The sequence below is a fragment of the Nerophis ophidion genome, linkage group LG06 (assembly GCF_033978795.1).
Source record: "Nerophis ophidion isolate RoL-2023_Sa linkage group LG06, RoL_Noph_v1.0, whole genome shotgun sequence".
NCBI lineage: Eukaryota > Metazoa > Chordata > Actinopteri > Syngnathiformes > Syngnathidae > Nerophis > Nerophis ophidion.
Window position 1 is genome coordinate 61,863,557 of NC_084616.1, and position 61,135 is coordinate 61,924,691.

General features: G+C 40.4%; 1 protein-coding gene across 6 annotated transcripts; it reads left to right on the forward strand.

Moving 5' to 3' along the window:
• The first annotated feature begins 14,065 nt into the window (after positions 1-14,065).
• tead3a (TEA domain family member 3 a) lies at positions 14,066-60,461 on the forward strand. 6 transcript variants are annotated; one of them, XM_061904505.1, is made up of 14 exons: positions 14,066-14,350; positions 36,204-36,458; positions 51,381-51,445; positions 51,591-51,653; positions 51,774-51,836; positions 52,845-52,856; positions 55,058-55,168; positions 55,241-55,284; positions 55,382-55,443; positions 55,825-55,958; positions 56,038-56,208; positions 58,414-58,554; positions 58,634-58,786; positions 58,962-60,461. In XM_061904505.1, exons 1-14 carry the CDS (start codon positions 14,080-14,082, stop codon positions 59,073-59,075), a joined length of 1,659 nt encoding a protein of 552 aa, XP_061760489.1. In that variant the 5' UTR covers positions 14,066-14,079; the 3' UTR covers positions 59,076-60,461. The 6 variants fall into 6 exon arrangements, with proteins under 6 accessions (XP_061760489.1, XP_061760490.1, XP_061760491.1 ...); XM_061904506.1 differs by lacking the exon at positions 52,845-52,856; XM_061904507.1 differs by lacking the exon at positions 51,774-51,836.
• The last annotated feature ends 674 nt before the right edge of the window (positions 60,462-61,135 follow it).

Below are 61,135 nucleotides of genomic sequence, written 5' to 3' on the forward strand. Positions count from 1 at the left end.
CTGCTATGCCCGTTTAAATAGGAAAATCTAATTTCTGTAGGCCTTTAACTCCTAATGACTGACTCATTATTGTGCTTGCAAAACAAAATAGAACACTTCATATTGTGAAACACTGCACATGATATTTGCTTAAATTTGAAAATGTTTGCTTGGTAAGTCAGCTCTATGTTAACAGATGCAGAAATCATGCATGCAGAAAAAACCTTCTGTGAAACATGGAGGAAACCCTCCAAGGCTGCTTTGCTGTATTCAACACAAGTTGTCTATAATCTCTGCAGGGTATAATGAAATATCAGTGTGTCAGAAGCTTATTCTCAATCACAGTTCATGGATCCTCCAACAACAAGATTGATCAAAAATGCACACAGTGATACCGCCAAAAACACTCAAAAATGGCTAGGGTTGAAACACTGAACTGATTTGTATCCAATTGAACATCTGCGCAAAGAGCTGAAACATGCACTTTGGAGAAGGCGCCCATCATAGCTGAGAGAGCTGGAGCAGTTTGCTCAGAAGGAGCGGGCAGAAATACAAATAAAAAAAGGTCCAGGAGTCTAGTTGAGAGTTACAGGAAGCGCTTGATTCCAGTAGTTGTTTATTTTATTCTTTTCTTGAGCCACAAATTAATAGTAATGTCTAACTTTTATTTGTCATTTTTTGTGCATTTTTCAGTATTAGCATTTTTTATTTTTTCATTTTCCAATCACTGCATTTCAGTGGTTCTTGTGGATTTTTACTTCTTTGGCACCCAGGTACCAACAAATCTCATCATGTGTTGTATGTTTTTGTTACAAAAAACTAATTTTTTTTTTTTTTTTTTAAATAGATGAATTTATTCATTATTAAAACTGAAACTAATTGTAACCAGAGCATTTCCCAATACCAATAGATGAAATGGAGTTGTAAAAAAAACACTTCGAGATTGAACCCTTCTGATTAAAAGTTTTGATTACTGCTCCAGTTTTGATTTTACGCGCCTTCAAAGAACCTCTGCGCAAAGTTTCCTAAAAAATGTCATTTTTGCCTCTTTGAGCTGTAATTTGACCCCCTTAAAATGCTTCAAAGTGCAAGTTAAAGCTCTATTAAGCAAAGCGAAAGCCATTTATCAACAACATCCAGAAACGCAGAGCTGTAATTTGACCCCCTTAACATGCTTCAAAACTCACCAAATTTTACACACATATCAGGACTGGCGAAAATTCACATCTAATTAAAAAAAACAAAAAACCTAAAAATCAAAATTGCGCTCTAGCGCCCCCTAGGAAAAAACCCAGACAAGACTGCTTGTAACTTCTGTTAGGAATGTCGTAGAGACATGAAACAAAAACCTCTATGTAGGTCTGACTTAGACCAGGGCTTGGGTCGCGGTGGCAGCAACTAAAGGCGGACCCGACCAAGCTGCTTGCAGCTTTAATTTAATCAGTGTCACAGAGAAGTAAATAATACACCGTGTTATTTATTTTTATGACTATAAAACATCTTGAAGTGAAGTGAAGTGAATTATATTTATATAACGCTTTTCTCTAGTGACTCAAAGCGCTTAAATTTTTTTTCCAAGGATATGAAAGTTTACTGCTGTAATCTCTTTAAGATTGATTTTAGTTGTTGTGTCCATAGCCTGTCATGACATTTGTCTTCAGGGCAATACTGTCCTCTGGTGGCTATATATGAAAGGTCAACAGCTCTATAAAAAGATTGTCAACTGTTTAACCTCTTGTCACATAGCGACCGTGCAGTCTTGTCCTTTGTCTTCGTCAGTAGTATATGGAGTTTTTAAGTCATGTTTTACGCACAAGTCCAACTAAATTTTATTCAGGTCAAATCCCATGTCGCAGCCAGCAGTGCAACTTTCAAAAATATTCTTATTTTGCTGATCGAATTTCAGTGTCTGAAAATAGGCCAAAGTGTAACTACGTCTCAGCGGGTCCAACAGGATCAAATGTCAAGCTTTAATCTGCTTCACTGAGCTGAGTGCAAGCCACTGTGGGCATGTTGTAAATAAAGTTGAACATTCTGAGTCTCTTTGTCAGTCTTGTGACAGTTCTCCAAGAAGCAGTTACACCTCTGTTTACAATTGAATCAGTGTTGCTAGTCTGCTTTGGAGGTGTGGCCTTTTCCTCTTGTTCCCCTCACCTTCTGGAGGCAGGTTATACTGTACAATATGTAAATCATTAAACAAGGTTGACACAGACACATTTAGAGGCCTTTACCACGACAGAGACTAAGGCCCAGTGAGCCAGCCACCCATCAGAACATAAATCATGACCCCAGACTCTCATATTTACTATTGGCACTAAAAATAGTCATCAAATAAGTAATGTTGCATTTAAAATGGCTAAAGTTAGCTCTTCGTAGATCTAACACACAAAAAGATATGCTTTCTTTATTAGAAAAATCTAATTTGATGATCAGCAACTATACTGAACAGAACTGAACTGAATAAAGAACATATATCATAATAGCATTTTTGTAATCACTTGACAGTGTGCATATATATATATATATATATATATATATATATATATACAGGACTGTCTCAGAAAATTACAATATTGTAATAAAGTCCTTTATTTTCTGTAATGCAACTAAAAACATGAAAATGTCATACATTCTGGATTTATTACACATCAACTGAAATATTGCAAGCCTTTTATTATTTTAATATTGCTGATTATGGCATACAGCTTAAGAAAACTAAAAAAAAATTAGACTATTTCCTCAGACCAAGTAAAAAAAAAAAAAGATTTATAACAGCAAAACTAAATCAAACATTTGAAATTGTCAATTAATACACTCAGTACTTGGTTGGGAATCCTTTTGCATGGATTACTGCATCATTACGGCGTGGCATGGAGGCAATCGGCCTGTGGCATTGCTGAGGTGTCAAGGATGCCCAGGATGCTTCAATACCGGCCTTTAGCTCATTTGCATTATTGGGCCTGGTGTCTTTCAGCTTCTTCTTCACAATAACCCACAAATTATCTCTGAGGTTCAGGTCAGGGGAGTTAGCAGGCCAATGGCGGATAGTAATGCCATGGTCAGTACACCAGTTACTGGTGGTTTTGGCACTGTGGACAGGTGCCAGATCATGCTGGAAAATGAAATCATCATCTCCATAGAGCTTTTCAACATATACAGCGTCATTAGCCGTATTCCCATGGTCAAGCCACTCCTGAACTCTAGACAACGGAAGTTCCTTCAGTCAGCAATGGTTTGGGGAGCCATGTCAGCTGCTGGTTTTGCTCCACTGTGTTTCATCAAGTCCAGAGTCAATGCAGCTGTGTACATGCTTCCATCTGTTAATAACGTTGCTTGGATGACAACATATGTTGCTCCAAAACCTGTATGGACCATTCAGCATTAATTGTGCCTTCCCAAATGTGTAAGTTACCCATGCCTTGGCCACTAATACACCCCCATACCATCACAGATGCTGGCTTTTGAACTTTGCGCCAATAACAATCCGGATGGTTATTTTCCTCTTTGTTCCGGGGGAAAACCATGACCACAGTTTCCAAATATAATTTGAAATGTGGACTCATCAGACCACAGAACACTTTTCCACTTTGCATCAGTCCATCTTAGATGAGCTCGGGCCCAGCGAAGCCAGCGGCGTACTGTGATGTTGTTGATAAACGGGTTTTGCTTTGCATAGTAGAGTTTTAACTTGCACTTATAGATGAAGCAAACAACTGTAGTTACTGACAGTGGTTTTATGAAGTTTTCCTGAGCCCATGTGGTGATATTCTTTACACATTGCTGTCTCTTTTTGATGCAGTACCGCCTGAGGGTTCAACGGTCATCGCTTACGTGCAGTGATTTCTCCAGATTCTCTGAACCTTTTGATGATTTTACGGACCGTAGATGGTAAAATCCCTAAATTCCTTGCGATAGCTCGTTGAGAAATGTTGTTCTAAAACTGCATACAAATTGGTGACTGTGAAGTTCTTCCTGCCCGTATTCTTCAGGACCACTCGGAATCACCACTCTGGCTTGACACTGTTTTATTTTATTTTTACTTTTCCACAAACAATAGTTCAGACCCCCCGAGATGCTTTGCAGCCTGCGCTCGTCAGCCTTTCTGTCCAGCTCTCCGGGTCTCGCCTGGTCTTTTCCGACCCCCTCTCACTGCCTCCGGCCCTCCTGATAAAGAGACAGGTGATTAGATGACTCGTTCCAGCTGAGAAATCTCCTCACCTGTCATCGCTTCACAGCCGGCTCCTGCACATGCCCCGCCCGCAGGGGACGCGTCGACCACGCCCCTCCACATGCCTCCACCGCCAGTTTAAGGCCGGGCACCCGTCCGGCCGCGACCACTACCCCCCACCCCAGTAGAGGGGCGAGAGAGGAAGTAGGCCACGGCCATCTGCGTACCCGGCCGGTGGACCACCCGGAAGTTGTAGGGTTGCAACGCGAGGTACCACCGGATGATCCGCGCGTTGGCATCCTTCATGCGGTGGAGCTTGTGGTCCGAGCAGAGGCTGAAGGGGCGCCCCAACAGGTAATACCGGAGGGCCCCGACCGCCCATCGGACCGCGAGGCACTCTCTCTCCACCGTACTGTATCTCGCCTCCCGGTCCGAGAGCTTCCGGCTGATGTATAGGATGGGGCGGTCGACGCCCCCCACCTGCTGCGACAACACCGCCCCCAGCCCCCGCTCCGACGCATCCACCTGCAGACAGAAAGGGATGGAGAAGTTAGGCATGCACAGTACCGGCTCCTCGCAGAGTGCAGATTTTACCTGTTCGAACACCTGCTGGCACTGCTCCATCCACTGGACCATTTCTGGCGCACCCTTTCGGGTGATGTCGGTCAATGGGCTGGTCAAGTCCACGAATTGGGGAATGAAGCGGCGGTAGTACCCGGCCATGCCCAAAAACCGCCTCACCTCCTTTTTCGTCTTGGGGGGCGGGCATGCTGCGATCGCCGCCGTTTTTTCAACCTGCGGTCGCACTTATCCCCCATAAGTTGTACCCTAGATACTGTACCTCCCTCTGACCAATTGAACATTTCCCGGGGTTGGCGGTGAGCCCCGCCTGCCTTAAGGACTCGAGCACCGCCCCCACCCGCTGCAGATGTTCTTCACAGCTGTTACCCTGGATGATGACGTCATCCAGGTATGCGGCTGCGTAGGGCGCGTGGGGTCGCAGGACCCGGTCCATGAGGCGCTGGAACGTCGCGGGCACACCGAACAAGCCAAACGGGAGTGTCACAAATTGGTATAAGCCTTCTGGAGTGGAGAAGGCCGTCTTTTCCCGGGACTCTGGCGATAAGGGAATCTGCCAATAGCCCTTGGTTTAATCCAGTGTGGGGAAAAAACGCGCAGTGCCTAGCCGATCCAGGAGCTCGTCGACCCAAGGCACTGGATACGCGTCGAAACGTGACACCTCATTCACTTTGCGGTAGTCCACACAGAAGCGTATAGACCCATCTTTCTTCCCTACTAGCACGATGGGACTACACCATGCACTGTGGGATTCTTCTATTACTCCCAACTCCAGCATGGTTTTTAATTCGTCCCGCACCATTTTACGCTTGTGCTCGGGAAGCTTATAGGGGCGAGACCGCACCGTAAACCCCGGGCTGGTCTCAATGCGATGGCAGATGAGGTTCGTGCGCCCGGGTCGCGCGGAGAACACATCTGAATAGTGCCGCTGTAATTCAGCAACCTCCGCTCTTTGTGCCAATGTGAGCTGGTCATCACAAGGAAGAGGAGGGGGAGAGGCGGAGCGCGGGATCTCCGGCCCCAGCTCCTCCTCCTCCTTCACTACCGTCACCATGGAGGCAGGCTCGGCCTCCCTCCATGCCTTCAGCAGGTTCACGTGGTAAATTTGCATGTCTCCGCCCCGGTCCGAGCGCCGGACCTCGTAATCTACCTCGCTAGTCTGCCGTGTGACCACAAAGGGCAGAAAAAAATAAATAAATAAATAAAAATAAAATAGAAGATTAAAATAAAATAAAAAAATCGGTCTTAGCCTGGGCCCTGGAGAGGAGGTGCAGACTGAGGCCAAGGGGAAAAAAAACAAACAAAAAAAAAAACAACTCATAGCCATAGTACACATCCCTCTTCCATGTGTGTAAGAGGGAAACATCAAACATCACAGAACACAGAGGACATTAAAGACATTAAAGCAGCAGATACAATCAGACACTTCTACATACAGCTATGAATAAAAAATAAAATAAACATATCCACTGTGGTGGCCTCTGCGTTGTTCCACGCCATCGTCCGCTGGGGTAGAGGAAGCATGGCCAGAGACAGGAGCAGACCCAACAAAGCAACCAAGACAGCAGACTCCTCTCTCGGCCAGTGTCCAGTCCGCATGGATGAGCGAGGATACGTCCAAGATGAACGAGGATGCCTGGCCAATAGAACCGGACCATGACCCGATTAAGTGTTTTTTCATACCCCATGTGGCCTACGAGGTGATTGCAATGCCCCGCCTGGAAAACCATTTCCCGGCGGGGTTTTGGCACCAACAATTGGGTGTATTCTTCGCCCGTTTGAGTGTCACGGGTCACTCGGTATAGCCTATCTCTAATAATGGAAAAGTGGGGAAATACCCGCGGTTTCCCCGGGCGCACCAGCTGACCGTCGATGTAATCCACCTGGTCCCGGGCCACGCTCAGAGTTTCATCACGGGACTGTTCGAGGGGAAAGTCCTCCGTGGGTCTCCACTGGGGGTCCAGGGGGGCCTCCCGCAAAGCCCCCGCCGGTTCCCGCTCGACAGCGCCGCATGAACTCGCGTTGCCACTGAGTACTGCGCGGACACTCCCCTGTCCTACAGCCCTTGAACGCATCCCCATACATTGTTCCAATAGCTGGCTAAACCCCAGCCAATTTGTCTCTAAAATCAACGGGTGCGTCAGTCGCGCGCTTACGGCGACTTTTACTGTATGATTTTGGCCCCGATACCAGATTTCGACAGGCACCACGGGATACGTGAGCACATCCCCATGTATACACATTACCTTCCCTTGTGTCGCGTGCATCAACGCCCCGGGTCGAACCAGGTTCTGGTGGATCATGCACTGTTTACAGCCCGAATCCCCTATAGCTCGGTGTGTACTCCTGTGAACCCTTACAGGGACGCAGTACATCTCCCCTGGATCGGGGAAGGGTGTTGGAGGCCCGGCAACCCGGATCACCTGGCCCACCTCCTTTGCGGAGCACTCCCGCCGCGTGTGACCGGGCTGTCCGCACCTCCAACTCACCTGCCCTGGTGTTCGCAGTGCTGTCTGCGAGGGAAGCCCGCCATCAGCAACGCCGGTATCCTGAAAACAAGAAGCAGAGGCACGATTATATTTCCCCCTCACCCCTTGTAATACTGCTGGCGTGTGTGTGCGTGGGTGTCTTTTTTTTTTTTTGGAGAGTGTCCGACGCTGGAACCTGCTCGTGGGTCGGCGCGTTCCATGCCGGTCGGGGATGGGGCTCCAGGGTTTTCGCGGCCTCCAGTACCATGGGTCTTCTCCGTGGGGCCGGTGTGGGTCTTGCAGGCGCCTCCTTCTGGACCGCCAGGTGGTCTTCTGCGAGGTTCACCGCTGTCATCAGATCGCTGGGCCTGTGGTATTTCACCCAGGCAGCGGTCCGGGCCGGTATCGCCGCGAGGAACTGCTCCAGCACCACCAGCTCGAACATCGGACGTTCCGCTGCCTGGGGCTGGAGCCATCTGGTCGCTGCATCCCGCAGTTGTTGCGCTAGGGTGAAGGGCCTGTCCTCGGGGCCCAGAGTCAAGGCTCGGAATCGGCGTCGGTGGTCCTCTGGGCTGCTTCCCATCCGATCCAAGATGGCTCGGCGCAAGTTTGTAAAGTCCATGCGGGTGGCCGCTGGGAGACTCAGCGCCGCCCGCTACGCCTCCCCCGCCAGGAACGGCAGCAGCCTGGTGCCCCACTCCACCTCCGGCCATCCGCACGCCGTGGCGGTGGCCTCGAAGACGTCGAGGTATGCGTGGGGGTCTTCGGTCTCTACCATGCGCTGCATGGTACCTCCTCTCGGGTTTGATGCCCCCTCTGCCCGGTCCATCAGTGCCTGTAGCACCAGCGTCTGCTGCTGTGATGCCGCCGCCACTTCTGCCAAGACTTGGCCAAGTGCCTCCAGAGGGCTCGTGGTGGACATATCAGGTTCGTTCTGTTGGGCGCCACTTGTGAAGTTTTTCCTGCCCGTATTGTTCAGGACCACTCGGAATCACCACTCTGGCTTGACACTGTTTTATTTTATTTTTACTTTTCCACAAACAATAGTTCAGACCCCCCGAGATGCTTTGCAGCCTGCGCTCGTCAGCCTTTCTGTCGGGCTCTCCGGGTCTTGCCTGGTCTTTTCCGACCCCCTCTCACTGCCTCCGGCCCTCCTGATAAAGAGACAGGTGATTAGATGACTCGTTCCAGCTGAGAAATCTCCTCACCTGTCATCGCTTCACAGCCGGCTCCTGCACATGCCCCGCCCGCAAGGGACGCGTCGACCACGCCCCTCCACAGTGACCCTCACCCCATCCTTGTTTGTGAATTACTTAGCATTTTATGGAAGCTGCTTTTATACCCAATCATGGCACCCACCTGTTCCCAATTAGCCTGCACATCTGTGTTGGCCCTGCGATGATGTGGCGACTTTTCCAGGGTGTACTCCGCCTTTTACCCGATTGTAGCTGAGATAGGCACCAACGCCCCCCGTGACCCCAAAGGGAATAAGAGTAGAAATGGATGGATGGATGGATATAATTGCACATATACATATGTATACACATATATAGTGTATATAGATATGTGTGTGTGTATATGTACAGTGGGGCAAAAAAGTATTTAGTCAGCCACCGATTGTGCAAGTTCTCCCACTTAAAATGACGACAGAGGTCTGTAATTTTCATCATAGGTACACTTCAACTGTGAGAGACAGAATATGAAAAACGATGAGTTGAGTTTATACCAAAATGGATACATGGATGATACAGCAGAGGATTGGGAGAATGTCATGTGGTCAGATGAAAGGAAAATAGAACTTTTTGGTATAAACTCAACTCGTGGTGTTTGGAGGAAGAAGAATACTGAGTTGCATCCCAAGAACACCAAACCTACTGTGAAGCATGGAGGTGGAAACATCATGCTTTGGGGCTGTTTTTCCGCTAAGGGGACAGGACGATTGATCCGTGTTAAGGAAAGAATGAATGGAGCCATGTATCGTGAGATTTTGAGCCAAAACCTCCTTCCATCAGTGAGAGCTTTGAATGGTTGACCAAATACTTATTTTCCACCATAATTTATTAATAAATTCTTTAAAATTCCTACAATGTGAATTCCTGGATTTTTTGTCTCATTCTGTCTCTCACAGTTGAAGTGTATCTATGATGAAAATTACAGACGTCTGTCATCATTTTAAGTGGGAGAACTTGCACAATCGGTGGCTGACTAAATACTTTTTTGCCCCACTGTATATATGTATAAATATATATATATATATATATAATATATATATGTATATATATGTATAATATATATATATATATATATATGTATATATGTATATATATATATATACATATGTACATATATATATAAAATGTGCAAATCAATAAAATTCAAATCAAATAACACAAATAATACACAACTAATACACATTAAAACCAATCACAATATAAGAATACAGTATATGGCAACACAATTGCAACTGCTATAAAAATATTTTTTAGGCTGTAAGCATTTCACAGGATCTTATCTATTTTAAACTATTTGGAAATTAAATATCACCTTAAGTATTTAATTATATTGGCTTGATATTTTGTATCAACAATCTACCTTTAAAGTATAATTACCTCCCATAAACATGCACAACACCTTGCATAACCTGCCTGTTTTCAAACATGCTTAACCAGTTCACATTTCTTCTCATACTCGTTCCTCATCAACTCCAAAAGTGACACTGACATCTAGTGGCAGTATTTGGGAATTTATCAACGACTTTCCCTACTGGGTGACACGGCCGGCTTGAAAATATACAGTATATTTGTGTTCTTTATTTTTGTCATCTCAATGTTCAATACATTCTTTGTATGTTTTACTAGTTTTCAGAATGATGAGACTAATTGGGCTTTATAGTCCACAGAGCACACATTGTGGCCTTTTTCAATTGTACTGATTTCAACATATGTTTTGTTTGACTATTTGACTCTCTGAACTTTGTTTGTTTTACAGTGTTGTGGAATATGCTATGAATAATTGGCAAATTTAACACGTTTTGAGCTACATTGGACATTGTTTGAAGAACCGTTTTTTTAAACAGAAATTAACTTAAATAATCAAATCATCCATCCATTTTCGGGACACACGGTAGAAAATGCTGAGCCTATCTCTGAATGTAGCTGAGCCTATCTCAGCTACATTCAGGCGGAAGGCAGGGTACACCCTGGACAAGTCGCCACCTCATCACAGGGCCAACACAGATAGACAGACAACATTCACACACCAGGGCCAATTTAGTGTTGCCAATCCACCTATCCCCAGGTGCATGTCTTTGGAGGTGGGAGGAAGCCGGAGTACCTCGAGGGAACCCAAGCAGTCATGGGGAGAACATGCAAACTCCACACAGAAAGAGGGATTGAACCCAGGACTACTCAGGACCTTTGTATTGTGAGGCACATACACTAACCCCTGTTACACCATGCTGCCCATAATCAAATCAATTTAATAAAAAAAATTCCAGTTAATGTAAAAACTTGGCTGCTTGTTGTAGTTTGTATTAGTTTATTTTTTGGTGAAATTATTTGTATCCTCCAATTATGCTTCTTTTTTTTTTTTTATTATTCTCGGGGGTCTGAATCATGTATATGAATAGGTAGCTGGGACATGCCTCTTTAAGCTGCGTGCCTATGGCCAGCCTAAGCTATAGTATAGAGGTAAGGATTAAGAGTATTTCATGGTTGTTGAAGGCACAGAAACTCAAACAAGAAAAAAATCCTGCACAGTTTTCTGCGCATACAGTGCATTTGGAAAGTATCCACAGTTCTCCAAACTGTCCACATTTTTTTATTTTACAGCCTTATTCCAAAATAGAATAAATCAACTTTTGGTCTCAAAATTATATGGACAATGGGAAAATGTTTAGTTTTTTTTGTATTTTGAAAATGTATTTAAATTTATGAACTAAAACATCACATGTACTTCAGTATTCACAGCCCTTGTTCAGTTGATGCACCTCTGACCGCAATTGTAGCCTCAAGTCTTTTTGAATATGACACCACAAGCTTGGCACACCTATCTTTGGACTTTGTAGCACTTCTCAAGCTCCATCAGGTTGGATTAGAAGTCTTGGTTTTCATCCAGGATGTCTCTGTACATTACTGCATTTATCTTAGTCTAGTCAGGGAGGTGACCAAAAAGCCGATGGTCACTCTGTCAGAGCTACAGAATTCCTCTGTGGATAGAGGAGAACCTTCCAGAAGGACACCCCTCTCTGCTACAATCCACCAATCAGGCCTGTATGCTACAATGGCCAGACGGCAGCCATTCCTTCATAAGAAGTTTCCCAAAATGCACCTAAAGACTCTCAGACCATTAGAAACAAAATTCTCTGGTGTTATGAGACAAAGAATGAACTCTTTGGTGAATTCGCTCCATTCTGTCCACTAAAGACGCTGAGATCATTATCCATGCGTTTGTTACGTCTCGCCTCGACTACTGTAACGTATTATTTTCGGGTCTCCCCATGTCTAGCATTAAAAGATTACAGTTGGTACAAAATGCGGCTGCTAGACTTTTGACAAGAACAAGAAAGTTTGATCACATTACGCCTGTACTGGCTCACCTGCACTGGCTTCCTGTGCACTTAAGATGTGACTTAGGTTTTACTCCTTACGTATAAAATACTACACGGTCTAGCTCCATCCTATCTTGCCGATTGTATTGTACCATATGTCCCGGCAAGAAATCTGCGTTCAAAGGACTCCGGCTTATTAGTGATTTCCAAAGCCTAAAAAAAGTATGTGGGCTATAGAGCATTTTCATTTCGGGCTCCAGTACTCTGGAATGCCCTCCCGGTAACAGTTCGAGATGCCACCTCAGTAGAAGCATTTAAGTCTCACCTTAAAACTCATTTGTATACTCTAGCCTTTAAATAGACTCCCTTTTTAGACCAGTTGATCTGCCGTTTCTTTTCTTTTTTCTCCTATGTCCCACTCTCCCTTGTGGAGGGGGTCCGGTCCTATCCGGTGGCCATGTACTGCTTGCCTGTGTATCGGCTGGGGACATCTCTGCGCTGCTGATCCGCCTCCGCTTGGGATGGTTTCCTGCTGGCTCCGCTGTGAACGGGACTCTCGCTGCTGTGTCGGATCCGCTTTGGACTGGCATCTCGCGACTGTGTGGATCCATTATGGATTGAACGTTCACAGTATCATGTTAGACCCGCTCGACATCCATTGCTTTCCTCCTCTCCAAGGTTCTCATAGTCATCATTATCACCGACGTCCCACTGGGTGTGAGTTTTCCTTGCTTGTGGGCCTACCGAGGATGTGGTAGTGGTTTGTGTTGTGGTTTGTGCAGCCCTTTGAGACACTAGTGATTTAGGGCTATATAAGTAAACATTTATTGATTGATTGATTGATTGAATGCCAGGAGTCATGTTTGGATGAAAACCAGGCACCTCTCATCAACAGGCCAATACTATCCTTACAGTGAATCATGGTGGTAGTGGGATCATACTGTGGGGATGTTTTCGGCAGTATAAACTGGGAGACTAGTTAGGATAGAGGGAAAGATGAATGCTGCTATGTACAGAGACAACCTGGATGAAAACCAATTCTTCCCATCCAACCTGATGGCGTGTGAGAGGTGTGTGAACGGCTTCCTGCTGTCATCGTGCGGGTTGCATGGACCATCAAGGAAGGAAATTTTGCTGTGGAGGTTTGACTCGCTTTATTTTTCAATAAAAGCTTTGCCTTTTGATCGGATTGCTTTTCAGCCGCTCCACTCCTGCTCGCTCCTTGCTCGCGTTCAGTCGGCCGCGTCTTCGTTGCTGTGTTCGGCTCGCTTTCAGTCGTTTTCGCTCGTCTGGCACTGCTGCATCTGCTGTGCCCACTCCAATTCCTTCTGCGTTGATCGCTCCTCCTTCTCCCCTTTTATACAGCGTCAGGAGAAATGTTAATTGTGTACCGGTGTGTGACCCACGCACCTGAATTAGATTGTGGCGGCGTCGCTCCCAGCAAGCCCCGCCTCCTGGCCGCCATCTTGAGCAGGGCCCAAGCGTGTCCTGCCCCGCCGTCGGCCGGTCGGCTCTGCCTCTCCACAAGGTGTTTCAAAGAGAAATAGGTGAAACTGCCCAAAAATATGTGTGCCATGCTTGTGGTATCATATTCAAAAAGACTTGAGGCCGTTGAACAAAGGCTGTGATTACAGTATTTATGAACATGTTTTTTTTGTCCGTTTGTTTGTTTTTTTATGTTTTATAACACAAAAAAAATCACATTGTCATTATGTTGTATTGTGTGGGAACGTATGAGGGGAAAATGCATGCATTCCGATTTATAAAAAGGCTGTAACATAAGAAAATACGGTCCTCTCCAAGGTTTCTCATAGTCATTGTCACCGACGTCCCACTGGGGTGAGTTTTTCCCTGCCCTTATGTGGGCTCTGTACCGCGGATGTCGTTGTGGCTTGTGCAGCCCTTATAGACACTATATAAATGAACATTGATTGATTGATTGATTCCCTTTTGGGGTCGCGGGGGCGCTGGCGCCTATAAGGTGAAGGTGAAGGTGAAGGTGATGTGGGCTCTACCGAGGATGTCATTGTGGTTTTTGTTGTGGTTTGTGAAGCCCTTTGAGACACTGGTGATTTAGGGCTATTGATTGATTGCTTGACAGACTAAAAAATAACATTTAAAACATAAGTAAAACACGCATTGAAATTGCGAATACAAATTACCCTAAGAACAATTTGTTAGATGAAAAGCAGTTAAAAGTTAAAAACAGTCAAAAAAGGTTACAAGTTAAAAACAATAATGATACAGCCGGAAGCTGTTAACGTTGACTTAGCCGTATTCAAAATAAAAGCGCTCTAATTTTGGAAAAATGAGGCCCATCCAGTAGTGCTGGCGCGATGGGAGGAGTCTGTGCTCAACGTCATGGGACTCCACCAAATGTTAGCCTGTGCGCGTGTCCGCGACGCCACGCCTCTCCTGTGCACGTGCGCGCGCGCTCATTGCATAGCAAACCCCATACTTGGCATTCCGCCTTTTTTTTTTTTTTTTCCTCAGTCAAATACATTGTAGTAGTCTGTCGTGGCGGCCATCGGGGTGGGCAAAAGTCGAAGTTTACAGGCGAGTCTGGGTCAGCGGCGGCGGCGGCGGAGCAGCAGAACCTTCAACAAGGTGAGCGTTCTCCCGACAAACTTTCTTTGTTGTGCGCTGCTGTGCAACTTTCACGCCGCCTCCCGCTGCCGCGCGCCTGAAGTTTTCGGATATTTGGCGTGTTTGTCATTTTTCTCACCGCCGCTGCTGATTCAGAGTGTGGTGTTTGCTGTGGGTTGTTGTTCCGCGTTTCCCCACCGCCTCCAGCTCCGTGTTGCTGGGGACTTTTGCTCCAAAGTGTCTCAACAACTTTACTTGAGTTGCTGGCTAGGTATTATTAGCACATAAGCTAGCTGACTAGCATGTCTGCGCAAGCTTCTCCAGGACGTGTTTTTTTTAACACATTTCTAGACACTTCTCAAGTTTTGTGGCGTTGCAGTGATTTGTCTTCTTTTGTTGTCGGGTTATTCTGAACCCCCGCCCTCCTTTTTGCTAAAGCAAACTTACGAATGGTGTGCTTTTATTTGTATGCTAGGTCTAAGCTCCGCTAATAAAGTTTTACGCCCAAGTGAAAGTGACTCGACATAAACATCAACGCAACCTTTATTTCCGCTTTTATTCAGATTGTTAACCTATTTCTTGTACCCTTAGTGTTGTGTTCATAATCGGCCAGTAGGAGCTCGTTAAAGGCCTACTGAATTTAGATTTTCTTATTTAAACGGGGATAGCAGGTCACTTCTATGTGTCATACTTGAACATTTCGCGATATTGCCATATTTTTGCTGAAAGGATTTAGTAGAGAACATCGACGATAAAGTTCGCAACTTTCGGTGCTAAGAGAAAAGCCCTGCCTCTACCGGAAGTCGCAGACCATGACGTCACATGTTGACGGCTCTGTCACGCCAAATTTCTTCCCCCCTACAAAAACCTTCCCCCCATTTACTTCCGGGGTCATGATTAATACAGATGTTTTGTTAACGCTATATTATAAAAATATAACGCTATATTATAAAAATACAGACGTTTTGTTAACGCTATATTATAAAAAAAATTAAAAAACAATTTACAAACACAAGCTATGGGATGACGCATTTACTTCCGGGGTCACGTTTCCTCTTATGTCATCCCATAGCTTGTGTTTGTAAATAGTTTTTTAATTTTTTTTATAATATAGCGTTAACAAAACGTCTGTATTTTTATAATATAGCGTTATATTTTTATAATATAGCGTTAAGAAAACGTCTGTATTAATCATGACCACAGAAGTAAATGGGGGGTGGAGGTTTTTGTAGGGAGAAGAAATTTAGCGTGACAGCTCCTCACATATTCACATTGTTTTTAATGGCAGCCTCCAACAAAAAGTGCTATTCGGACCGAGAAAACGACAATTCCCCCATGAATTTGAGCGAGAATGAAATATCCGTGTTTGAGGATATTGATAGCGACGGACTAGAAAGAAGAAAAAATTACCAAAAAAAACCGCGATTGCATTAGGACAGATTCTGATGTTTTTAGACACATTTATTAGTTTAATTCTGGGAAATCCGTTATCTGTCTATTGTGTTGCTAGTGTTTTAGTCAGTTTAATATTACCTGATAGTCGGAAGGGTGTATCCTCGGGTGTCTTGACGCGCAGTGTCTCAGGGGAGTCGACGGCAGCTATGGACGGCACAAGCTCAGCTTTTCTTCGGTAAGAACTGACTTTTTAACCACAATTTTCTCACCGAAACCTGCTGGTTGACATGTGGTCAAAATCCATGTTCTCTTGATCGCGCTCTGATCCATAGGAAAGTTTCACCTCCAGGAATTTTAAACAAGGAATCACCGTGTGTTTGTGTGGCTAAAGGCTAAAGCTTCCCAACTCCATCTTTCTACTGTGACTCCTCCAATATTAATTGAACAAATTGCAAAAGATTCCGCAACACAGATGTTCAAAAATTTTTATAATCATGCCGTTAAAGCAGACGACATTTAGCTGTGTGTTTGCGCAGTGCTCATACTTCCTAAAAACCTGTGACGTCTTGCGTACACGTCATCATTACACGACGTTTTGAAGACGAAACTCCTGGGAAATTTAAAATTGTAATTTGGTAAACTAAAAAGGCCGTATTGGCATGTGTTGCAATGTTAATATTTCATCATTGATTTATAAACTATCAGACTGCGTGGTGGGTAGTTGTGGGTTTCAGTAGGCCTTTAACCTATTTCTTGTACCCTTAGTGTTGTGTTGTTCAGAATTGGCCAGTAGGTGCTCGTTAAAGCATGACTCGTCCACAATGTCTCCCCTTTCGAGCCGAAGTGGTGTCTTGTCAATGTTTGCTGAGCTCATTGCTTTATTTAGGTCTGTGGTAGACTGGCCCCCCACTGCACCAAAACACCTGACTGACCCTTTGACGGCAGAGCAGTGGTTCTCAACCTTTTTTTCAGTGACGTACCCCCTGTGAACATTCGTTCCATTCAAATAACCCCTAATCAGAGCAAAGCATTTTTGGTTGGAAAAAAGAGATAAAGAAGTAAAATACAGCACTGTGTCATCAGTTTCTGATTCATTAAAGGCCTACTGAAATGAGATTTTCTTGTTTAAACGGGGATAGCAGGTCCATTCTATGTGTCATACTTGATCATTTCGCAATATTGCCATATTTTTGCTGAAAGGATTTAGTAGAGAACATCCACGATAAAGTTCGCAACTTTTGGTCGCTAATAGAAAAGCCCTGCCTTTACCGGAAATATGTGCGCGTGATGTCACGAGTTGCAGGGCTCCACACATATTCACATTGTTTTTGATGGGAGCTACCAGCAGTAAGAGCAATTCGTACCGAGAAAGCAACGATTTCCCCATTAATTTGAGCGATGATGAAAGATTCGTGAATTAAGATATTGAAAGTGAAGGAATAGAAGAAAAAAAAGCGACGGCAAAGTGAGCGTTTCAGATGTAATTAGACACATTTACTAGGATAATTCTGGAAGATCCCTTATCTGCTTATTGTGATGACGAATAATCCAATGATTTCTCCGGTAAGATATATATCACAATTTCTCCATCCAAAAACATGCTGGTTGACGTAGAGAAAACATGTTCGCTTGACCGCTCCGCTTCACAACAAACAAAGAAACATTGTCTGTGTCTCGGTGCTAAAGGCAGCTGCAATCCACCGCTTTCCACCAGCAGCATTGTTTTTTATAGTCTCCATTATTAAATGAACAAATTGCAAAAGATTCAGCAACACAAATGTCCAAAATACTGTGTAATTGTGCGATTAAAGCAGACAACTTTTAGCTGTAACTGGTGCTGAGCTAATATTTCCTGACAGTCAGTGACGTCAAGCGTACTCGTCATCATTACGCAACGTTTTGAAGAAAAAACTTGCGGGGAATATAAAATCGCAATTTAGTAAACTAAAAAGGCCGTATTGGCATGTGTTGTAATGTTAATATTTCATCATTGATACATAAACTATCAGACTGCATGGTCGGTAGTAGTGGGTTTCAGTAGGCCTTTAAAGGCTTACTGAAATGAAAGTTTCTTATTCAAACGGGGATAGCAGGTCCATTCTATGTGTCATACTTGATCATTTCGCGATATTGACATATTTTTGCTGAAAGGATTTAGTAGAGAACATCGACAATATAGTTCGTAACTTTTGGTCGCTAATAAAAAAGCCTCGCCTGTACCGGAAGTAGCAGACGATGTGCGCGTGACGTCACTGGTTGTAGAGCTCCTCATATTGTTTACAATCATGGCCACGAGCAGCTAGAGTGATTTGGACTTATAAAGCGACAATTTTCCCATTAATTTGAGCGAGGATAAAAGATTCGTGGATGAGGATAGTGAGAGTGAAGGACTAGAGAAAAAAAAGGCGAGGCCAGTGGGAGCATAACGTTAGCTAATTTTGGCGTGCGTGTGCGCGTGTGTGTGCGCGTGTGTTAGGGGCAGCAAAGCCCTGTCTGTCTGTTATTTTACATGAACTAACATGGAGTTCATGGTGTTCAGGGATGAATAGTCTGTCCGATTGCTATTGTACTATTTTTTCAGCTAAAGTTACATTAATCATTAGTAATGTAGCAGCCTAGTTTTGAATGACAGGGTCCCTGCTATCACATGTTGACAAAAATATAACATTCACATAATAAAAGTCAACTACAGGCTTCCCAAATGCTGTAATAAAAAAGCATGATGAATTGACTTGAAACTGTTTAATGTTACACTTTTTATATGTAAAAGAAAGGTTTTGTAATTTTATTTAATCAAAGCAACAACTCGAGGCAGTTTAATGTGGATTAACGAGGGCAGAATGATTATAGTGTTCCAAAGTTAAAAGGATATAGCCATTGTTTACAAATTTGGTAAATAAATAACCAAAAAATTTATATTTTGTTGTTTTCTTACTGTACCGAAAATGAACCGAACCGTGACCTCTAAACCGAGGTACGTACTGAGCCGAAATTTTTGTGTACCGTTACACTCTTGTGGGTTTCACAATGTAAAGTGCTTTTAGTCACTCAAAGCGCTCTATACAAACCTCGTTTCCATATAAGTTGGGAAATTGTGTTAGATGTAAATATAAACAGAATACAATAATTTGCAAATCCTTTTCAACCCATATTGAGTTGAATGCACTACAAAGACAACATATTTGATGTTCAAACTCATAAACTTTTTTTTTTTTTGCAAATAATAATTAACATAGAATTCCATGGCTGCAACATGTGCCAAGGTAGTTGGGAAAAGGCATGTTCACCACTGTGTAACATCACCTTTTCTTTTAAAAACACTCAATAAACGTTTGGGAACCGAGGAAACCAATTGTTGAAGCTTTGAAAGTGGAATTCTTTCCCATTCTTGTTTTATGTAGAGCTTCAGTCGTTCAACAGTCCGGGGTCTCCACTGTCGTATTTTACGCTTCATAATGCGCCACACATTTTTGCTGGGAGACAGGTCTGGGCTGCAGGCGGGCCAGGAAAGTACCCGCATTCTTTTACTACGAAACCACGCTGTTGTAACACGTGGCTTGGCATTGTCTTGCTGAAATGAGCAGGGGCGTCCATGATAACGTTGCTTGGATGACAACATATGTTACGCCAAAACCTGTATGGACCATTCAGCATTAATGGTGCCTTCACAGATGTGTAAGTTACCCATGCCTTGGGCACTAATACACCCCCATACCATCACAGATGCTGGCTTTTGAACTTTGCGCCTATAACAATCCTGATGGTCATTTTCCTCTTTATTCCGGAGGACACCACGTCCACAGTTTCCAAATATGATTTGAAATGTGGACTCGTCAGACCACAGAACACCTTTCCACTTTGCATCAGTCCATCTTAGATGAGCTCGGGCCCAGCGAAGCCAGCGGCGTTTCTTGGTGTTGTTGATAAATGTATTTACTGACAGTGGTTTTCTCAAGTGTCCCTGAGCCCATGTGGTGATATCCTTTACACGCATATGTCGGTTTTTGATGCAGTATCACATGAGGGATCAAAGGTCCGTAATATCATCGCTTACATGCAGTGATTTCTCCAGATTCTCTGAACCTTTTGAGGATTTTATCGACTGTAGATGGTAAAATCCCTAAATTCCTTGCAATAGCTCGTTGAGAGATCTTGTTTTAAAGCTGTTTTACAATTTGCTTACAAAGTGGTGACCCTCGCCCCATCCTTGTTTGTGAATTACTTAGCATTTCATGGAAGCTGCTTTTATACACAATCATGGCACCCAACTCTCTCCAATTAGCCTGCGCACCTGTGGGATGTTCCAAATAAGTGTTTGATTAGCATTCCTCAACTTTATCAGCATTTATTGCCACCTTTCCCAACTTCTTTGTCACGTGTTGCTTGCATCAAATTCTAAAGTTTATGATTATTTGCAAACAAAAAAATGTTTATCATTTTGAACATCAAATACGTTGTCTTTGTAGCATATTCAACTGAATATGGGTTGAAAATATTTTGCAAATCATTGTATTCGGTTTATATTTACATCTAACACAATTTCCCAACTCATATGGAAACAGGGTTTGTAAATATAATAAACTAATTTACAATATTGGGGCAGCATTGCTTACTTGGTAGAGGGGCTGTGTCAGCAACTTGAGGGCTCCAGGTTCTATTCCCACCTCTTCCATTCTCGTTACTGCAGGTTTGTCCTTGGGCAAAACACTTTTCCCACGTGCCCCCAGTGCCAACCACACTGGTTTAAATGTAGCTTATCAATGTAGATAATGGGTTTCACTATGTAAAGCGCTTGAGTCTCTTGAAAAAAAGAGTGATATAAATATAATTCACTTCAATACAAAAAACATTAACGTTCAGTTTTTCCACTTAGTTTTTAATTCAGTTTTTTACATTTTACTTGTGTAGATATCTTTATTTATAATTGAATCACTTGTTTATTTTTCAACAACTTTTTAGTTATTCTTATATCTTTTTTTTCCCAAGTAGTTCAAGAAAGACCACTACAAATGAGCAATATTTTGCACTGTTATACAATTTAATAAATCAGAAACGGATGACATAGTGCTGTATTTTACTTCTTTTTCTCTTTCTTTCAACCTAAATTGCTTTGCTCTGATGATTAGGGGGTACTTGAATTATGAAAATGTTCATAGGGTGTACGTCACTGAAAAAATGTTGAGAACCACTGCTCTAGAGTTGCAACCACTGTTTGTAGATTAATGTAACATCCATGATGTCGTTACAACACAATCAGATGAGATGTATTGTGGGTATATGGATTGTTCTTGCTAGCTTTAGTCTCGTCTCTGTTTCAGCATTTTTGAGTTCAGGGTTTAAGTGTGTTGGGGATAAATGAGTGTTGGGGATAAATGAGCGCTACCGGACACATTATTTTGCCAAATAAAAGTCTCTTCTCCTCACAACGACAACATGTCACTTAAATTTATGTCAATTTTCCTTGATATTATTTGGTGTTGAAAAGCAAATTATGTGACTGTCTGCAGATACGTGAACCACAAAATCATATGCCTTACTTTTTTAATTGAGTTTAGTGATTATTGATAAGGAACACTAGCATTGTGTCAAATAAAAATAGCAACTATGGTGACATCAAAAATTCTAGTAGGCATGCTCTTTTTTCACTCATTCTCTCTTCATCTGTTTCACTTTCACAAGCTCCGGATTTTGGATGCACGTTGCGCGGTACATGATTTTTTTTTTTTTTTCAAATAATATATTTTCATAATCGTAAGAAGTCATAATTAAAATGTAATCAATTGGCAGTGTGAATGTGAGTGTGAATGTTGTCTGTCTATCTGTGTTAGCCTTGCGATGAGGTGGCGACTTGTCCAGGGTGTACGCCGCCTACCGCCAGAATGCAGCTGAGATAGGCTCCAGCAACTCCAAAAGGGACAAGCAGTAGAAAATGGATGGATCGATGGATGGATGTTCAATTCTACTTTGCATTAGAAATGGCAACAGCAGAGGATGCATGTACGAGCCAGTCTGCCCCACAAGAGGATAGATAAAAAGGGGCTTATTGACTACAGTGTCGTACTACAATGGTGGAGTCGGGCAACGCTTTCCCACCTCATCCGGTTGTAGGCAATACGTTTCTTAATTTTCTTTATCCTTTTGTGGGGTACACTGGCTTGTACATGCACATGCATGCTAAAATCATCCGCTGTTTCCATTTCTAATAAAAGCATCATATAGTTCTAACTTATATCTGTCAGTAGCTACGTGAGCATGGGCAACATTTATTTAATTTGATCATAATTCGGATTACAATTTTACAGTGTACATGGACCCTGAAAAATGTCCTTGTTAATGCATCACACCTTAAAGGGGTACTGCACTATTTTTGGGAATTTTGCAATCATTATGAGAGACAAAACCACACCCCCTTTAAAAAAAAAAAAAGATGATAAAAAAAAAAAAAGCTCAAAATGCTGCTAAAGGAACTCCTCAGGGATGATGATCAAAAACCGGTTTTCCAGATGCTTTGATAGGAAAATAACCGATTCTTTGGATTCAAATCCCTTTTTCAGAACCGGTTCCCGTTATCGAAGTCACTGTATTTTCGCGACCGTAGGGCGCACCATATCAGTTACAGGTAATATTTCTGTATTTAACGCATAAATAAGGCGCAGCGTATTTTTGGGCGCAGGCATAGTTAAACGTACGCTAGAATGCATGGACACTGTTTTAAAAAGGCAGCAAGAGCAAAGCTGAGTTCGGTTGCACTTTATTGAAGTATTTATCAATGTAGTCACATTATTTTTTTGATTAATCATCATCCACAAATCCGTCTAAGTCCTCATCTTCTGTGTCCGAAAATGAACAGCTTGGCAAGTTCTCCATCAAACACGCCAGATTCCCTCTCCTCATTTTCAAAGTCAGTCTGATTGCCGTGGGGCTCCTCTGAAAAATTGCCGGCTTTTGTGAAAGCTCGAACAACTGTGCAAGCAGACACGTTAGCTCAAGTATTCTCAATTCATTCACAAATTGTGGTGTAACTCGCCCGACACTGCCGGCCAGTTTTCGTGAAGCTGTGTTTGTCTGTCATCCATAGCTCCAATGACACTCACAACTTCACTTTGAACGTCCTGTTTACACCCATGTCCAGCGGTTGGAGTTCCTTTGTCATGCCTTAATGACGACTCCAGGTGGAAACTTTTCTTTCGGCAGCGTCTTCCCCTTGAAACTCACCATAGGTGGCCGTTTCTGTCCACTACCATAGCAAGGCAGCACAACAGTAAAAGCCGACTTCTCTTGCCCCCTTGTGTGTATCGATTCGCTACCGTGCTGGTCCCTATCTTCTCAACAGTGTTGTCCTCAGTCACGTCCGCTTTTTCTCAATATTAACAGCGTGTCGGCCCAGTCATATAACATCTATGGCTTTTGGAACTCAGTGCACAGACAAGGTGCACACACGACAACCTATCTGGATTCGATAAAGAATCGGTTCGATAAAAGGATTCGATAATGGCATCGACATCGATAATTTCTTAAGGAACATCATTCCTACTCACTGGTGTAGCCTTCAAAGGCCTCTAAAACAACTTCAAAACCATCCAGCTGCGTTGTATGTACACAGTGCAAGTCTATATACAGTATAATGTAGTAACAGACACGTTCATAACACCATGTAATATGTTGATTATTTATCGTATTTTGATCATTTTAATAATTTCCTGGACTGCTTTATTGTACGCATTGATTTCTGTTTCCATTGCACTGCACGTCCGACTTCTGAAAGCAAATGTTCGCTCCTTCTTCCAGAATCAAACAAAAATGCTTTTTCTAATCATGGCAGACAAATGATTTTTGGGCAAATGAGGATTTATAACCTTATACTTTTGAAGCTAACTATATTGCTACTTATAGAAGCAAGTACTAAGGAAGAATGAGACGTTGGAGCAGTCGGAAGCCAGGAGAAGGGGAAAAAGGTGATTTTGATGCTATAAATATGGAACTTGAAGACAAGCTTTTTTGACAAATGGATTGCTTATCCAAAATCCCCGGCCAGCTCGACCAGACGAACAACTGTCCATCGAGTGAGTCACTTAAATATCGATCATGATACATGCGGTATGCCATGCGTGTGAGTACAACTACAATACAGACGCTGTATGGCTAGCTCAGCTGTGTACAAACAAAACATGCAATATGTGCTAAAACTTTACAGATGCTGTAATATGATTGTTCATGTTTTTCAATGAGTACACATTGGTGTATCACAGTGATGTGCATTACAAACTGAAACGCGTTTCGTGTTGACGTAGAAGCTAACTTATCTCTTGCTGTAGTTATTCAGATGATAATTTCATTTTCCAGCATGATCTGGCACCTGCCCACAGTGCCAAAACCACCAGTAACTGGTGTACTGACCAAGGCATTACTGTTTTCCATTGGCCTGCCAACTCCCCAGACCTGAACCTCATGGAGAATTTGTGGGTTATTGTGAAGAAGAAGTTGAAAGACACCAGGCCCAATAATGCAAATAAGCTAAAGGCCGCTCTTGAAGCATCTTGGGCATCCATAACACCTCAGCAATGCCACAGGCTGATTGCCTCCATGCCACACCGTATTGATGCAGTAATCCGTGCAAAAGGATTCCCAACCAAGTACTGAGTGCAGTAATTGACATTTTCAAATGTTTGATTTTGTTTTGCTGTTATAAATCTTTTTTTTTTTACTTGGTCTGAGGAAATAGTCTAATTTTTTGAGATAGGCTTTTTGCGTTTTCTTAAACTGTATGCCATAATCATCCATCCATCCATCCATTTTCTACCGCTTATTCCCTTTTTTTTGGGGTCGCGGGGGGCGCTGGCGCCTATCTCAGCTACAATCGGGCGGAAGGCGGTGTACACCCTGGACAAGTCGCCACCTCATCGCAGGGCCAACACAGATAGACAGACAACATTCACACTCACATTCACACACTAGGGCCAATTTAGTCAGCAATATTAAAATAATAAAAGGCTTGCAATATTTCAGTTGATGTGTAATGAATCCAGAATGTATGACCTTTTTATGATTTTAGTTGCATTACAGAAAATAAAGGACTTTATCACAATATTCAAATTTTCTGAGACAATCCTGTATTAGTGCAGTATGAACAAGAATGTTTTAATGTAGACACATATAATCATCATACTGCTGTGATTATTTATATCCAGTGTTCATTCAAGGCTAAGGCAAAATACAGAGAAATATATCGTATATCGTGATATGGCTTAGAAAATATTGTGGTATTAAAAAAAGGCTATATCGCCCAGCCCTATATTGACCTTAGAAATATTGCCAATTAACAATATTATTGCAATTATTATTTTGAGACCAAATTAACATCTGACAATCCGACAATACATAATAATAATGTAAGTATACCATTTCAAATGCAATAAACTTGTAACAACAGTATCATTACTGGTTTTTGTACATGAAGTACCAACACTGCTGCGAAAAGTGACCGCTCTGCCTCTTCCAGCCGCAACAACGCATTTATATGGTGATAACCAATGCTGCAAATGTTACTAAGTTTTCATTTTAATTAATTGACTTATCAAATATTGGCCCATGTCTAGTCAATGCAACCATAGAAAACGACCAATATAAACAAAATTATAATATCACATTGAACACAATAACCTCTTAAAATTAACGTGCAGAAATAAGGAATATGTAAGAAATGTGTAATAGTTTAACAAAAATAGTGAAACGTGTCAAAATAAATGGGGACCCTAAGAATAACTATTTTCTGCAGGTTCAGGAAAGTACGTCTGTGCTTTAAAGGTTTAGCGCGGCTAAGGTGGTGTAGTGTAGTATCATTTTGGCCATAGTCGTGCATTCGCTGTCTCTGATTGCCTCTCAATGAATATTTCTGTAGATGACAAGACAACAACATCCAGATGTACAATTGTCTACTAAATTAAATTTTAATTTAGTGAAGTAAGAATGGAATGGCCATAACTGTTTAGACAACACCATAAAAACATGTAATTCATGAATTAAAAATTAATCACTGCATTAGCTATTAGTCGACAAAAGTTGTGACGTCATCACTCATGTTTTTGCGGGTGAAAGAGGGTCTTTGCTGCAACTCTCATGTAAACATGTAAGGGGTGTGAACATTTCCTCTTATTCTCGTTGAAACATGAATACCTTGCTCATTTTGCAAAGCAGACTTTTTTTTTTTTATGGCAGTACATCTGTGATACGCGAGCATTGAATGTGGCGGCATGATGTCGCACATCTGGATGTAGGATGCGGTCTCAGCCTCGGGGAGAGGGTTAGCCTGGCGTGTGCCTAGCTAGCGAGCTAGCAAGTGTGAGACAAAGTTGTGTTAAAAATAGATGTAACTATCATTGTAGCCAAAGTCAGCCAGTTAATCTGTCTACATCAATTCAAAAACTTTTTAAAGCAGGGTCAATTATCAATGCCGTATAAAAGGCCCAATAACAAACGCGAACACACACACACACACACACACACACACACACACACACACACACACACACACACACAGACAAAGACAGACAGGCACCAATGCGGAGATATCATAAGATTAAACATACAATCTATTAAATAGCAAATATTTTAAGAATTATTCAAAGATGGAGCTGGATGAAGTTGCTGGGGAGAGAGAAGTCTGGGCTTCTGTGCTTGGGTTGCTGCTCCCGCGACCAGACTTCGGCTAAGCGGAAGAAAATAGATGGGTGGATGGAATTCCACACATTGAGTCTATTAGAATGCTAAAACTAGAGACCAAGTAGAATCAATATTCAATATACCAGTGTGCAGCTTTTTAAACATATCAAGAAAAGCTTTTCTTTTAGAAGAAATTAGATTTTGTGTTTTCTTGTTTTTCTTTGCTGCCATTTCAAGTTTTTTTTAAACACATAACTGCTCCAGCACCCCCGAGATCCCGAGAGGGACACGCGGTAGAAAATGGATGGATGGATAAAACAGGTTGTTTTCTTTTAGTGCTTCGCCTTTCCTTTTTTAATATTTTTTTTAATGGAAACATTTGAAAAAACATGTTATTTTTGTAACAGCAGAATTAGCAGCACGGATAAAGTATAAATATTTATTTAGGGACCAAATGTCCCTGTGGGACAGAGGACCCCATTGAATTTCTAGCGTTTTATTCTTTCTTTACTGTTATTCCGCAGCTTTGAGCTGTAATTTGACTCCCTTAACATGCTTCAAAACTCACCAAATTTGACACACACATCAGCGCTGGCAAATATTGCTATTTTATCAAAAAACCTAGCCCCCAAAACTAAAAATTGCACTCTAGCGCCCCCTAGAAAGAAAAAACACAACACTGCCTTTAACTTCCAGTAGGAATGTCGTAGCGACCAGAAACAAAAACCTCTATGTAGGTCTCACTTAGACCTAGATTTAATACAATGACATCCTTCAGCAAAAATCAACAGGAAGTTTGCAATTCCCCCTTCAAAACAAAAGTTTTGTAAAAACACTCACCTTTTCCTCCTTGAGCTGTAATTTGACCCCCTTAACATGCTTCAAAACTCACCAAACAGGACACACACATCAGGACTGGCGAAAATTGCGATCTAATCAAAAAAACCTAACCCCAAAACTCAAAATTGCGCTCTACTGCCCCCTAGGAATAAAACACAGGCAAAACTGCTCCTAGGAAGAAAACACAGACAAAACTGCCTGTAACTTCCAGTAGGAATGTCATAGAGACATGAAACAAAAAACCTCTATGTAGGTATCACTTAGACCTACATTTCATATATTGACAACTCCGAGCAAAAATCAACAGGAAGTTTGCAATTCCCCCTTCAAAACAACAGTTTTGTAAAAACACTCACCTTTGCCTCTTTGAGCTGTAATTTGACCCCCTTAACATGCTTCAAAACTCACCAAACAAGACACACACATCAGGACAGGCGAAAATTGCGATCTAATCAAAAAAACCTAACCCCAAAACTCAAAATTGCGCTCTACTGCCCCCTACGAATAAAACACAGGCAAAACTGCTCCTAGGAACAAAACACAGACAAAACTGCCTGTAACTTCCAGTAGGAATGTCGTAGAGACACGAAACAAAAAACCTCTATGTAGGTATCACTTAGACCTACATTTCATATATGAGAACTCCCAGCAAAAATCAACAGGAAATTTGCAATTCCCCCTTCAAAACAAAAGTTTTGTAAAAGGCTGTCACCTTTTTTCAAACATTATCTCCTCTGAGCGGGTTTGTCGTGTCTGCTTCAAACTAACACAGGAGAGAGATTGAACCCTTCTGATTAAAAGTTGATGAAAGAGTTTGAATTACTGCTACGGTTTTGATTTTATCAGCCTTCAAAGAACCGCTGCGCTGAAAACCATTTCAAAGATGGCGGACGTGCGCAGACACAGTGAGGGTGAGGTTGTTTTTTTTCTTTCTTTTTTTCCGTACCGTCTGCTGCTGGTGCACATGCACCAACATTCGTGAGGGAGGGGCTGTGATCGTCTATGCCAAGATGGCTGCCAGGTGCAGTAGCTAAGCCGGTATGTTTTAAAGTTGTTGTTTGCCTGCATATCGTAAAAACAACCGTCCAACATTTTACAAATAACTGTAAACTTATAGGTGCCGACCATCAAGGCCGAGTTGCGAGGAGAGAGTGTGTCGATGTTAAGATATTACGCTGAGTTGGTAAGTCTATCTGTTTGCTAATAGTAGCTACTAGCCGTACCCATGTATTTTCAATGGGTGGTTAGCATCGGGTTTTAATCCTGCTTCCTCCTATGTTTCTGCTCCGATTGAATTTCTTTGTATGTCGAGTCTTTATTTTAGGTACTTACATATGGTGCCTGACTGTTGTGGCGTTTTAAGGCCATCTGCACTTTTTATGCGCCGAGTTGGTAGGTCTATCTGTTAGCTAATAGTAGGCACTAGCCGTACCAATGTATTTTCATTCTAACTTATATCTGTCAGTAGACACGTTATGGAAGATAAAAACTACGGCATTTATAATACTAAGTAGTTCTAACTTATATCTGTCAGTAGACACGTTATGGAATGTGAAAACTACAACATTATACTAATTAGTGTGTACTTCTAACTTACATCCGTCAGTAGACACGTTATGGAAGGTAAAAACTACAACATTTATGATACAAAGTAGTGTATAGTTCTAACTTATATCTGTCAGTAGACACGTTAGGGAAGGTAAAAATTACAATATAATACAAAGTAGTGTGTTCTAATTTACAAACCCCGTTTCCATATGAGTTGGGAAATTGTGTTAGATGTAAATGTAAACGGATACAATGATTTGCAAATCCTTTTCAATCCATATTCAATTTAATGCACTACAAAGACAAGATATTTGATGTTCAAACTCATACAATTTTTTTTTTGCAAATAATAATTAACTTAGAATTTCATGGCTGCAACACGTGCCAAAGTAGTTGGGAAAGGGCATGTTCACCACTGTGTTACATCACCTTTTCTTTTAACAACACTCAATAAACTTTTGGGAATTGAGGAAACTAATTGTTGAAGCTTTGAAAGTAGAATTCTTTCCCATTCTTGTTTTACGTAGAGCTTCAATCGTTCAACAGTCCGGGGTCTTCCATATATACTCGGTCCCGTCCATCGCTGCTTGCAGCTTTAATTATGAATTAATTTGTCATCTCTGTTGTTCGTAAGCACATGCCTAAAATAACTTAAGCTGCATTTGAAATACAATGGAAAAATTAGATTGATTATCTGACTAGATATTCATTGACTAATCGACTATCAAAGTAATTATTAGTTGCAGCCTTACACTGCATAGTGGAAGGTTTGTTTTGAAACATTCTCTCCCCAACTATTGAGGATCACTATAACCACAAACACCAAATCAGATATAATTTAGTTCTTGTCCGCATGGGAACACTTTTTTTTTTCTTTCTATTTTTCAGGTTGAAAAACCAAACTCTTAGGAGAACAGCATTACTGAAAATTTTAATTTACCCTTGGAGATGAATAAAGTATGTCAGATTCTGATTCCACCTGAAGTCCTGAAACTCAGATTACATTATCACCATTACAATTTGGTACACTTCTTTAGGGTCAGTTTTCATCCATTAGGTTAAACACCCAAATGAGAAATTACGAAAGAAGGAATATATTTTCAGATGTTTTCAAATTAATTCTGTTTTAGCCATTACATGCGATAGAGAGCCCTATAAGAAACAGCATCTTTCCAGTTTAGGACCTGTTGCGCAACAACTTTTAAGTCTTACATATCCCTCCCCCTGTATATCACAATGTTCTTTAAGACTTTGCTCTCTCCTGACTATGTCGCTCTGGGTCTGCCTGATCTCTATGGCAACAACACAGTCCTGTCGGCAGTGATTGAAAATAGGAAAGCCCTGTGCTTGTGTGTCCAATAAGCCTGCACCACAGCAGGGGAAGCTGGGCGACCACACTGATCCGCTGAGACCTGACTGTGGTGGGGACCATGTTAGCCGTGCTCTGGAAAACATTACACACCAGCCAATGTTAATGTTGTAGATGTCTGCTAGTTTTCTGAGCAGACTTGGAGCATCCTCAACAATAACAGAAGAATGTGTAATTTCCTCATGTGACCCTTGCAGACGATGGATCAGGTTATTTCTTTTTAAGTTAATGTGAACTAAATGTTGGCTTCACTGGATTTGCCGCTGTTCACAGAGCAAAGATAGTAATATTTTAATCTGATTACACAAGTTGTTTTTGACACAATCATGTCACATACTATACATGGCATCTTGCTCAGTTCACCATAGGGTTAAAATGGTTCACAAAATTTTATCACAGTTTTTGGTCATTGTTTTCAGTTAGGTTCTCTGCACATTACTGTTTTTTTTAACACCCCATAACACCATATATCTTAATAACTCACAATTACCATTTTTTATTTGATCGATTATGTAATGTATAGTTACATACAACCCTCTGTTTTTTAAGTTAATGTAGTCGCGGCCGAAATTATCGAATCGGCCAATAGAAACTGAATTGACTGTTAAATGCAGAGTATCACAGAAATTGACATTAATGTGACTGAAATGCTGTCATTATGAGCGGAAGGAACGTTTGCCTAGGGAAAACATGTGTCCATAACTGCTCATTCATTGAAACAGTCAACCTCGCCTTCCGAACTTAACAATGTCAAAACAGTCACTTGAAACAGTGACTAAGTATTTGAACAAACTACAAAGTTAATGGTAGCCAGTAGGGTTGCACAAAATAAATTATATAAATTTGGCCGGCAATAAAAGTTTTAGTACTTTTAATACTCGTGTGATTGGACAGTTTTTGAGGAAGAGGCTCCCCGACCAGAGGAAAGCAGACATTGTGTTTGAAATGCACAGATTATTGTATGAAATAAAACAAGAGTGAAAACAGACATTGTGTACTTTATATCTTGGAACACTGTAATAATAATTACTTAATGTGTCGTTTTTCAGCTTAGTGTGTTGTTGTTGTTGTTGCAGCCACAAGAAGTCACAAAGTACGACACTCTTTTTAACCTTTATTGCCAAACATCAACAACACATTACCATACACATTTTCAGTATTGTTACAGCACGCTGTAACAATAGTTATTCAACATTTTTTTTGTTTTCAATTTCATAACTTTCTCCTGTCCCATGTCCCGAACGGCTGAATAGTATAGCAATTAACGTCCCCTTGTTCAGAAGTTGCACAGTCCATATTCACAAACATATATTCCGCTAATTTATAAGTAAAACGTTCATTAAAAATAAAGTGATAATTCTGAATGATTAGTTTCAGTGTAGACAAAGATGTGGATGTTGTGGATGTCATCACTGTCAATGACAGTTGCCATTGCTCCTTCAGGACACACTGACCCTTAGTGTTTTGGAAAATAATTACAAGTCTGGAGCCAGCCCCACAGAAGAACTATAAATCAAACAAGACTCCTTCAAGAGAGGACACAAGCTACCTAACACAAGAGTATATTCCAGCCTTAAGTCAGCCATCCTCGCCTTCATTGCAGCAAATAAAGTTTCATATAAGTGTCAACCCCAAAGGACAAGGAATAGCTAAACATACTACACTATACACCGAAGGACAAAATGAAGAGGGCCGCATTTTCAAGAGCAATGGGGCTCAGGGGCACGACGTCGAACTTTGAATGTTCTATCAGAGGGTGCATCACAGGTTATATTGCTTTGAGACTGCGTTCACGTAATTATAAGGTAAAAACATCAGCTTTTACACTGCACTGTCAATAAACTAATTTTTTGGCCCTCGCTACTCAATAATAGCATGTGCAGCTAGACAGTTAACAGAGACTCCAGAAACGTTTAATGTTTCTTCTTTTGACTTATTTTCCTTCCTCAGTTAAATTTTTGTACACGTCTTCCTCCATTAAGGTTTGTTAGACTGAAAATTAACATAAAATAAACATTACCAAAGTGTAAAGTCCATTGTGTATTTTACATAATGTCCACTGTGTATTTTACAGAAATAAAATAGTTTTAATGTTAATACATTCACACAATAAACTACAGATGTTTACTCAGGAACAAATAAAACATCCACATTGCACACAAACTTAAACCTAATATATAGTGTTATTTCCTTCTACTGGTCAAATTTAGCGATGCACATATTTAACAAGCTTTAATCGCCAGAGTTGTTCTCAGACAACAAAAAACCACGACCACGAATACTAAAAAACAAAGTCAGCAATTTCAAAACAAAACTAATTGTATATATTTACGCACATTATCTATTGACAAATATTTGACCACGTTTCGTGATGAAGCTTGCATGCTGGGATTTCTACCATTGTTGCTGCTTGTCTAGGACTCGAGCACTTGCTCGGAGCAGAACATTCATACTGTGTTCAGTCGTTGTTAAAAGTCACCCCACTGCTGCTTTATTGTGATATTACGATCGACGGTTTTGAAAGCAGTGCTAAGATCGAGGAGCAGCAACATAGATGATGCATCAGAATCCATCGTTAGCAATAGATCATGTCATTTTTGCGAGGGCTGTCTCCGAAGAGTGATTTGTCCTGAAACCGGATTGAAAGGTTTCACATAGATTGCTGGATGCTAAGTGTTCATTTAGCTGCTCTGCAACAATTTTTTCGATGATTTTCAAAATAAAGGGAAGGTGAGACACCGGTCCGTAGTTTACCATGAGTTCAGGATCGAGGTTAGGTCTTTTAAGGAGAGGATGAATAACCGCTTTTTTGAATGCTAGGGGATCAGTGCCAGAGGAAAGAGATACGTTTATAATACTGATGGACCTAATAATACAAAGAGCTCCCTGATAAGTTTCCCAGGAAGTGGGTCAAGTAAACATGTTGTTTGTTTTGTTCCATTTACACGTTGTAAAAATTCTTCTAATGTTATTTCATCAAAACAAGAGAAGCTATTTTGGAGGGCGGTATCCGCCGTGTATACAGTTGTATCTGTGTTAATAGAACCCAGTTGTAGCTGGGACGCATTGTCTTTAATTTCCTTTCTAATGAGTTAAATTTTCTTATTAAAGCAATTCATAAAACCATCTGCTGAGTGGGTGGAGCTACTGGAAGGAGTCCCTTGTTGGGTTAGCGATACTACTGTACTAAACAAAAATTTAGGATCGTTTTTATATTAAGGCGGATGAGATTTGAGTAATATTTAGCTTTAGCTAAGGTAAGCATGCGTTTATAAGTTATTAAACTATCACTCCATGCTTGATGGTGCACCTCAAGTTAAGTTGCGCGCCATTTGTGTTCCAGCTTTCTTCATGATAATTTATGAGCTCTAGTTTTTTCTGTAAACCATTGGATACGCCTTTTTGGAGCCTGTTTTACCTTCAGCGGTGCTATACTATCAATGGTTTTGCGCAGTGCGTCGTTAAAGTTGTTAGTGAGGTTATAATTTGGGAATGGTGCCATTACCGAGGGCAGTAGGCCAGCAAGAGTCGTCGTTGTGGCAGCATTAATGTTGCAGCCGCAATAGCAGTTATTATTATTATCAGCTTGCCGAACATGAGTCTGAACTTCGAATTTTATAAGGTAATGATCGGGCATTACTTTAGTATACGGGAGTATCATAACTTTGGAACCGGTGATACCCCTGACAAGCACTAGGTCTATCATATTACCGTTGCGATGCGTGGGTTTATTTATTATTTGTGTAAGACCACTGCTATCAATTATAGTCTGGAGCGCCACGCACGGTGGGTCCGATGGGGTATTCATATGGATATTAAAGTCCCCCATTATAATTATATTATCGGCGTGCGTCACTAAATCCGCAACAAACTCTGATAATTCACTGATAAAGTCCGAATAGGGCCCTGGGGGGCAGTAGATAACAGCCAGGTATAGAGGCAGCGGTGTGACCGACCTCATAGTAAGCACCTCAAACGATTTATATTTATTACTTAGGTTAGGACTAACGTTAAAGTTTTTGTTGTATATTAGTGCGACCCCCCCACCCCTTTTAAGGGGACGGGCAATATCCGCATTCGTATAGTTAGGATGAGATGCCTCTTTTAGCGCCAAAAAAATTGTCTGGTTTAAGCCAGGTTTCGCTGAGACCAATGACGTTAAGATTGTTGTCTTTAATGACCTCATTAACTAATAGCGTTTTGGGAGACAATGATCTTATGCTTTAGTGCAGTTAGTCAAGTGTGACTCAAGCAGAAATCTATGTTTGTAGACAAGAAAACAGCGCCCCTGGTTAGGGTGAATGCCGTCTCTTATCAGCAAGCCAGGTTTGCCCCAGAAAGAGGGCCAATTATCAATATATGTTGGTCCTTGTTGTCTACAGAAGCTAGCCAGCCACTTATTAAGCAAGACTAATCTGCTATAACTCTCATCATTGACTCTTGCAGGCTGAGGGCCAGGGACAATTACTCGATGCCTGGACATCTTTTTAGCGAGATCACAAGTCCTGGTTATGTTTCTCTTTGTAATCTCTGACTGTCTCATCTTAGTGTCATTGGAGCCAACGTGTATAACTATGTTCGCATAACTAGTGGTACGATTAGTTTGTCGTACGTGTTTACTTGGCCTGTTGCAAGTTAGCTCCCTAATATTAGGGAGTCAGGTGCTCTGGCCCCGGGAATACACTTAATTGTGGCTGGTTTGCTAAGCTTTATGTTTCGGCTGAAGGAGTCCCCTCTGACTAAAGTGTGGTGTTCGGTAGACTGGAGTGTAGGACTAGCTAAAGGGCTAAATCTGTTATGCGTTTCAACCGGTGCACCGTTGCTTTTAGGCCGCATAGGGCTGCTACAGGCTGGGCTGGTTAGCTCGCTACAGCTAACGCTAGCAGATGTGTCCGCAACATCTAAGTTTACGAAATTACACTGCTCTAACTGGCGGACACTGCTCTCTAGCAGAGCCAACCTATTCATGAGTAAGGTGCACGAAGCGCAGCCATATTCACAGTACTTTCTGTCACCGAGTGGAGTGCCAGCTGTCTTCGGGGAAGTGGTGGTCACAGTGTGCGTGGGAGTAGCTTCCTTCAGACCGGCGCTGCCTTTCTCCGCGCTAGCTTCGTTAGTTTAGCAGCTAGCTAGCTGCAGGCGGAGTGGTGAGACAGAGATCGGGTGATTTGCAAGTTAAATGGAACTACTAAATATGTTTGGGAAGTAGTAAAGAAAGTATCAAAACAATTAAAAGCACACAGAACGATACTTAACTTTTTTGCAACAGTGGCGGCGAGCAGTCACTCACGGTCTGATCTTAGTGTCTGATCTTTAAGATTCAAACCATTACATAATTCAACCGTTTCTACCATTAATTATGCATTTCAGTTGAGCTTCAGCTTATCAGTTTTCAAACTATTCATACTAATTAATCAATATTTAACATATTTTGATGATTTTAATCTTTTCCGGGTGATTTATACCATGCATTGATTTCTGTTTCCACAGCAGCGCACGTCTGACTTTTGGCAGCAAATGTTTGTTCCTACTTTCGGAATCAAACACAAGTGTGTTTTCTAATCATGGCAGACTCGATAGTAGACAACGAAGATGACTATTTTTTGGACAAATGAGGATTCACAAATTTACACTTTTGAAGCTAAATCTACTGCTACTTATAGAAGCCAGCAAGGAAGAGTGAGACGTTGGAGCGGACGGAAGCCAGGAGAGTGAGGCAAAAGCGATTTTGACGCTATAAATATTGAACTTGGCACCAAGCTATTTTGACATAAATGCCGTCGCTAGCTTTTACGGCTAATGCCGTGGAATGGCATTATGTTAATACGCTAGAAAAAGAGTTCTTGAATGTGTGCTCGGAACTACACATGCTGCAAACTAGGTACTAAAAACATAGTCTGAACAACACACGCTTTCCAAACAGTTTCAGGTTCAACTAAATGGTTCTAAATGTTCGCAATTTCTTAATTGATGTTTAAACTTAATTTCACCTGGAGTTAATAATAATGGTTTGTGTTTTGACACCTGACATCTGCGTCTGTATATCTCTCCTGTTTATTCAAGGTGTGGCTGGAGCCGTCATCATTGCGTCGGAGTGGAGTTGCCGTGGCAGCCCTGATGGGGCACAGGAGGAAGGTGATGGTGGCGGGGGTGTCGCAGATGGAGACGGACTTGCCGATGGGGCAGATCGGGGATTGGATGGCGACCCCGAAGGGGTTTGGAGTCCAGACATTGAGCAGAGCTTTCAGGAAGCTCTGGCCATCTACCCTCCCTGCGGCAGGAGGAAGATCATACTCTCAGATGAGGGAAAGATGTATGGTGAGGAAGAACACTTTACTCTCGACCAGAACTGTCCAAAAGGTAGCTTTGAGGTTACCATTAGCCTGTCACCTTTATTAAATGTAATTACACATTAACACAAAGTAGCATAAAGACTAGGATGTTAATCTTACAATAAGTCACAATTTAATTAGATTCAGATTCTTGGGGTGACAATTCGGTTCAAAATAAGTTCTCGAATCTAACAGATTTTTGCAATATAATACAGTATTAACTCAACTTACGAGCACGTTGTGTTCCACTACAGAGCTCATAACTTAAAATACTTGTGACGCCAATCCGCGTCGCCTATTGAAATAAATTAAAATCAAAACATCACAATTTTAACATGAAACACGTCTTCAAAAAAACAAAAACATAAATAACAATTACTGTTTGAAAACCATTACAATTGCATGTAAAATTTAATAATATTGTTTAGTATTTACTTTGGGTCAGATTTTTGTAGTTGTCTTTTACAGGCGGATTCTCCGTCTGAACGAGGAAATTGCTGTCTTTGTTCCACGCAGACTTATTTAAGTGATGTACCACTGGGGTCAGAGTTAAGGCTGCAAACAAAACGTATTTGCAATTTATCGCTCCAAAATTGCAATTTGATTTGCAATTTATATTTATAAGTGCATAAAACTGTGGAAATACCATGTTACTTTCCGACTGTCAATCAATATATTCTTGTCTTCTTCTAGTGCTTTTAAACTGAGGAAATCCGATAAAAATTAAACAGCAAGTATCATCACTCAAGGATGAGGAATTGCTAAACATGACACACTACACATAGGGCTGGGCGATATGTTGAGTTTGTAAGATACATCGATATATTTTTAAACAAGATATGAATTAAGAACATTTCATAATATCGATATAATTTATTTCACATTAAAATGACCAAACACTGCTTATTTGTTGTGTTCCTTGATTCTCCCCCACTCCCTATCATGGGCTACTAAAGCTCTCTCCTTACTCCTTCCAAGACGTGCTTACACGTACAAGAACATCTATAATTGGTTGGTTGTCAACAATGGTGAGTCACCATTAGCTGAGATTAAGGAAAAACATTAGGGACAGGCCAATCAGAGGCAAGATAGGGCGTGTTTAGGAACCAGGAACGGAAATCTCAACAGACATTCCAAATGATGAAGAGAGAGTCGTAGAAGAGAAGAGGGAATTTTCAACGGGCGATTTATATATTCAAAAAACTAGTATTCAAACCCCGGCCAAGTCATACCAAAGACTATTAAAAAAATGGGACCCATTACCTCCCTGCTTGGCACTCAGCATCAAGGGTTGGAATTGGGGTTAAATCACCAAAAATTATTCCCGGGCGCGTCATCGCTGCTGCCCACTGCTCCCTTCACCTCCCAGGGGGTGAACAAGGGGAAGAGTCAAATACAGAGGCCAAATTTCACCACACCTAGTGTGTGTGTGACAATCGTTGGTACTTTAACTGAACTTTAACAGAGGGACTCTCTTCTTTAATTTTTTCTTTTAGCAATGTAGACGACGTCCAGGAAACCCACAATGCGTCTACTTGGCCACGTTTGGACAAATGTACGGGTCTGGATAAAACATTATTTGAGTTGTTAACCATATAAGCCCAAATCAAAACTTTTCTCGAGTTGCCAAGCCCGTCATATTTCGCAGGAGAAATGCTGCCAAAAATGTATGCCGAAGTGAGGAAGACCATAGCCGCGCAATTAAGTCAAGTCACTTACTTTTTGCGCTGACTAGAACCGTATGAGTGTGACAGTCATTACATTGTCGACTGGGAAATAAAAAGTGCCTGCCTGCACATTTATCTTTTATCTGATTTTGATACATTTTGTATTTTTTGCACAGCTATATCATTTATTTTACGTACAAATATTTTTCTGTTTTATTTATGTTATGTAATTCTGTGCTGTTAATACTCATCTTGACTAACAGGGTTAATAAAAGTGCCACTGACTGTTTACAGTACAGTTGTCATTCACTTCAATTGCAAAAATTATTATCTTTATATGTATACTTTCACCGGAAAATATATAGAGATATATATCGAATATCAAGTTTAAGTAAAAATATATCGAGCTATACGTTTTCGTCCATATATCCCAGCCCTAACTGCACACAGTAGTAGGATATGCTATCCACTAACTGCAAGCTAGAGCTCTTGAAGATGGTTTGATATGTACAGATATCGAGGATGCCAAGTAAATTATTGATACTATAGTGGTTAGATCGAAAGTTTTGGTTATCAAAAAATCTTTTGTCATTTTTGTTGGTGTTTACAAACACAGGAAATAAACCTCTCGACACGGGGGGACTTTAATGGGAAAAACCAAAGGATTTATATCAGAGCCAATAGGAGGAAATTATTTTTAATAATTTATAGATTGTTACACCACCATCCTGGGTTTTTTTCTGATTAAAACTGTGATGAACATTTTAATCATTCATCTGGAAAATGTGAAGTATCAGTATCAACGTATTAAAAATACTGCACCTGTAGCTTCTTGGTATTGGATCAGTAGGTTATATTCATGTGATGTCACATCCGGCTCATTAAATATGTTAGACTCGATGTAGTCGGCCAGCGAGCATCTGTTGTCATATGGTTCTGGGCAGCATTTTGCTGTTCTTAAAAAAAATGTCCTATGGTTGCGTTGTTTTAGGCTGTTGGAACCGTTAAAAATTCAAAAAAGGCGAAATTGTGCAGGATTCAGTTTGATATACTCTTAACATTTAGTATTTCCCATCTAAGTTTCATCTTGATATTTGTATTTTATCTTGTTTTGGAGTTCCTGAAACACGTTTTTTCTTGAACTTTTTGTAAACCGCCAACTCGGCGAGTCTACATAAAAGAAAACAAAAGGAGTTAAGCTTTTACCAAAGTCAGCAATCATAAATGAAGCTTTCAGCACATACACAATGTTGAGAGCTATAGTTATAGTTTGATAAAGACGCGGAATATTTGTAAACAGCCTGAAATAACAAAGGCAACAAACATCAGTAGACGTGAAGTTAAATCATGAAATGCAACCTTATCCAAGCAAAAGCGATGCATGATTTATCAGGGAGAGTCTTGATACCAATTTCCTTGACCGAGCCACACACAAATAAGTTGTAGACATCCATGCTTTTCTGAGTTTTCATCGGTTATGTCGTCCGGAGCACCAGATAATTCGAGATGTCTGGAAGCGCAACCGACAGATTATCCTCGGGATCACTTGACAAACCTTTTTTTGATGACATATTGGGAAAGATTCCATTGCATAGTTGGATTTTTTTGCTCATATCTTCTTTTAGTGGTAAGATTAAAGCTTCTTGCGTACTCCGATATTTTGCAGCACAGTAGCTATATTGGTTTGGTGGCCCACCACTTCGTTTACTTCCATTCAAAAATTATGTAACGCAATACAATTTATATCCAAATCTAGTATTGCCAGAAACTACTGTAAAGTAATCACACAAGAGAAGAGTAAGTTTCAGCCAGCGGCCAAATGAGGAGTCTTGGTAACCCGTTTTGAAACGTTTTTATATTATTTAAACACCAAATATGTTGTTCAGGGTTTACCTCAGCTTACCAATATACTTGTGGTGGTGGAGGCATGGTCAATCTGACACCGTCCTATAATTTGCAGAATTCGTGATAACGCATACATTTTCTTTCAAAAAGCTAAGAAAAAATATTGTGTATACATTAAAAGAACAAATCTGTTTTGTTGGTAATCATTATTCACACAGTTTTTTTCTTTATCGTTTTGGTCTGTTTTTCTTTCGGCTTTTTTATGTAACAAGGCTGTATACCAATTGTGGCTTCTTGTCTTTCAAGAAGGGCAAGCTCATTTTCACCTACTTTTAAAACACAAGTACAGTAAAGTCCTCCATATTAACCACTAAACAACAGAATGAAGCTTGAAAAATGCTCTGGCAGTGTTTTATAATTCTAGACTGCTGATTTGCTCATTTTGTTGTCAATCAAAAAGGGATTTAGCCTTAGACAGATCATCCTATCATCTTGCGGAAGCCCAGTATCCAGGCTAGCCGACTTCTCACTTACTTGCAGAGACGCTCGGCGTCTGGGGGCATGTCAAAGCTGAGAATGTATCCAATGATTTTCTGGTTTGCCTGCTCTTCAGTGGAACAACCCGTTCTATGCTCCCAATGAATGAGATTACATTTTCCATCAGCTGTCGTGAAATTAGCTGACTCTACAAAAAAATAAATACATATTTGACCACTTAAAAAAACAGTGTGTGTGTGTATGTATATATATATATATATCTATATATATATATATATATATATATATATATATATATATATATATATATATATATATATATATATATATATATATATATATATATATATGTATGTGTGTGTGTGTGTGTGTGTGTGTGTGTGTGTGTGTGTGTGTGTGTGTGTGTGTTGGTGTATATATATATATATACACCAACACACACAGTCCTGGTCAAAAGTTTACATACACTTGTAAAGAACATAGTGTCATGGCTGTCTTGAGTTTCCAATCATTTGTACATCTAAAATTTGTTTGTGGTAGAGTGATTGGAGCACATACTTGTTGGTCACAAAAAACTTTCATGAATAAATTCTTTCATGATTTTATTATGGGTCTACTGGAAATGTGACCAAATATGCTGGCTCAAAAGTATACATTCAACAATGTTAATGTTTGGTTACATGTCCCTTGGCAAGTTTCACTGCTATAAGGCGCTTTTGGTAGCCATCCACAAGCTTCTGGTTAGATATTGGACCACACCTCTTGACAAAATTGGTGCAGTTCAGCTAAATTTGTTCGTTTTCTGACATGGACTTGTTTCTTCAGCATTGTCCACACGTTTAAGTCAGGACTTTGGAAGGCCAGACTAAAACCTTCATTCTAGCCTGATTTAGCCATTCCTTTACCACTTAGTACGTGTGTTTGGGGTCATTTTCCTGTTGGAACACCCAACTGCACCCAAGACCCAACCTCTGGGCTGAAGAGTTTAGGTTGTCCTGAAGAATTTAGAGGTAATCCTCCTTTTGCATTGTCCAATTTACTCTCTGTGAAGCACAAGTTCCATTGGCAGCAAAACAGGCCCAGAGCATAATACCACCACCACCATGCTTGACGGTAGGTTTGGTGTTCCTGGGATCACAGGCCTCACCTGTTCTCGTCCAAACATATTGCTGGGTATTTTGGTCAAACAGCTAAATTGTTGTTTTGTCTGACCACATAACTATCCTCCAAAAGGTCTTATCTTTGTCCATGTGATGTCAATAGGCTGCAATATTTTCCTAAAAGCATGCAGACACTGAAGGTTTAGCCCAAGTTTTGAAGGAAATTCCAGACTTCTGAAAAGACATAAAAGAACAGCTGAACAACATTAAATACAAGCTCACCCACATCAACGAAAAATTAGCAGAGGAGTGAATTGAAAAGCTGGCGGACTGGATTCAACACGTAGGGCAGGTGTTGGGAAATATATCTCATACATCAGCAAGAAAACAAACTATTCGACTATAAAGGGAGATCCCGGCGGGAGAATATACGAATATACACTGTTTCCCGAAAGAGCCAAGGGGTCATCTATGGGTGAGTTTTTTGAGAAATTGCTCCAGGACTCGTTGGACATTCCCCTGACAACGAAACCTACTCAGTGGCCTAGTGGTCAGAGTGTCCGCCCTGAGATCGGTAGGATGGGAGTTCGGCCGAGTCATACCAAAGACCAAAATGGGACCCATTGCCTCCCTGCTTGGCACTCCGCATCAAGGGTTGGAATTGGGGGTTTAATCACCATAAATGATTCCCGGGCGCGGCACCGCTGCTGCCCACTGCTTCCCTCACTTCCCAGGGGGTGATCATGGGGATGGGTCAAATGCAGAGGACACATTTCACCACACCTAGTATGTGTGTGACAATCATTGGTACTTTAACTTTAACTTTATCTTGACATCTAGAGCAGTGTTTGTCAACCACTGTTCTGCGACACACTTGCCATGAGATACAGTCTGGTGTGCGGTGGGAGATGATACAATTTCGCCTGTTTGGGTTAAAAATATTTTTTGCAAACCACTAATCATAATCCGCAAATAATGTGCCGTTGTTGAGTGTCTCTACTCTCTGGAAATCAGCAGACTTACCACGTTATACTCTTCCATATCAGTAGGTGGTAGCAGATAGCTAATGGCTTTGTAGATGTCGGAAACAGCGGGATGCCGTGTGTATGTAAAATGGTATCTAATGCTTAAATCAAAAATAAACAAAAGCTGAGTGCCCCTAAGAAGAAAAGGCACTGAAGCTTAGGGAAGGTTATCCAGAACAAAACTAAAACTGAACTGGCTACAAAGTTAACAAAAAACAGAATGCTAGACAACAGCAAAGACTTACTGTGGAGCAAAGACGGCGTCCACAAAGTACATCCGAACATGACATCACAATCAACAATGTCCCCCCAAAGAAAGATAAAAACAACTGAAATGTTTTTGATTGCTAAAACAAAGCAAGTGTGGGGATTAGCGGTCAAGGAAGACATGAAACTGTTACAGGAAAACACCAAATAAAGAGAAAAAGCCACCCAAATAGTAGCGCAAGACAAGAACTAAAACACTACACACAGGAAAACAGCAAAAAACTCAAAATAAGTCACGGCATGATGTGACAGGTCATGACAGTACACCTACTTTGAGACAAGAGTTATAGTGACGAATGGTTGGTAATGGTATAAAGTCATGTTCAACAATTGCGACAAATTTTTGTTGTCAACATCGGCTGCTGAGTTGCATTTTTTAATAATTTCTGCTGGTGGTGTGCCTCCACATTTTTTCAATGAAAAAAATGTGCCTTGGCTCAAAAATGGTTATACAACACTTATCTATAGGGCGCACCGCGCCAAGACCCACTGGGGTCAGAGAAGACAAGCCGTGGTCAATACTAGTCACATTCCTCCGCTACAGGATTAAAGAAGAGATCCTGCGCAAGGTTTAGGTAAAGAAGAAAGTTTTTTCTGATCGGTGGGCTGATATACTTTGACCAGGATTAGCCCATAGCAGTCCTTCAGAAGCGGAAAGAATATGCTAAAGCAAAGCGAGTGTTAAAGCAGAGAAATATCCGCTTCAAGATTCCGTTCCCAGCTAAGCTGCAAGTGTTTTATGAAGACAGAGTACAGCTGTATCAGACAGCTGATGAGGCGACTAGAGACATGAAAGACAGAGGGCTTTCCAGTTAGCGCAACTATACCGCGGAAGAGCCTGGCTGATCAGCTGGCCCACTCCGCTTGGGAAACAATGGGGAGTACCAAGCCGGCAGGGGACAGGTGAGGAACGTCAGGAGATGACTCTCACCTTCTTCAGAGGAACTTTAAGTTTTGATTGACTTCTTAAAGTGTTGGTAAGCTGGACAGAACCTATAATAAGTGATGCTGTATTCACCCCAAGACATTTGCGTTCATACATTGAAACTATTGACATTGAGAACATATACAGACAAGGGATGTATCTGTAATGTTCAGAGATTTTCTTTTCTCTTTTTACCGACTGTTGTGACGGTGGCCCTTAGCCCACATCTGGAAGAGGGATTTCCCCACAGCTAGACATTTTATCTTGCTTAGCCAAGGGTCTTCTATTAGAGACCACAGCCTTAGTCACACTTTTTTGAATTATTTTATTTTTTTTATTATGGTTTGTGTTCTTGTTTGTTCTAGGAGTAGGTCTCTTAAGTTGTATTTTACCTAATCTATTGGTACATCTACAAGTAAATACATATGGCTAGTGAAAAAGTAAAATTTGTTTGGCTGGTGAACCCAATTAAATGTCGTAAAATCTTATCTAAGGTGAAGCCAGAGCAAAACCACATGGTGTATTTACAGGCGACCCACTTGACTGACAAGAGAATGTAAAACCAAAGAGAAGGGGCTTCTTAATTTGTCTTTTTCTTTATTTAAATCCGGACATAAGAGATGAGTTGCTATCTTCATCTTAAATAAGCCAAATTTTGAAGGTTAGATATTTTTATGAAAGGGAAAGATAGATGGGGAATTCAATTACCTTATTGAATGTCTCTTCACCCACGGGAGTGATGTTAGGTTCTCCCAAAAAAAATCACCATTATAGTCTTTTGATCCGTGGTCGGAATTTAAATACAGTATATATCTTCAGCCAAAATTGGACTCATCTAGTTGAAAAACTCATGATACTGTGTCCCTTTTTAAGAAAGTGTAAACACTTTTTGGGGAAGTAAGTTTACCTGACACAAAAAAACAGTTTACCTGACTATTTTGCTACCCATTCTCTTCATATAGGGCAGCACGGTTTTACAGGGGTTAGTATGTGTGCCTCGCAATACAAAGGTCCTGTGTTCGATCCCGGGCTCTGTACCTTTTGTGTTGAGTTTGCATGATCTCCCCGTGACTGCGTGGGTTCCCTCCAGGTACTCTGGCTTCCTCCCACCTCCAAATGCATGCACCTGGGGCTAGGTGGATTGGCAACACTAAATTGGCCCTAGTGAATGAATGTGAGTGTGAATGTTGTCTGTATATCTGTGTTGGCCCTGGGATGATGTGACTACTTGTCCAGGGTGTACTCCGCCTTCCACCCGTGTGCAGCTGTGATAGGCTCCAGCAGCTCCCTGTGACCCCGTAAGGGACAAGCGGTAGAAAATGGATGGATGGACTCTCTTTATACAAGAATAGATTATTTTTCTAACATTTGGGAAGGATTAAGATAATATATATACTTGTGGAATCGGGATAATAGATCTTAGTGACCATGCACCTATTTACTAATTTGTTCATTTTAATGTACGGGCAAAAAAATACATGAAAACTAAATTAAATTTTGTTAAATGACCTGTCCTTTTAAAGCACACATTAATCTGAAATTAGTCTCTTCTTAGAGTCCAATGATACCAGAGAGGTCTTATCTGTTATGTGATTGGACACTTTGAAGGCCAAGAATTCGCCTCAAAACTTTACAGCTGGCCAAACAAAAGGGAGGATGGGGCTTACCTTACTTTAGACATTATTATTTTGCAGTGCAGATGAGAGTATAATATGCTAGTGAAACCCATCATTTGTTGCTAAATGGGAAAATATTAAAGAAAAAAATGCCCTCCATCCCCAAACATGCAATCTTGGCTGATAAGAACCTACAAACCCACATAACATCGATAACCTACAGGTGAAATGGACCTTTTAAAGTGTGCAAAATTATCATGAAGCAATACAAACTCGAGAATACTATTACTGTTCCTAAATGGTGTGCCTCTTCAGAGTTTACACCTCATATTGTGTTGATATGATGGTGTAAAATGTAACAAATGTGTGATTGAACTGTTTACAAAAGCTTATAATTCAGAAAATATTGATAGAACTGTTTTCATTGTACGTATTTTCAAAATGGTAAATGATTGTTTTTAATTACCGTAAATTTCGGACTATAATCCTCTATTTTTTTCCTATGCTTTGTACCTTGTGGCTTAAATTTTTTTTAATTATGTTTTCATTATCGTGAGAAGCCATATTTGAGATTGAAATTAAAACTAGAATGATTGTCTAGCCATTAAGTGCTGACTTGGTTTACGGCATAGGTCCCTCCCCTTTACCCAAAAACAGACAGAAATCGATGCAAACACCTGTGTCGCCAGAAAACAAAGAGAAGAAGAAGAACAATTACTGTTATCTTTGCCAAAGCTCCAAAACAATCAAAGAAACAAAAGTTTTGTCTCAGGAGACAAAAAAATAATAACAGTGCTTACTCGGATGAAAGCCATTATTTGATTAACTTGGACCCCAAGTTGAAAAACTTATTCGGGTGTTAGCATTTAGTGGTCAATTGTACAGAGTATGTACTGTACTGTACTGTGCAATTGACTAATAAAAGTTTCAATCAATCAAAAAGGACAGTCAGGCTAAACATTACAGCAGACATCATTTTAGTATGACGCTATATGCGCTAGTCATCATGGGAAATGTGGTCTTTTCTGGCCGCCAAAATCAGTCAAAACTGAAAGTTCTTAAGTGGGGCTTTAACCATTTAGCTTTAGCAGAAATGGTAATAGTCCCTTTCACAGACAATATATTGTTGTGCTTTCCTTTACCATTGCTAAAGTTCTGGTTGTTACATGAAAACACTTGACATGAAGCACACTGCACCTTTTGCAAAAAAACACTTATTAGGCAAATCTGATAAATGGCTGTTGTTTGCTAATATTTTTTTCAATTAGTTTACAATGGAGATGCTTTTGGTGTATTTAGTTAGTTTAACCATTTTATTTTCCAATGTGAAAGAGCAATGAATGAATGTATATACAACCGTACAATTCATTCTGGCCCTCTAAATAGTACTTTAATGTCTGTGTAGATGTGAAACAGTCTCAAATTTATATTCATTATGGTCTTCAAAAGTCTTAAGTTTGACTTGTTGAAACCTGCAGGGACCCTTTCCTCAGTAAATTCAACAAAACGTCACCATGAAGTCATTGAGTCTGTTTATCTGATTGGAGAGCTAGCTTCCGCAGCTAATGGGTCCGTGACGATGACTTCTGTTTTCTTTAATCAGCCGTTTTACTGCCGTGTTAAAGGTACTGTTTGAAAACAAGCTATGTAAAAAAACAATAACTTATTTTTTTGTGTAAATAACTACACAACTTGTATGGAAACATTTTTTTCCTCAAATTTAATGGGTGCGGCTTTTATACTGGTGCACTCTATAGTCCTGAAAATGGTACTTTTAAAGGTCTAAGTATGTGAATTATAAAACCAATCTCATATTCAAATGTTCTCTAATTTCTTAAATGAATGCGTGAATATATCTGGTACATTGTAAAATATAACCGAAATTACCTCCTTCCAAATTACCACAAAAGCCACACACTAATTTGCCAAGTAGGCCATGGGACTAGGGTTGATGCCATTTTACAATTATTTTCTTAGATTTTTACTTCATTTGAACAGATTCAGGAGATGACACGGTGTCATCGACGGAACGGTGTTTCATTCTCTGTCCATTATTCCACTAATAGTGCACATTGACAAAGATACAGTATGTTGCTTCCGTAACATTGTATTAATGTATTTACTACTGCATTAGTATGAATATATATGTCAACCTAGTTCCATCCGTTGGTGTGATTGTCTTGCTCTCATTGACTTCAGGTTAAAGTTCAGTTAAGTACAGTTAGGGGAAAAAATAAATTATACTTTTTTAAACCTGCACGTCAAGATGTGTGACTTTTTCTTTCATTTATCTGGGATCTTCTTCCATAGAGTTAGACTGTCTAATATTTTTGCTGTAACTTACTGAAGACTTTGGCTCGAACCAAACATTTTTAAAATGTGTTGTTCACTGGACGTTGGTATACTTTTCTGTGCCAAACTATTTCACGTGTTTGTAAGGGACACTGTATGTGGTTAGTTTGAACATTGTGGCAATCCCTTTGTGTTAATGTGCCAAACCCCTGTTTTTAAAAAAGGGCAGTTTTATAAACAGAGACATTGTTTTGACATACAGTACGGTATTTGCATTTATATTTGTTTTGGCTCGAGCGCCTTTCGAACATCTCTACCTGTCTTGGATTTTTTCTACAATACTAAAAGATAATGCATGCATTAATAATGCAGACGCTGTTGTCATCAGGGCTCAAGGGGAAATCTTTTTTGTTGTTTTCCAAAGACTGACTAATCATGTTTTCTTATTTAAATATTTTTTGGAAAAACATTGAATTAATAAATTCCAAAGCCAGGACATGAAGCCAAATGATAGAGCAATCCCCCTCAGAAAATACCCTCACTTCGAGGTGTCCTTCACAGTGGTAGACTTTGGGAGTCAAATATGTGGGCTCTTTTGGGAATTGGAGGATACATTTGTGTGTCTGAGTCAGCCTACTTTGTCACATTTGGGGGTTCTGGTAAACCATCACAGCTGATGTGAGTCAGCAACCTACCATTTTTCCCGGTGATGACGATGATGATGATAGCAGCCCGTGTGGGTTGGCCTGAATTAGATCACCTTCATCAATCTCCTCCTTGGTTCCTGCAGCAGTGAGAAGGGACTTGCTTGGCGGTTATGGTTTAAGACAAGCAGCTGCTTGGGTGTGGTTTGAATCAGAGTGGAAGGCTGTGAAAAAAATAGCTGACCAGGCAGTTTATCCTAACCACATTTTGGAAGCCTATTAACTATGATAACCTCCACTCTGTTTTTTTCACTGGAGCTGTGCCAGAAACAATGACCGACTTTGATTTAAATTTAAGGGAGTCTATAAAAGTTTTGCAGAAGCCGAAAGTTAATCCCCCTAATGTTCCAGGCTATTTTTACTATGATGTCATATCCAGTCAGTGCTTCGTTTGTGTTGACATTTTTTTTTTACGTGTGTGCGTGTGCGCGTAGTCGTGGTAAAAAGTTTACATACACTTGTAAAGAACATAATGACATGGCTGTCTTGAGTTTCCAATACTTTCTACAACTCTTATTTATTTGTGATAGAGTGATTGGAGCACATACTTGTTGGTCACAAAAAACATTAATGAAGTTTGGTTCCTTTATAAATTTATTACGGTTCTATTGAAAATGTGACCAAATCTGCTGGGTCAAAAGTATACATACAACAATGTTAATATTTGGTTACATGTTCCTTGGCAAGTTTGACTGCAATAAGTTGCTTTTGGGAGCCATCCACAAGCTTCTGGTTAGATATTTGACCACTCCTCTTGACAAAATTGGTGCAGTTCAGCTAAATATTTTGGTTTTCTGTCATGGACTTGTTTCTTCAGCATTGTCCACACATTTAAGTCAGGACTTTGGGAAGGTCATTATAAAACCCTAATTTTAGCTGGATTTAGCCATTCCTTTACCCCCTTTTGATTTTGGGGTCATTGTCCTGTTTGAACACCCAACTGCGCCCAAAACCCAACCTCTGGGCTGATGATTTTAGGTTGTCCTGGAGAATTTGGAGGTAATCCTCCTTTTTCATTGTCTCATTTACTATCTGTAAAGCACCAGTTCCTTTGGCAGCAAAACAAGCCCAGAGCATAATACTACCACCGCCATGCTTGACAGTAGGATGGTGTTTCTGGGATTAAAGGCCTCACCAAACATATTGCTGGGTATTGTGGCCTAACAGCTCAGTTTTTGTTTCATCTGACCACAGAACTGTCCTCCAGAAGGTCTTATCTTTGTCCATGCGATGTCCCTTTGCCTTAACCACTGCCCCGATGCACTGTGGCATTGAGGCAATCAGCCTGTGGCATTGGCTGGGCGTTAAACCCAGATTTCGTTGATGCTTGCTGTCAGCTATTCTTTGTGATTGGGTCTGGTGCCCCTCATTTTCTTACCCCATACCACATAGATTCTTAATGGGGTTTAGGTCCGGCAAGTTGGCTGGCCAGTCAAGCACTGTGATGGCATGGGCGTCAAACCAGGTTTTGGTACTTCTGGCGGTATGGGTAGGGCCCAGGTCCTGATGGAAGAAGAAATCTACATCTCCATACAGATCCTCAGCAGAAGTAATCATGAAGTCCTCTAAAACATTCTGGTAGACAGATGCGGTGACCTTGGATTTAAGAAAGCAGGGTTTACCAACACCTGCGCTGGACGTTGCACCCTAAATCATGACTGACGATGGATATTTCACACTGGACCTCAAGCAGCTTGGGTTCTGTTCCTCACCCGTCTTCCTCCAAACCCTTAGAACTTGATTCCCGAATGAAAGGCACACTTTACTTTTATCAGAAAAGAGGACCTTGGACCACTGGCCAACATGCCCATTTCTTCTCCTTTGCCCAGTTGAAACCCTTCCTACGTTGGCTCAGGCTCAGAAGCGGTTTGACCCATGGAACAGGACAGTTGTAGCCTATCTCCCGGATGCGTCTGAACGTGGTGTTTTTAGAAGCTGTGACTGTAGCCTCATTCCACCCTTTTTGGATCTCGGCCAAATTCATGAATCTTTTCTGTTTGATAATCCCCAGAAGCCCGTAGTCAGCTCTTCTGCTGGTGCATCTTCTCCTGCCACATTTTGCCCTTGCACTAGACTTTCCATTGATATGCTTAGACACAGCACTCTGTGAATAGCCAGCCTCTTTAGCTATGAACTTTTGTGGCTTACCCATCCTATGGAGGGTATCAATGATGGTCTGCAGTCATCCGCATATTGATCCTAACTGAAATAATTGAACCAAAGTGAAGTAATTTAATGACACCTGGGGAAACCTGTGCAGGTGCTCTGAGTTTAGTAGATGAGTAGTGTATGACACACTGTTAAAAACATTCATGCCATGTACAGTTTTGGCTGATTTCTTCAGTGTTTTATTTATTTTTTAATCCTGTTTGGGGGTTTTGTGAGCTGGAGGCTCAAAAATTATTCACAAACAAATTCTTGAAATTGTTTACATTTTGGGACCTGAATCTTTAATCAATGGGAGTTTAACGCTTTGAATGGAATTATGGAAAAAAAATGTTTCTATGATATTCATTTTTTTTAAGGGGCTGTACATATACTTGTGTGTATATAAAATGTTGATGGAGGGTTTTGAAGTGGTTTTAGAAGGCTACAACAGTGACTTCCTTTAGCTATATTTTGCAAGCTATTATCTTTAGAATCCAAATAAAAATACTCTGATTGTGAAAGAAGGGCAAAACTAAAAAAAAAAAGTGCTATACTATACCCTTTAAAAAAATTAAATATTATGATAAATTATTTAGATTGTTGTAATCACTGTAGTATCAATCATATACTGACTGATATAATTGTTGGTGTCGACACCACCAATTTATGGATCGATCAACCCTTCTTTTTACTAAATTATTATTCTCTCTTTCACTTTTATTTATTTGCTGTAATGTTTTGGGGTAGACGGCAATATCAAATTAGAGACTTACGTATCTAAATTAGAATGTCATTGTGATGTTTGTATTTGTCACTTCCAGGTCGTAATGAGCTGATAGCTCGCTATATTAAGCTACGGACAGGAAAGACACGTACACGCAAACAGGTATGTACACATAGTTCCTGCAAGTTATCAACTTTTTCTTGGTTCTGTAATTGCCGTCGTGTGTTAACCACAGCACTAAATCTAATGTAAACTCTTTGTGAATATTTTATGCCGTATCTTTCCTGACGTTAACTCTGGCCAATAGGTGTCTAGTCATATTCAGGTTCTGGCTCGCAAGAGGGTGCGAGAATACCAGGCGAGCATCAAGGTGGGTGCCCGCCAAACTAACCTCCCATCCCTCTCTGCTTATGCGCTGTCTTCTTTTTCTTTTCTTTTTCCTCCCATCCTTGTTCTTTTCCTTTTTTCCTACCTTTCTGTCTTTCTTCAGGTCTCTAGTCACCTGCAAGTCTTGGCCAAGCGCAAGTCTCGTGAGATTCAGTCTAAGCTGAAGGTACACATGCTCAATGCCGCTGCCACGTTTCCAGCTTTGCCCTGCATGCCAACCCAATCCATATTAACCATGTGAATGAGCTGAGGCTGTACTTTGTATTAGTTTACCTGATTTTATTCTTAGTTTGTCATGGAAACATTTTTCATGTAAATATTACTTTAAACCTAAAGATGGAGACTTTGGAAAAAGTACCATAGGACACTGTCAGAATAGAAAATAATACATTTATTTGATTTAACACTCGTTTGGAAACAGTCGATTAGAATATGCCAAAAGAAGCCCATCCCATAAAAAAATATTAATTGCCAACTGATCTAGCTGAACACCATATGGATTATGGATACTACAGTTTGGTACGCCTTTGGTCAGTCAAAACCCCAAAGTCACTGCTTTTCTACTTTTAAGGGTCTTCTGCTTTTTGCTTTCCATTCTGTCAGAACATCACATTGTAAATCTTAATGTTTGAAGTCTATGTGGGAAAAGGTTTCTGTTTTTTGCAATGCATGGCAGTAATGTTGGAGTTGTAATTGCATGAGACTCAGTTGCTGGCTTGGTTGACCAAAATATCACTCAACATTGGGTGCATGCTTGTACACAAATGTGCGGGGAACTTTTGAGGACCACTTGTCCATGCCCGCTTCAAAGTTTTCTGTTTTATGCATTTCTCCATGTTCACACTCTTGGACATTTTTCGATTTAGAGCTTTACTGGTTTTGAGTTTTCTTGTGGTTTTGCAATGTCCTGTAATCAACATTCTTTGTCAACCAATGGTATTTAACTTCCTGCTATTAATTCTGTTTAATTTTAGACAACACAGTCTTAAAATAGTGCATGGTGTGAAAATGTAGATTTTTTTTATAATTGTTTGACATTAAAGTGTGTTGGACGGAGTTTATGTGTGTTAGGCAAAATAATGTGTTGCAAGATGTTGCCTTTTTGACAAAGACTATGACTTTTAAATGGAACTATTCTGACATTTTAATCATTGACATTTCTTTTTTGCCATAGGCCATGAACTTGGTAAGTTTTGGTCATACTACTCCATGACTCTGCTTTTGTGTTTAACTGTTGGCCTCAAAGTTAACACTAGCCCTCAACGCAGTGCAACTTCAGCATCAAAAATGTCTGCCTATTGCGCTTTTTTTATAAGTTTTTAGTAAAATAACAGTGGTGGCTAAAGTTTCCTTTTACTAGCACCTACCGCTTTGGCATCACCCTGTATCTGCTTCGCACTCTGTTCTGGATTCCCTATTAGTTATTGCATCATGCTAGGGCTGGGCGATATTGCCTTTTTTTTTAATACCGCAATATTTCTAGGCCATATCGCGATATACGATATATTTCTCGGTATTTTGCCTTATCCTTGAATGAACACTGGATACATATTATCACAGCAGTATGGTGATTCTATGTGTCTACATTGAAACATTCTTGTTCATACTGCACTAATATATGTTACTTTTAAACTGTCATGCAGAGAAGGAAATCACAACTAAGTCAATTGACCAAAACTGTATTTATTAAAGTTATTAGCAGGTGACTTTTCAAATGATGCTACATATTAGCAGTAGTGCCACTTTTGGTAGCAACACTTGTGCCCCACACATGACAAATTAAAGTTGTCTATTCGACATAATCCCGCTTGAAGCCGAACCACCGCCAGACGATGGGCCCCGTGCTGTTTTTCTTGGGAATTCATTCTTCCTTCATTTGTTACGAGATTCGCACCTTCTTTCTCTCGCAACAACCCGCTAGTATCACAGCTAACGTTAGCCATGCCGCTACCTCCCTGCTTATCAAGGGCTTGTACGTATGTGAGGTATGACGTGACGTATGTAAGAATGTGCGCCTGCTTGTATGTGAGAAGGAGACACAGGAAAGAGCGAGGAGAGCCTGTAGTGTAATGCCCGCAGCTAAAAACAACTGCGTGAGAATGTCTACTCGAATATTACGATATAGTAATTTTCTATATCGCACAGAGACAAACCCGCAATTTATCTCGTATAGCGATATATCGCCCAGCCCTACATCATGCTGAATTTTTTAAAAATATGCATGTTTTTTTGAAGACGATAGGTTGCCATTAGGTGTGAATGTAAGTTTCTGCTTATGTGTACGCCCTTTGACTGACTGGCAATCAAACATGGGCGGCCAATACAGTACCTTACAAAAGTGAGCACACCCCTCACATTTTTGTAAATATGTCTTTTCACGGGGCACCACTGAAGAAATCTGACTTTTATTCAATACTGACTCATGTAAATTTATTTCCCTCTCAAAATAACAACACACAGTCATTAATATCCAAACCAAGTACACCCCTAGGTGTACAATATTGCAATTTATACTTATACTGTTCACTGCAAGTTCAGCATGGCACCTCGTGGCAAAGAACTCTCTGAGAATCTGGGGAAAAAAGATCAAATTATTTGATTCAGATAGTGTCAAGCATGTGTGGCAAAAACAGGTGAGGAGTACAAAGATATGTCTTGCCTACAGTAAAGCATGGTGGTGGTAATATCATGGACTGGCTAAGTCTTTAGACCTAAACCCTATTGACCATCTGTGGAGTATAATACAGAAAGTTAAGGAGTGCAAAGTCTCGGACATCCACTGACGTATGAATGTATGGTGGTGGTTAGACAGGCTGTTAGCGCACATTGGCAGCCATGTTTCCGTCAGTCTACCACAAGGCACATGCATTTTTTTCAAAATATACGGGTCTTTAAGTCATTTGCTGCGATTAATCACAACCCAAAAGTGTGATTAAAATAATTAATTTGACTGCACTAATTGCTGAACAAATTGTTGACACTTTTGGCACAATTTGGACATTTTGCTTCTCCAGCGATTTGGACGTTAATGTATTGGTGAAGTTATTTTAAGTGGACAGTAAAATGACACTGTTATACAAGCTATATACACTGACTACTTCAGATATTGTGTTAACATGCCATTTCTTCAGTTTTGTCCCATGAAAATGTGTAATAAAATATTTGCAGAAAAGAGAGGGGTGTATTCATGTGTGATACTGTATAATTTTGATAGGCTCCACATCTCAGAGAAAGCTGTATATAAATGAATGGATGAAGTATTCTGAGTATTGGCTGCCTTACTCTCAGAATAAACTACCAAGGATAACTCTGGAATATTGTTCTTAATTCTTCTGGGTTTGTCAAGTTTGAACAGCAATCTTATTTACTTTTTTTTATCACGTTCAGGACCAGGTTTCCAAAGACAAAGCACTGCAGACAGTGGCCAACCTTTCATCAGCTCAGATTGTGTCTGCAAGTGTGATGAAAAGCCAGGCTTCTTTCCCTCCTCCAGTCAGGGTGAGACACACAGACATACTTGCACTTCTGGATAAAAGATGATACTAATACAGTTTGCTCTTTTTCTTTCAGTTTTGGCCCGGCCATGTGCCAGGACAGCCTGGACATTCTCAGGAGTAAGCATAATTTTTTCAACACATGTATTTTTAAGCGAAGAAACCTAAGCTAAAATTGGTAGTTAGTTCATATTTGTTTCCCTTTTGTTACTTTTAGCATCAAGCCCTTTGCACAACCACCATACACAACACTAGCAACTCCTGTCCCTGCACCCATCAGTAAGTATGAACAAGACTCCCGGGTAGCTAATATCTGTAAGGCGGTGGGCCCGGTATAATAAAGACTGTTTATTACTTTTGCAGTCTGTCGATGTATTATAATCCTATGCGGTGTAATATTCTGATACATAATACAAAATCTCAATGGAAGCATCGTGTTCATATGTTAAATTTAATTTGGATTACAACCTAGACATGGATTTCATTTAAAGTAAGCAGTAGCACATTTGACTTACAAATTGATTCAGTCAGCTACATCTTTGCCAAGTCAATGTGAGCACCGTTATGCTGCTTTGGTTATGGTTAACATTACTGTGTATGTGATTCATTTATGATAGGAAATCTAACCTTCAGTACAGCACATTTCCATCTGTTTGGCAGGCTATGAGCCCCTGCCTCCCCCTCGTCCGGCAGCAATAGCAGCTCCTGTGTGGCAGGACAGAACTATTGCCTCAGCAAAACTACGGCTTCTGGAGTACTCTGCCTCTATGGAGACTCAGAAAGACAGAGAGATGGTACAGCAGGTTTTTTTTTTCTTCCCAATTTCAAATCTGATCAACTTATTTTCTTTCCTTATTATCTCTCTACTTGCAGTACAAACACCTGTTTGTGCACATTGGCCCATCCAACCCCAGCTACAGTGACCCTGTACTGGAGTCAATAGATGTCAGACAGATTTACGACAAGTTCTCTGAGAAGAAAGGAGGCCTAAAGGAGCTGTATGAGAAAGGGCCTCACAATGCTTTCTTTCTTGTCAAGTTCTGGGTCAGTAAACATATTATAGATTTAACATAATAGACAAAGTATGATACAGTAATCCCTCATTTATCACTGTTAATTGGTTCAGATAAATACATTTCTGCTAAGTAACAATTATGAGTCAAATATTTTAATAGCTGCAACATAAAAAAAACAGTGTACTACCATCTAAATGCATTATTCAAAATTATGAAAGACCTTTCGACATGTAAATAACACCCATTACTTACTTCATCCCCTCTTAATCTTATACAGTAATGCTGCCTTAGGCTGAACTAATCAATAGCCACGACACCAAAGAGGTTTGTATTTTTGGACACCTCATGTATTGATTTTGATTCAGAACCGATTTACGACTTAACACGATTCTTTTATATTATTTGCCATATACATTATTGTAAAATCTTTTCAAAACAGGTTACAAAAGCTCCACTTGGCTGCTGACATAGGACTTATATGCGCGGTGTTGGCCTAAAACCATCTTTTTAAAAATGGGTTTTCAAAATGTTGTATCAAAAAAAATCACAGTGTCAATCTGATAAAAAAGAGCAACTCCAACCCAATCACAGCGTTACAATATTTAAGATAGAAATGTAGAAAGCAAATTGAATTGGTCTCATCTAGTCAATCAATCAATCAAACTTTATTTGTATCGCATATTTCATACATATCAAATGTAGCACAAAGTGCTTTACATTTTTAAAACCATTTAAAATACAGTACCTTCTGCCCTCATTGCATGATCGCAAGTGGAAGCAGTCAAAACTCCCTACCTCCTATTCCTCTCCACTACACACTTGCACACATAGTAAGAGTCATCTAAAAACATATGTGGCTGAGCACGGAAGAACCAGGTGACACAACACTATCTTAGGGAGCCAATTGCGACCCTGATCTAGGGGAAACGGTTAGGGACCAGAAAGTCCTCTCGCTGAAGAACCTATGAGCCTCCAGTGCAAAGGGATCCCGCTGAGTAATTGCTGGAAATAACTTTATAAATCTAAAATATTTTAAGAGGATAAAAAAATATATATATATATATATTAAGATAAAATATAAAATGCATACATATTACATAAGTATGTAATCAAAAACTAGATAAGATCAGCTTTTATTTACCACATACCAATTAATTAATCATTACAAGATAAACGACGTTAAAAAGATGGTAAAAAAAATATAAGATAAATAAGAATGTTAATTAAACTAAAGTCAGAAAGGGAGGTCTTGAGCTTGTTTTTAAAAATCATAAGATTTTATGCAGTCCTATTCCACCAATAGAGGGCATGAAATTGAAATGACGCCTCCCCGTGGGTATGTGTCCCGACTTTGGGAATAATTAGGAGGCCTCAACCGTGAAACCTCAGGGCCGCAAGGGCTTATATGACTAAAAAAACTTGGAAAAATTAGGGCCAAGACCATTAAGGCATTTAAAAAACTGTAAAATTATCTTCATAGCGATTTTGGAACACACAGGGAGCCAATGCAGTGATTTTAAAACCGGTGTAATATTGGCCCACCATCTGGTCTTCGTCAGCACACGAGCTGAGTTTTGGAGTAATCGAGGTAGTTTTGCACTTTTTTTAGGAAAGCCAGAAAGAGGGACATTACAGTAGTCAATATGACTGGTAATATAAGCATGCATTAGAGTCTCCATGTTGTGCCGAGAGAGAATGGGGCGGACTCTGGTTATAATTTTAAGATGATGAAACCCTATTTTAGTGGTGTATTTAATGTGTATAATAAAACCAAGCTCAGAATCAAAAATCACATGCAGAGTGTTCAACTGCGAACAGTGATTAAAAGAAAGTGACTGTATTCTTGGTAAAAAATTGTGGCAAATACAACTAAAGTATTAATATTTTTAGAGACGTAAATCATATATATACAGCGCTTTTTCTATAGTGACTCAAAGCACTTTATATTTAGTTCATTTAGCCATTTTGTATGCTTAATTCAGGGGGGAAATGTTGGAGAATATGCTTACAAAAAATCTAGGATATAATGACACAGCCATATTTGAAGAGCGATGTGGCAAATTATGTATTTTTTTTAAAAATTGTAATGACATTGATAAAAGAAATATTAACACTAATTGTTTTACATAGTTCATACAAGTCAACATTTTGGGGAGGTTATACTTTGCTCATCCACATGGGGGAGTAATGAATACAGTACATTATTTTCTGACATTGTTCATCATTTCTTCAGGCGGATCTGAGCAGTGATCTTGAGGAGGGTTCCAATGCCTTCTACGGTGTGAGCAGCCAGTACAGTGGAACAGAGAACATCACAATCAGTGTCTCAACAAAGGTCTGCTCTTTTGGCAAACAGGTTGTGGAGAAGGTTGAGGTAAGCATGTCAACAAAATGTTTACATGCTATTGAGTATTTAAACATGTTAACAATGCTCCCACCCACACACCATTTAGACGGAGTATGCACATTTGGAGGGAGGAAAGTATGTGTTCCGCATCCATCGTTCACCTATGTGTGAATATATGATCAACTTCATCCACAAACTCAAACATCTACCGGAGAAATATATGATGAACAGCGTGCTGGAGAACTTTACCATACTACAGGTTGGTAGAGTAAATAGTTCCTTCTTTGTTAATGCAGATCTTTTAAAATAAGTGCCACAAAAGTTAATGAAAAAGCAATACCTCCCCACAGTTATCCCTGATTGGCTAATGATACGAGCAGTTTGTCATGTCTTAACCGTCTCTAATTCACCCTTCTTTTTTTTTTTTTCTGCAGGTTGTGTCCAACAGAGAAACTCAGGAGACTCTGTTGTGCATCGCGTTTGTGTTTGAAGTGTCCACCAGTGAGCATGGAGCACAGTACCACGTTTATCGGCTGGTTAATGACTAGCACACAACTTACGTGCAAAGACTGTGTCAACCCTTTCCAGTCCACTCATACTGATTACCACATGTGACACACTAATAATGTATGTATCACCATCACCACAATCTACACTCACAGCACCCCACAATTGTAAACACTAAAGTCGAGCTTAATTGTTCTTTTTTTCTTTCTATATTTTGGGGCTGTAAATAATGACTTAATGTTTTGTTATCTATGATCTGCAGTTTTACCACTGTTCAGTGTAGGGAATTACATTTTTTTATTGAATTCACAGATTAATATCCAGCCTCAAAAGTATGAAAAAGTTCTTAAAACTTGTATTATGTTTAAAAGAGGATATTCATTAGTCTGAGTGAAGTTACGCCTGAGAAATGGTTCCAATCTTTTCCAGGGAAGTAAATGCATATTTGACATAGCTATCGGTATGACCGATATGTTTGAATATAGCTTGTCATAAAGCATTTTATCAGTGTTATTGTCACTACCACAGTGACAAGTCGGAGTCTAATGATGTCACGAGGCGCAGGGTCTTCTTCCCTGCAGTGAACTACATGTAAGGATGGGAATCAATAGTTAATGGCAAGGAGGAAAAGATAAAACAAAGTGTTAAGTCCAAAAATAATTAATAAAATTAACACACACAAAGGCCACAGCGTTCTGAAACCAGTAGTTCCCTTGACTGTTTACAGACACCATCGTTTGCCTTTGCTGCAGTATTTCTACCTCCGTGTGAGTTGGGATTCAAATGTGCTTTCATAAAGCTCTGATTTAAGGAGCACTGACGTATAGGAAGTGTACACTACATTTTTAATGGTACTGTTTATAAGCCAAAATTAGCAAAATGTACTGCTTTTAAAAAAAATTTAAAAATACAAATACAATGACCGTTTTACTAGCAAAGCTGGAGTAATACTCTAATTTTTGTGTGTGTGTGTATATATATATATATATATATATATATATATATATATATATATATATATATAAAACACCAGACATGGTACAGAGACCATGCCACATTCACCCACAGTGAACTCTGGTAAATTCCTATGAACTGACTCTTGCATTTTGTTTTGCTCTGTGGAATGTCTTTGACATATCTCGGTACACTTACCCATTATTTAGCAAACAATGTTATTTGACTATCATACCTTCTTTTACTAGCAGGATAATCATGTATGTGAACAGTGACGTGTGTGTTTTTGCTTTTGCATATCATGAAAGTTTGAGCCAACACATTGGTAAACAATGGTTAAAAAAAGCACATTCACCATGTGGTTAGCAATTGTTGTCATATCTTCCTTGTGTACTCACATCTGCTCAGTAAATTTAAAATGTGCCTTTTAGGCTATGGCCATGCCAATAAAATCACTCTTGTTGTTTGCAGAACTCACCTGGTTTTTGTCTAATTATTGGTACAAAAATATCTTTGTATATTATTTCCAATTAAAGGGGACAAAAATGCACTAAGCTTTGTATCTGCTAGGTGGCACTGCTGCCTTGGATTTACAGACATTTAAATGTCATAAGGTTCTATTTGTTGTAAATGACCTGCTGGGCCTCCTGTTTATGTAATCAAATTGCATGTATGGCTTACAAAAAGAATGATGTACTTAAATATAAATGAATGTCTAGGAAATTACAAAAAATATGTTTTTGTCAGGTTGATTATGCCTGCACGACCAATAGGACTATAATAATCCAAAAGCTCACTGCTTAGTCAAGAAGTGTTTTCACACTATTCTATTTGTGAATGTATGGATTTTATTGCAATGATGCATGAACACAAGATGAAGGCAACGGTGCACATGTTTCTTGAATTAGAAACTTTTTACCATTACACAAAAAAACAGGGTTTTAGCTTTGGGGCTAAAGAACACACCATCATTTGTACTCTTGGGTGGGTGCGGCTGTCTCTAATGTAAAGGCCAAGTATGGATGTGTTGTATGTATTTGTTGGCCAACGTAATTAAGTGTTAAATAAGCATTATTCCCGCTTCCGCCATCCTAGTCACTGCCGTTGTGTCCTTGAGCAAGACACTTTACCCACCTGCTCCCAGTGC

What these genes read in the sequence shown, in the direction of transcription:
- tead3a (XM_061904505.1), top strand. Translation starts at nt 14,080, where the DNA reads ATGGGAGGAGTCTGTGCTCAACGTCATGGGACTCCACCAAATGTTAGC. An exon ending in TCCTGTCCCTGCACCCATCA is followed by an intron (nt 55,444 to 55,824) that starts GTAAGTATGAAC and finishes TCTGTTTGGCAG; the next exon opens with GCTATGAGCCCCTGCCTCCC. An exon ending in AGAACTTTACCATACTACAG is followed by an intron (nt 58,787 to 58,961) that starts GTTGGTAGAGTA and finishes TTTTTTCTGCAG; the next exon opens with GTTGTGTCCAACAGAGAAAC.